General features: G+C 43.9%; 3 protein-coding genes across 4 annotated transcripts; all 3 read right to left on the bottom strand.

Annotated features, from left to right (window-relative positions):
• Positions 1 to 21806: 21806 nt before the first annotated feature.
• On the bottom strand, positions 21807 to 37413 carry LOC125552209 (P-loop containing nucleoside triphosphate hydrolases superfamily protein). Of its 2 annotated transcripts, none has more exons than XM_048715696.2 (18): positions 36890 to 37413; positions 34576 to 34639; positions 34345 to 34443; positions 33632 to 33828; positions 32581 to 32748; positions 32184 to 32441; positions 31944 to 32041; positions 29678 to 29738; positions 29313 to 29510; positions 28476 to 28535; positions 28317 to 28399; positions 26547 to 26860; positions 26347 to 26438; positions 26140 to 26269; positions 24248 to 25422; positions 23870 to 24156; positions 22834 to 23001; positions 21807 to 22283 (listed from the first exon to the last, which is right to left on the bottom strand). In XM_048715696.2, exons 1-18 carry the CDS (start codon positions 37157 to 37159, stop codon positions 22154 to 22156), a joined length of 3852 nt encoding a protein of 1283 aa, XP_048571653.2. In that variant the 5' UTR covers positions 37160 to 37413; the 3' UTR covers positions 21807 to 22153. The 2 variants fall into 2 exon arrangements, with proteins under 2 accessions (XP_048571653.2, XP_048571654.2); XM_048715697.2 differs by having other exon boundaries at positions 29678 to 29735.
• Positions 37414 to 38752: 1339 nt separating this feature from the next.
• NCBP (Putative cap-binding protein) lies at positions 38753 to 42761 on the bottom strand. The gene is made up of 6 exons (XM_048715698.2): positions 42480 to 42761; positions 42273 to 42365; positions 42067 to 42171; positions 41887 to 41964; positions 39165 to 39284; positions 38753 to 39045 (listed from the first exon to the last, which is right to left on the bottom strand). The coding sequence occupies exons 1-6, from the start codon at positions 42648 to 42650 to the stop codon at positions 38914 to 38916; spliced, it is 699 nt and encodes a 232-aa protein (XP_048571655.1). The 5' UTR covers positions 42651 to 42761; the 3' UTR covers positions 38753 to 38913.
• Positions 42762 to 60306: 17545 nt separating this feature from the next.
• On the bottom strand, positions 60307 to 62403 carry LOC125553982 (membralin-like protein At1g60995). Its single transcript, XM_087520794.1, has 6 exons — positions 62386 to 62403; positions 62182 to 62244; positions 61868 to 62030; positions 61608 to 61774; positions 61150 to 61231; positions 60307 to 60398 (listed from the first exon to the last, which is right to left on the bottom strand). The coding sequence occupies exons 1-6, from the start codon at positions 62401 to 62403 to the stop codon at positions 60307 to 60309; spliced, it is 585 nt and encodes a 194-aa protein (XP_087376920.1).
• Positions 62404 to 72089: the final 9686 nt, after the last annotated feature.

Below are 72089 nucleotides of genomic sequence, written 5' to 3'. Positions count from 1 at the left end.
TTGAGTGACCTCCTACCTCCGGCTCGTCCACCTAGTCATTCTCGGCCATGGGACGCAGGCACGCAGCTACCGCCGCCGGCAGAAGGCGAGGTCAAAACCGCCGCTGGTGTGGAGCCCATCTTGCGGCAGCCTGGATGCCAGCTCCGTATGGTGCTCGCGGCCACTAGCTAGCCAAGATAGCTCCGTCCAGCTGCTTGTCTGCAAGGTTTGCTAGCTAGATTGGCATGGCGGCGCGGCGGCTTGCTCGCGCGCGCGCCGCGCTAAGGCCAGCCATCTAGCTCGAGCGAAGGCCAGCGCAGCAGCTTGCTCGCTCGTGAGTCACGCTCGGGCCAGCCTGCCAACCCGTGCGAAGGCCAGCACGGCGTCCGGCCCGTCCGGCGGAGTGGCGGCCAACTCGCTCATCACCGGCGCCACCGATGAACACGCATCAGTACTGTTTGAAGTAATGTTCAGGAAAAATAATGATTTGAGGGGGAATAACAGGATAGAAGGTCAGATGTGGGTCCCTCGTGTCAACAGTCAAACAAAATGTGTTGGTTTAAGCTGCCTCGTCAGCACGGACGTGTGGGCCAACCCTGTCATAAATGGGTTTAAACTAACCTAATCGGTCCCCCCTCTGTCCCATAATATAAGATGTTTTTGCAAGTTAAACTAGCTTGCAAAAACATTTTACATTGTGGGACGAAGGGAGTACTAGGTAGTAGTTTTTGGCATGGATTAAGAAATTTTGGGTATGTTTTTGCTATTTTTTGTACAATAGATTCTTCCTAGGTCTAGTTGAAAGTGGTAGTTTTTTGTTAAATACTCTACATATTGTAAGTAGGAGTGAATGTTAAGCTTTGGAACCCAATAAGCAAGGCTAGTTACATAGTGCATGTGTGTACATGATTAAATGTAATATAAACCATGAGTGACTAATATCTTGATGGAAAACTTGAAACTATGGAATACTAGGAAAAAAATTGCATGGTTGGAAATACTAGCAATGTTCATGTGCGTTGCAACGAATCATAATTATAATAATACTTATTCACAAACTTGATAGAAAACACTCTAATTTTGATATACATATATCACTAGAGATATATTATGTTTCAATTAGAATATATTCCTTGGGCTGTTTTGGTGAGGCCGGGGAGGGATGTGGTTGGTTTTAAGATACTAATTATGGGTTTTTCTGCAAATTGGTAGACAAGTGGGATGTTGGTGAGAAAAGGCAACAACTTACCTCATAGTCGTTAGATGTAGATCTAATGGTCACAAACGGCGGATGGCAGACACACCATCATCACCAACTTAGTCTTCTCTAGGAGTACTAGCAAGATTCGTGCATTGCACGGAACATCAAGATGCATTTTTTTATAAAACACTTGTTGTGATTGACCCATGCGGGAGTAATCCCATGTGTAAAAACTAATGATATCTCGAGAAATAGGAGATATGGTGAAGAGGAGTGGGGCATGGTGGTGATTGGTGGTCGGACTGAGCGGAGGCATGGGGATTGACGACGCCGACAGCGGCCACCAGGCTAGTTTGTTCCAGAGGGTTCCTTTCTTAATTGCTCAACAATGAGGTTGTTGGAGATAAGGATGAACGAGGGAAGGCCTTGTCTGCAAATGTGGAGTGGGGTGCGGGTATCTATTAGTTTAATTTCCATTTGTCGGATATAGATCGGACGGTCTATATTGCAAGATGGCACGCGTACCATCATCACCAACTCGGTTTTTTATAAGAGAAGAAATATAAGTATGGAGATACAAACATATTATTGATACTTGTTTCCGTAAACTAGCATCTACATTCTATTCAACGCCTCAGCATGTGAGGCCTTAGCACAATGACTTCTCGACTGTGTAAAACAAAGGTTTTCCCGTCGCCGATAAGGAGGGGGTGACGGCGGCACGCTTTTTGGCTTGCTCTAGTCCTACTAGTCATACTAGGTGGTCTAAGCACGTGTAGATTTATTCTTTTTCACGTCTCGTGTTCGCCGTACTGCCACGACTGTTGATGAATAGACGGTAAGTTATTCACGGGAAAACCCTTGTTGAGCGTGTTTGCGAGAGAGAGAGAGAGAGAGAGAGAGAGAGAGAGAGAGAGTGCGTGTGTGATATGTCTAGAGACTGAGGCAATGATAACAAATTCTTTGTGTCTATGTGTGTGGAGGATAGAGAGATACATGTACATGGGGCTTTGTGTTGTGTAACATGGAGACACATATACATAATTAGAGAGTGAGTGTGTGAGATACACATACGGACATGGGGAGAGATGAGGATCCAGATTAATGGGTGTTTGTGCGTGTCTGTGTGTGTTTGTGCACGCGTTTGTGTGTGAGAGGAAGTGTGTGTATGTGGAGTAGAGAGACCACTAATGATGTAAACCTAGTATAAGGGAAGGGGGAATGGTGTGACATGTGTAGTAGCGGGATAGCATGGGTGCGGGCGGGGGGAGCGGACTATTTGGAAGAGACATCGAGTGTGTGTGGGAGAGGGGTGTGAGAGCGAGAGAGAGAGAGCTATAGATGGAGAGAGAGAGAGAGGAAGAGAGGGGGAGAGAGATGGGGCGTTTGTGTCCATAAATGGCGTATAGATAGGGAGACAATGTTGATGTTGTTTGAAATTGGCCTATGTACGGAGACGCAAGGGAAGCGAGTCATCGTGTGTGTGATAGGGACTTCATGAGAGATCTAGAATAGATGGTGTAGAGAACAATGTGCAAGATCGAGAACGATGATACATTAGGGAGCTATGGAAAGAGTCACGACATATATGTATACAGGGAGGAGCTGGGGCGGGTCCGCATGTGGGAGAGATAGAAAGAGGAGAGTGGTGCACAAGGAGACAAAGTGTGCTTGTTTGTAGTGGGGGTGGTGTGTGAGGTGAGTGTGCGAGAACCACATAACTAGGGAGATAGACGTTTGGGGCGATGTTTTGTGTGTATGGGAAAGATACACTCTACATAGTGCGTGTGCTTGGGAAAGAGAGATGCCGGGAGACCTAGCTAGAGAGTGGGGGAAGAGATGTGTGCATGCCCAAGAGATAAAGTGATACAGACCTATATTGGGGTCCGGACTTTAGAAGAGAGAGGGGTGTTAATGTGTTCGTGTGTTGGTGTTTGGGGGAGAGAACGACTTCTCTGTGTGTGGGGGGCAACAAGGGGGGCTTCAGATAAAGAGTGAGGTGTCTATATTTGAGGGACTTTAGCGTAATTGAGATATACATGGTCAATAGTGTGTGCACTCATGGTTGATCAATTTGTTTCACAGTTTGGACTATGAGATAACGATACTTTTGAACATGTGTGATATACCTTGATGTACCAGAATTACAAACCTAAGATTGGAATTTTGGAATTCGACTCCATCATTAGCTTTTGTAATTCATTTAAACGGAGGTACATTTTTTAATCCGGGATTTTTTGATTTCAAATTCATATATCAAAACTAGAGATATACACATACGGGCATGTTCAAACTTTATAATCATCCACTTTATTCATATGCATACAAATTTTTGCTTTTGTCATCATATTTAGGATAAACACATTTGGAATTTCATTTGAATTGGACCGTATGATGGTATTTGCTTGTAGTAGCTCAATGATCCATATTTGAATTGACTGGACAATCTAATTTTCGAGTTGGAGACATTGATTTTCAAAACTTGCACTTTTTTACGTGCAAAACAAACAAATTCTCGGCCATGATATCATAGTCGACCGTACAAGAGCAGAATATAATTTCAGGCGCCAAAAGCTTTCAAACTTCCCGCTCACATCGAAATATCTCGCGCCTGAAATTTTAGCCCTGCGATATTCCTGTTTTACCCCTGCCACATGAATGGAAAAGGGCTGCTTTGGTAACTCCATTGTTTTCCCCACTTTGCCCCCAACATTCTTCCCCAAAGCCCCTCCCCTTCCCCTCCCCGACCCTCCCCCCAACCACGGCAAGCCACCGAATCTAGTCCTCCGCCGCAGCGGTGGACCTCACACCCCGACAGATCTACCTTTCGCACCTTGGAACCCCCAACTGCCAACTCACCACTTCACCGGAGCCGCTTCAGCGACTGGCTTGTCCACCACTCCCGATCTCCTTGACTGCCATCATGGTCCACCGCACCGGGTCTGCTTAACCCGCGCCCTCGTCCACCACAGTGTAGGCCCTTCACTGACTCCCTTGTCTGTCCCTTCGCTGGCCCTTCATACAAGCCCTCGTCCGCCGCAACAGATCCGCCTCACCGAAAGCACTGTACAACGCGCCCGCCGAAGCCTTCGTCCACTGCACCGGACCCGCTCCACGGACACCATATTCAACTCCACCGACCCTGTATTACCGACGCCGCAGCCTCATTAGGTTATTTCGATTTGTACTCCTTCGAGTTTTCTCTTTATCGTGCAATTGTTCACTTACCACAAATGAGCTTTCTTGTATGTCGACAGGCGCCGCAACCGTAGCACCGGATCCGCTTCAGCAACGGCGACAGCCGGCCCAAACTCAACCGCAACACGAGAACCATCGACGATCCTTAGCTATCAAGTATGCCAACGATATCCATGCGCCGCCGAGAATCAGGTACTATTATCCAACAGCCGGCGCCTACATTCACTTTCTTAGCATAAGCACCACACCTTTGAATTTCTTCAGGGCATCATTCAGTTTTTCATGAGACGTGTTATTCTGCTTGCACCTGTAGGGCCATACTTCTCGAAGTGAACATGCTACATGTGCTAAATTACATACCCGTGCACATTCCTAAGTATTACTGTACTTCCTAGATATCACTGCCTACTGTTTTACTTCTTGCATGCCATATTTATGATAATGGTGTTGTTCTGATGCCACCTGTTGGTTCCATCAGACTGCTTCATGTTCTCTATGCTTAATTACACATCAGCAAACTAGCATGTGGTTCCGCTGGTTTTTGTTCGTTTTACCCTACATTTTCTGATGCTAGCTATTACATCACTGCTCCGAGCCTCTGTTCATTAATTTTTGTGTGTTCTTGATCTTCCCAAGTTGCATGACTAATTTGATGCTTCTATTAATTATGGAGCTGCCAACCCCATCAAGCAAAATATTTGTTCTTTTGGGGCTGACACCTCGAACAAGCATAAAAATAGAGGGAAGCAGATATATTGTCGTGTATGCACACACCCTTCTTTCATTAGTTTAGATGAACCATTGATGATCAATTCAAACCAGTGCATGAGATTAAAATTAATTTTACCTAAATAGAGGGTGCAGAATAAACTACAACAAGTAGATTTGCAACCACGGGATGTTGACGGTATCTTCAAAGAACATTGCAACAGTAGCGAGGCTTCACAGCAACATATGGTAAGCCAGTGTGTTTTAGTACATGTGAAATGTAATGCGTGTGGGTTGCTTTCTTGGCTTGTGCCCTCAACCTGTAATCCTACAGAATAACAAATAGTTCAGTTGTCTACTTTGATGTATTGCTTGATTCGAATGCTTGTTTGTTACTTGTTACGCTATACCTGAGTTGGCCAATATGTCAGCAGTGACTGCTGTACTATCGTAAAGAAATGCATGCCTAGTTCATTTGAGTCCTTAACTTTTCCTCTGAACTTCATCACAAGATTGTCTTCATAGTTTATATGAGGCCACACTGTTAAGTGCTTTCTCAGATTATTTCAACTGCTTAGATGCCTTGGCAACTTAAATATAGTGGTGGTACACTCCCTTTCTACTAGGGATATCAACTGGGTCCCGTTTAATCCCGATTAAAGTCCACTAGTGGTATGATAGTTCAAAAGAGTTTTTGTTTTTTGAGGAAAATGAACCAGGGAGCTAGCAAAAACTAACTAGATGGGACTGGCGGATGTTGTTTATTTGACACTTACATCCCTAGTTTCATCTTACCATTTTAATTTCTTTTCGGCTGATGCTGCTTCGAACCATTTAAATATAGCTTGCCATGCTCAGCAATAATTCGTATGTCGTTTACCATGTAAGCTTACTGCCTGGATCATGCGATAACTATCTCTTACTTATGTCCAACGGAAACCTTTCAGGATGCCGTTCACACTAGGACAGAATGTACAACCCCAGAATCTATTTGTGGAAGCAGTGTGCCATCCATGTTACCAGATGGTAGCAGTTCAGAGGCAACACCGCCGGAGAGCAGTCTGAGCACAGATATTATAGTTCTTGAGGCTCTAATAGAGGCAGAAAGAGATGGTGTGGCTGCCATGAATGAGGTAATCTTGATCTTGAAGCTGGAAATTATGCAATTAGCTGCACGCATTATGCAAGTAACCCAAGAATTGGAGGAAGTAAGAATGTTGCATTTGAAGACGGAGGAGGTCCTGCTGCTTCTGCTATCTGAAGCCTAGGGTAATCCCAATTCTTCTTTAGATAGCAGTTGAAATTGTCATTAGATTATTGTAATGTGTTGTAATGATCCGAATTTTTTAGGCGAGGTAATCCTCGGTACTTGTATGATTGACATAAGGTGAACTGTTTTTCGTGTGAGCATATTGTATTGGATGAAATAACTGTTTGACTCAAAGTGTATCCAACCTACTGAATTCGAAGATCACAACATTTCTAAATCATAATCATATATAAAGGTGGAATAAATCTTTGTTGTGGTTTTGAAGAAATAAATAACAAAACATAGAATTATCTGTGGATATTCGTAATCGAATAAAAATTGGATTTGGATTTAGTTGCCAGGGCCCCGGGCAAACGTGAATGCTAATTCTCCCAAGTTTTGAATGAAGCGGCTAAACACCCATATCATTTGTGGGTTGCCCAAAGCAAGTGTTTGCGAGATGGAAATTACTATCTACCCCTAACACTTGACATCCTTATCGACCGGATTTACACTGTTGTCGATAGGGGTAGACTAGTAACTTCAATCACACGTGACACGACAGCCTCTGAGCCCATTCAGACACGGTGGGCGCCAAAAGTGGGCGGCAAAACACATTTGATTCAAGCTCGTCCGAAATACATGTGTCTCTCCCTCCATTTCCCCATTCATCCACGGTGGGCGGCAAAACAAACTCTCCTTATCCGAAATCGATGTAGGCTAATATTTTAAATAGGGGCAGATGTGTAACTTCCCTCAGACGTGACACAACCGCCCTACCTGTCAGCCCCGTTCATACAACGTGGGCGCCAACCGTGGGCGGCAAAACACCCTCTCCCCGCCCGAAATCGTTACCGGCAAATATTTGGAAGATGCGAGATTACCGTCCTATCCCCAACCGACGTGATGTCCAAAATTTTAAACGGGGATAAGTTCGTAACTTTCCCATATTTCAGAAAAGCGCGTCCCAAAGTTTGAGATCCCCCCCTCCCCCTCCATTTCCCCATTCATACACCGTCGGTGCCACGACAAGCTCCCCACTGCGGCCAGCCTCCTCCGTCTGCCACCCCATCCTCCACCTTACCGGAGCCGCTACCCCTACCCCGTCGTCTACTGCAAGAGATGGGCGTCTCTCATCCACGGCGCCGGACCAGGATCCTTTCATCGAGTCGTCTCACTTCATCGGCGCCATCATCCACCTTGTCGTTGCCGCTCCTACGACCGCCTCGTCCACGACAACAGGATTTATCCCCCGACCTGGCCGTTTGCCATCTAAAGTCTTCTTCCCCGCCGCCGACAGCCATCGCACTCGCAGCACCCTCAACGTATCAACAGGGGCCTACACGGCATCGCAAGAGAGGTGGTACTCTTCCATATGTGCTTAAGTTATTGATCTCACCCGGAAAATAGATCTTAAATTGTTTACTGTACTTTTCTTGTCCATACCAAATCGTAGTGGCTAGTTCAATGCAAACATTGGTTGCGAAGTAGCTTTGTCCGGTTTGCACCTTCAGATCCGCCATGTCACTATACTCATAAAGCTTATGGTTTCCCCCCTTTATATTCACTACCATCATCCTAGGTGCTTCACTGCTTCGTGTCGTGCTAGCATTGCTCCTCAAGACCTCAACCCATCAAGCGAAACAACATGCCACTCATAATTCCAAAGCTTCCGTGTTGAAATATGAATCTGATATCATGCTCATATTACTAAAATAGAGAACGTTTAATTGGTCACCTAATGTTCCTATATTCATTTCGAAAAGCATGTGCGCTACCCACTGGTCCAGCTAGTTCCACTTTCCTGATTTTACTCTTGATGCTTAGGGTTTTCCCCTTTTATCTACTCTACTATGATGTGCGTAGGTGCTTTCTGTCATACTAGCATTGCTCCACCCTTCAAGCTAAACAACACAACACTCAAAATTCCAAAGCTTAGTTGTTCAAATATGATTGTGATATGATACTGATATTAGTTAACAAACACATTTAATTGGTTAGCTAAAGGTCCCACTTGAGTTTCCAAATGCATGTCGCGACATATAGAGAGACAGCAGAATTGCATTTTTTTGTCACTTGTTGACTGTACTTTCTTGTCCATACCAAATCTTAGTTGTTATTTCAAAGCAAACATCGGTTGCTAACTACCCTTTGCGCGGTTTGCAGCTTCAGATCTGCCATCCCACTGCCACGGTCAACACTATACTCATCATGCTTATGGTTTCCCCATTTTATGATGACCACGATCAGCCTACGTGGTGCGTGTCGTAATAGCACTGCTCCACCCATCAAGCTAAACAAGCTTAGTTGTACAAATTCAAATCTGATATTATGCTGATATTAGTAAAACTGAGAGATGTTTAATTGGTCAGCTAAATGTTCCTACTTTAGTTTCGAAATGCATGTGAGCCACATATGGAGAGACCGGAAGGAATAGTATTTCTCTATGCGCTCTGGTTCATCATGGGTGGCCAACCGACATTGTATAGAAAGACTTGTAATATCTTCAATCTGCTTGCTCTTCTGCTCTTCTTTAAGATGATCATCTTCTCTTGCGGTCGACTGGTCAGGTCGAGTTATTCTCCCTTAGTATATTTTGAATTTGTCAGATCAGGTTGACTTGTTCTTCTTTACTATATGTTGAAGTTGTCATCTGCGAAGTATCATCACTTCTGGAGCTCTCATATTTTGAGTAGTAGGCCACATTATATTAATGCACACACCAAATTACAGCATGCATGGCACCTCTTAGAAGAATTGCAGAGATAGCACCAAGGGGTTTACAGGGAGGAAGTATTGGATTAGAATCACTTCTGCATTACAAAGATAATCTCACTTGTTTTTATGTTTTCATGCATGTCAGGTATTAAACATTATCAAAATGATTATGAGAATGGGTGCACGAGAGGAATATTGCGGAACAATCCACTAGCTAACAAACTTGGCATGGTGGAGGATGGCCTATCTTATTCACCCATCAAGGTGCATACTCTAACTTGGCAAGGTTGTATTGGTCGCACATATTTTGCATCTGACCTCTTGCATTACTTCTACTTTGTTACACCATCTTCTTAGTTTAAGCATCATATATGAGTATATGCCATACCTATCCATTTTCTATACTTATTCCATGTGTCATCATACTATGTTTTTTCAGTCAAATGTTGTTCTTTCGTAATAGATGTCCAAAAGGAAGAGGGTAAGTGCAGATCCTCAAGGAGTACAAACTAGGTATTTGGAAAAGGTAGTGATACCTGTTAAATCAGATAGATCAGCAGCCACGGAAAACACAGGCCCAAGTATACCAGACTTTACCCCTACTCCAGTGGCCAAACCCCTATTAGAACTGCTGAGAGCCCAGCATCAGGTACCGTCTATGATATCAATTCAAAATTTGAACTCCTAAATTTCTGCATGTGCCTTACCTTCTCTCTTGTATGAAAACTAATTCCAGATGAATCTCCTTGCTCAAAGGGTCATAGGATCTCACGACAATACTGGGCTCTGCATTGCTCTTGTCAGTACCTCTTGCCCTTTGTCAGCATACTTACACTCATTGCTGTTTGATTATGTAGCATCACTGTAAATGTTCGCTTCTTTATCCTCCCTTTGTTTGAAATTATAAGATCTATATTTACTCTTGGATAAATGTAGAATTAACACAATGGTTATGAAGTTTTGGATTGCTCATGTAAGTACATGTTATCATGTACTCCCTCTATGTCGAATTAATTGTTGATTAATTGGACGTATTTAGAACTTAATAGTGCTAGATACATCCATTTGAGCGACAAGTAATAATAGACGGTGGTGGTATTACTGTACATGCATCGCGAGATAGTTGATTGTCTAGCATTAGTCTGCATCTTATCTGCCCTGCCCTCCACTTTCTCCAAATTATCATATCTACATTTACTCTTACTAAAATGTTGAATAAAGCCAATGCCACTGCACACGTTGATGTCTGCATTCCTCTTGTCAGTACCTTTTGCCTTGTAATGATGTACTTAATTAATTGCTATTTGATTATGTATCATCAGTCTGCACCTGAGCTTCATTATCCTCTGTTTCTTCAAATATTATTTGATCTATATTTACTCTTTGCAAAATGTAGAATAATGGCAACGCTTATAAAGAATTTTCTTTGGGGAATTTATTGAATTATCATTCCATCAACATGGAGAAGGGATTTGTCCAGCCCATGTTAACATGTAATGTAAGTTCATCCTTCTCAAGCCTTCAAACTTTGTTCTAGTATAGATTTGGATAGGCATCATTTCCTCCACTGTTGTTTACATATGATTGGATGTTTGTAACAACTACCAGTTTTAAATTGTAGTTGTAAAAACATGTTCCTTATGCAGAACAGATCCATTTATTTGCTTATATAATTGTGAAACCTGTTATGTGTCTCCTTGTTTCTCTTTCAGAGTCGTATCTCTTATGCCAGGCAGAACTTTAGGGAAGATAGTGAGCCAAACCATCTTGAGGACAGCGAGATGACCCCAAGGTCCTGTCTTGATGAAGACAGTGAGTTGAAGCTACTCACCAGCAGGTGTGAGACAACCTCTGTGCAGTCCCTGCCTCAATCAGTTCGACTTCTTCAGTCTCAACTTAGAGCGGAAAGGCTTGCTTCAGCTCAGCTCCGACTTGAAGTCAAAGATGTAATGAAGATGTCAGGGGACTTCCTTGCGCACTATGGTGCCATACAGCTAGGGATGAAGCATCTATCGTTGACACAACTGAGGTCTCATCAGCTTGTTCGGCTGCTTGCGGGGCCCGACCTTGCCAGGTCTATTGCCTTCTGAAGTGCTCTCAGCTTTGTATATTCTTTTGTTGGCGTGTTTATATGCACTAGTGGCGACCTTTGATGCCCAGTGTATGTAATCCGCAGTCATGTTGCGCTTTATTATCACCGGTAGCGAACTTTGATTCCTAGTGGATGTAATATGCCGTAATTTCTTTATTGTATAGTCTAGGTTTATTCTTTGGTCGGTATGCTGTAATTTAGGCCGGAAGGTTCAGTGGATCTCAGTGTTGTCGGTCTTCAGGCCGGCCCGTTACTCATATGGGACAAAACGTGGGCCTATAATCATCTTGGGCCATTAGAAGGTCTAAACCTATATTTACTGTAGTGACACTGGGCCTCCTACAGACCGTAGAAACAATGGGCCTTCTACGGTCCGTAGAAACAATGGGCCTTCTACGGGCCATATCATCAATGGGCCTTATACGGGCCGTATGATCGATTGGCCAAACATGGGCCATAAACAGACCGCATTATGGTCGTAAACGGGCTAGAGTTGGAGTCGTCCGTTCATGGGCCGACCATAACGGGCCGTCGTTAATAGGCCGTATTTGATGACGCTATGAAAACGGCCCAACGTATTAACGGGCCACAAACGGGCCGACTGTAACCACGGGCTGAATTTGCCCACAAGCAGAAAATGGCAGAATCGGGCCGTAAGTAACCGAATGCTGGAAATAAGCCCAAGAATAAATGGGCCCTGAGAAGGCCTAAAGATAACATGGGCTGCAAACGGCCCAATGGATTAATGGGCCATTAATGGGTATAAAGTGATACACTATTCATTATGGGCCAGTTTCACCACGGGCCGTTAATGGGCCAAGAGTTACAAAGGGCCTCATATGGGCCGAAAGACGTCATGGGCCATACATGGGCCGGAACTTAAAATGGGCTGGAATCTTATTGGACGGCCCAGATGATGCTACTGGGCCTAATTCGGATAGGTCATAACGGGCCCTGGGTTAGCAGGCTGTAAATGGGCTATATGCGAACAGGCCGTTAATAGGCTTTCCTTGGGCCGGCCCGCCACCTTTTGACCCAAGTCAAATGGGCCGGCCTTTTCACAGGAATGGGCCTCTATTCGGCCGTGCCACGTGTCGACGTATTATAGGCGCCTTCGGTCCAATGAGTGGATGACATATGTCCCAACGGTGAGCCGACACATGTTTCCTCCAGCCAATGATGATTTTACATGTGAAAAATCCCCATTGGTCAGGGCTGTTAGCGGGTTATCGGATCCAAAACCGGACCCGATAGCTTAACGACGTTCCGTTACGGTGGATGCCACGTGTCGGTCACCCTTGACGAAAGCACTTCTGTGACGCGTGATTTATCGTCATGGAAGTGGACACTTCCGTGATGATAATTTTGGTAATGTCATGAAACACTTCTACGACAGCACGGGTATGACTATCTTGATTCTATCATAAAATCATCATGGGTGTACATGCATGACAAAAAACGCGACCTACTGTGACAAACACGTATCATCACAGAAGTGTATTTTTTTGTAGTGGGTGTCATGTGAACGTCGACTACATGACACTTCACCATACTTGGGACTAAGGGAAGGCATTGGGAATTAATAAGTAGATGATGGGTTGCGAGAGCGACAGAAGCTTATACCCTAGTTTATGCGTTAATCCGTAAGGGGCTGATTTGGATCCATATGTTTCATGGTATGGTTAGATTTATCTTAATTCTTATTTTATAGTTGTGGATGCTTGCGAGAGGGGGTAATCATAAGAGGCTTGCTTGTTCAAGTAAGAACAACACCCTAGCACCGGTTCACCCACATATCAAATTCTCAAAGTAGCGAACGTGAATCAACTAAACATGATGAACGTGATGAGGCAAAAATTCCCATGTGTCCTTGAGATCACTTTGCTTTATATAAGAGAACTTTCTGTCTTGTCCTTTTCTATAAAAGGGATTGGGCAACCTTGTTGCACCTTTGTTACTATTGCTACTTGTTACTTGTTATGAATTACCTTACTAGCAAACTACCGCTACTTTCAGTACTTGCAGAGAATACCTTGCTGAAAACCGCTTATCATTTCTTTCTTCTCCTCGTTGGGTTTGACACTCTTATTTATCAAAAGGACTACGATTAATCTCCTATACTTGTGGGTCATCGGTGGCTATTACGACGGCTTTCATGTTCATGAAAAGGTGTGACAAGGGACTTGATAGCTCAAGATTGGGATTTGCTCCTCCGACGATGGACAAATATTCTTTGGGCCCTCTTGGTTTTATGGTATCCATCATCGTCTGACCAGACACAATGTGATTTGATCACGGGGATGCCGAAACGCGGGAACGACAAAAGATAGCAAAACTAGTAACGAGGAAACTGGCATGGTAAACAAGTTGTTCATTCATGGGTGCTACTTGTGATAAGCGTTGGGATTTCCCTGAAGAAGAAGGATGAAATATTATAGTAGCAGAAAGTATTTCCCTCGGTAAAGAACCAAGGTTTATCAAACCAATAGGAGATTCACGCAAACGGCTGTCAACAGTACCTGCACACACAACACAAACAAATACTTGCAACCCACGCGGGCAAGAGGGTTGTCAATCCCCTTGCACTCATTAATTGAAAGGATTAATTCTGATTGTGGTAGATATATAAATTGTAAAAGTAAATAAATTGCAGCAAGGTTTTAAGGTTTTAGTAATATCAGGTGAATGGACCGGGGGGCATAGCTTTCACTAGAGGCGTCTCTCTCAAGAACATAGTAAATAGTCGTTACACAAATTAATGTTAGGCAATTGGTAGCAAAGCGCATAGTTATGATTTTATTAATGGCATGATCGATACATGGGCATTACATCTGTGACAAGTAGACCGTTAAACTTACTGACACCTACTACTATTACTGCACTTCGAGAGCGCTTCCATGCTTGCCTCTCTAGGTTTTAAGTTCATGACAAATAGAGTAATGCTTTAAGCATGATGACATAACATAGACAGAATAAAACCAAGCAATATAATCAAACCCTGTCGTTTTATCCTTAGTAGCAACAATACAAATACGTGCCTCGCTACCCCTCCTATCACAGAGCGAGGACACTACAAGATTGAACCTACCATCAAGCACCTCTTCCACTGAAGATAAATCAATCAGTTGGCCAAAGTAAATAGATAGATCAGAGAGAAATACAAAGCTATAAATAATCACACATAATAAAGTTCATAAATAACTCAATTACTTTCAGTGAACAATGTGATCATAAACCCACAATTCATGAGATCCCAACAAGCGCACCACAAAAGATTACATCATATAGATCTCCGGAGAGAACATTGTATTGAAGATCAAAGAGAGAGAGAGAGAGAGAGCCATCTAGCTACTGCTATGGACCCATAGGTCCGGTGAGGAACAACTCATACATCATCGAAGTGGCAGCAATGTTGATGTATAGGAACTCCGTGATCGATTCCCCCTCCGACAGATTACCGACGGAGGCCTCCAGATGGGATCGCTGAAGAACAGAGGCTTGCGGTGGCGAAATAAATGTTTCGGGCCTCGCTATGGGGGTTTTGGAATAATTGGGGATTTAAAGTGCTGGAATTAGGTCACACGGAGTCATGGGGGCCCCACAAGACATCAGGGCTTGCCCACCCCCTAGGGCGCCCCCTGATGCCTTGTCGTCTCCTCGTCTGGCTTCTGGTCCTCCTCGAAGCTTCTAGGGTCCTTGGTCCAGAAAAAACCGTCAAAAAGTTTCTTCGTGTTTGGACTCCGTTTGGTAGGGATGTTCTGTAAAACCAAAAACATGCAGAAAACATCAACTAGCACTAGGCACTGGGTTCATAGGTTAGTTCCAAAAAATGATATAAAATTGCATATAAATCATACAAGATTGACAATATAATAGCATGAAACAATAAAAATTATAAATACGTTGGATACGTATCAACGATTAGCTCTGGAAGGCGAAGCGCTGTCAGATTGTGAAGACCGTACGCTTACAATCTGTACAGAGGTCGTGCTTTCGATCTTCAGTTCGAGGAATCATATGTGAACAGTTCAAGGGACTTCTTTGACGATCTTCATCAAGTTCAAGGGATCGTCTGAATGGTTCAAGAGACTTCATCAACGATCTTCATCAAGTTCAAGGGATCGTTCGTGAACTGTTCGATTGACTTCATCGACAACCTTCATCAAGTTCGAGGGATCGTTCGTGAACGCTTCGAGAGACTTCAAGAACGATATACACCAACTCTTCTTCCGCTGCAACTCAAAATTCGTAATGATTCGATCTAAACTTCTAATGCATCTTCATAGTGTTCATGGGATTATGATCGTAGAGCAGTTTTTTTTGTTTTCTACTACGTTTCCCAACAATTACAATAATGATCTACGACTTTAAATTTATGTAATGTTTAAGTTTCATGGGAAGAAACATGGATTTTGTCGTTCATAAAATTTAGTTTCATTGTTGTAACCTACGAAAATAGATTTAATACACATACATGTGTTCCCACTGTTTACAGATGCATCATATGATTCCAATTGAAACAAATTCAAATAAAAAATAATCACAATTGTAGCGAAAGTAAAATAATTTTATTTCATGTTTGCCACTCATAGCTTTTGATAATTATCACAATTATCACTTTTGCCACAGAATGGCGATTGTGATAATTGTCAAAAACTAAGAGTGGCAAAAGTGAAATGTCAAAATTTAGAGTCGCATAAGAAAAATTGGCAAAATCTGGAGTGGCAAGAACAAAAATTTCCCACCGTTGCGGTGGTGGGACTTCTTATCTTCAAGGCTTCAATTTCTGAGGACACGAGATGAACTCTTTCCTTTAGAGTACTCAAATGATTGTTGAAAGTAGATATTTTGTTTTGATGAGCAAGAGAGAAGAACAAATAGGAAGCAACAAGAGTAACAGAACTAGGATAGTTGAATCATTTTCCTTATCTATTATATAAGTGTTTGTTATTTCCTGTTTTCACCGGTAAGGCACTCCACGGAACAGGTATACGACCCCACACGAACAGGTATATCTCCATGATATGCGAACGCAATACAGATAAAAGTGAAAATAGAAATCAGTCTATACATCTTCAAATATGTGAATCTTGGCGCAGATCAACGACACAGAATCCATGTGCCCCCGCACTTGAGTACCCTAAATCCTTGTCCCCGCGTTCATCATTGTTTGCTAGGCTGATTGAAGAAAAACTCCTCCCACTATACTGTCAATGGTCATGACTCCAATATGGGCCATTGAACGAAGATCTGATTGAGCATACGTGAACGATAAAAAAGACAACAATGTTGGAGTGTAATGTTTAACCTTATTTAAATTAGGGTTAATGCTGCATTTGAACGTTTGAACTATCATGGATTATATATGTGGCTTTTTGAGCATGTGGGCTTTAACAAAAATTTAGAGACGGATGTATGCGGATAGCATTGGATAGGCGGCTTCGGCATCTGCGCCTACGGACTGGTATGTACGAGGACGGATGCGGAAACAAATTTATGAGTCAACTGTAGATGCCCTAATAATTTTTATATGTAATTCTAGGTCCTTCTGGACCCTCCTTATGTCCAAGAAGAAAAAAAGAATCGTGACGTTTACCGGCAGGACTCGATCTCGAGAGTCTCTGGCACGCAGTCGATGATCCAATCCAATGGACAGGCATCGATCTGCCCGGACGCGACGTGCAGTTTTATACTTTTGCTGACTCGCTGCTGCTGTCAAACGATTTTACCCACACTAGACCAAACAAGTTGGCCGTACTGGCACGGCAAAACTCTCGCGGTTACTGTCGTCGCATCTATTGCCAGCTCGTTACACGCGCCTGCACGTCTGCGCAGAGAATATTTTCCAGCCTCCTGCTGAAGACACGTACGTCCGATTAACAAGTCCCTGACCGTGGCATAGGAAAACTTACAGCCCTGTTGACCGCTGGTCTCGGGGCCTGAATTGGTCGTGCATGCCCATCAGCACGGGAAGGTGATCATTACCTGGTCTCTCGGCTGCTAGGGCAGTTAATTAGGACCTCTTCTTGTTTTGCGGGAAATTTCTAGAAGTTTAATCCTTTGTTTTTTTCTTCATAGGATTACAATCCATGTGTCTTTTTCTTTGAGGAATTCGTTTGCACTAGTTTTTGCAGGGATTTTTTTATCTACTCAATCTTATGTGAATAATCCTATGTATGTCCTGCGTGCAATCATATGTTTTTTCTTTCGAAGGAATCAAATGTTCATATTAATCATCTAGGATTGTTTCCGCAGGTCCGTCTCGTTTCCAGTGGCCTTTTGATGGACCCTAGGTCGACGGAAGCATTCCGTTGTTAGTCATTTCTTTGAGTGGCCTTTTGATGGATCCTAACAAGGGCCGGCGGAAGCATTCCGTTGTTAGTCATTTCTTTAAGTTTTTGTTAGAATCTGTGTCCTGTTCAGGAAGGCGAGATGGTGGCGGCCCTCTGAAGATGGAATAAAGGTCTCCCCGCCTAGCCCCCGTTTCGGTGTTGCGCCTAGTATCGTTGTTGGGCGTGTGAAGGTGTGTCTCCGGCGGATTTGCTTGGATCTGGTTGTTGTTCGTTTACGTTCGTGTGTCTTCGGGTTTGATCCTTTCGATCTACGTTATTCTTCATCGATGGCGATTGTTATTCTGGTGCACTGATCCTATGAGGCCTTAGTACGACGACTTCTCGACTGTCTACTATAACAAATTGTGTCCGACTCCAACTAGGGAGGGGTAATGACGGCGGCGCGCCTTCGGCTCGCTTCAGTTCTTGTAGTTGCCGCTAGATGGTTTACGGATCTAGATGCAATTTCATTATTTCTGGTGTTTGTTGTACTGCCATGATTAAAAATGAATAGACTGAAAGTTTTCTAAAAAATCATTTAAAATTGAAGATGACTTGATTTCTGTAAAAAAAAGTATTATTATGTTTTAGAAATCTCACAAATCAGAGAGCCCCTTAGTTTCTTGATGCAAAATGCGCACGGATGGTTCCGAAGAAGATATTACTGTATAAAATGGTGAAGAGTGAGCATTAGAGCATGATTAATAATACAATCAACAATTGGCTATAAGATGTTGCCATGTCATTTATAACCAATCTTGTAGTTAATATGTATAATCTTAAATTTTATATCTCTACTACTTTATTAATAGTTGGCCCATTTTACAACCTCACAAAGCATCTTGGATCTCATAATAGAGCCGGCTACTAATCAAGAACCTGTTTCTGTTCTCTTTTCTCTTCTCTCTCCTTCAACTAAGCAAAAATATAACATTATAAGAGCAACTCCAAAGGACCGATTCATTTTGTCCGCCTGCATCCGTTTGGATCAGCGCGGACAAAAATGGCGGTCCAACGGGCCGACCCAAACCCAAATCACGTCTGCGTCGCGTCCGCGCCGACGCATTTGCGGCCCAAATTTGCGCCCTAAATGCGTCGGCGCGGACGCCGAACGGACGCTTCACGGGCCTTCTCGCTATCCGCCGTGTCCCTACATGGCGGCCGTCCAACTACCCGCTGCCCACGCGGTCAGCTTAATTTATGACGACGGGCCCACGCGTCAGCGACGGCGCTCGTCCTTTTTTAAGCCGACCGTGCGGCGGGCCGTCCTCATCCAAACTCGTCGTCCACATCTGCCCACCTTTGCTCCCTCGTCGCCGGCAAACCCTAGCCACCACAACCACAACGAGATGGGCCTCTTCTTCGGCGCCAGCGGCAGCAAGGCCAAGGGCAAGTCCCCCGCTACCCCTTTCCTCCCGCCTCCGCCGACGCCGGCACCTCTGTCGTATCCCGACGTAACGCTACCGCACGACTAGCATCTGGATCCAGATAGGATCCCAGTGCCGGCGGCACCGCGGTCGGCTCGTGCTCACGCGGAGGAGGTGCGGCACCGGCGGGTGCTGCTGACGCCGGAGCAGCGCAGCGACCCCACCTACACAACCGACTCGCCCGACTGGGCGAGGTGGTTCGCCTTCGAGCACGAGGAGGCGAGGCAACGGGGCGTGCGTGAGGTCGACCGGAGGTCGCCGCCATCGGCGCTCGTCGTCCGCGAGGAGGACCAGGCGGCGAAGGACGCCTACCAGGCGGCCCTTGCGGCCGTCTGCCGGGAGAGCGAGGAGGACGAGCGACGCAGAGCGGAGGCGGAAGATGAGGCCCGGTACGAGGCGGCAATGGCGCGGGCCCTTGCCCTCTCCGCGGCGGGCGACCGCGTGGTGCCGCCGGTGGCCCCGATGTCCCCCATCAAGCCGGAGCCGCAGCCGGAGCCCGAGCCCGAGCCCATCGCACGCTTCTCCTGGAGGGGAATGGTGCGTGAGTGGGTGCCTGCGCCACCGGTTTGGCTGGGGGCGATGCTGGCGCAGGAGCAGGCGTACCTCGAGATGTGGCGCCAGCGCCGGCTGGCAGAAGAGCGCCGTCGCGGCGAGTACGAGGAGATGCTCGAGCGCGACCTCAAGGAGGAGGAGCGCGAGGCCGGGGAGGAGGCGCGCCAGGCCGCTGCTGCACAGGCGGCCGCACCCCCTCCCCCCCGCCCCGGCACTGCCTGCGCCGGCACAGCCCGACAGGACGGCGCTCTGGAACACGGCGTTCGCCTGGACTAGGCCGGCGCCTATGCTCATCGACCTCACGGACCCTGAGGACGACGATGACAACGCCTAGAGCAGCGCGCCGCCTCGTAGTTTAGGTTGTTTTTATTTTCTGTAATGCAAATGTGGACGTGTAGACTCTCCCCGGCCTTCGTAGCCGGCTTTAATGTTTAATTAATGTTGTTTCTCTTTTTTTAATATGCATGCGTTCATTTTTTTGGCATCGTCAAAATGGGTCTCAGGCTAGCGTTGGACGCACGCGTCGATCCAAATGCGGAAGCGGGCATCCGTGTCCGTCTAGCCGACCCAAACGGATAAAAAAAGGACGAAATCGCCGTCCATTTGGGTCGGCTGTTGAAGTTGCTCTAAGTAGTTCTTATAGCGAGCTTAAGTTACCTTATTATACTTGCTTTTACATGGAGCAAACACAAACGTCGGGAAAGCGCACGCATACAGAGGATAGAAGATAGCCATTCAGAGAAGAATGCTCCTGCCAAGTGCTGAAAGGAAGCCACCTGGAAATCGACGAACAAAAGCACAAGTTAGCGGCAAGGTCGCAAGGAGAAACGCAGGACATGTCAAGCGGAGGCGCAGGAGCACAAGAAGGTGGACGAGAAAACGAGCATACCATGCCACGCACACGCACGGCGAGGCTCAAAATAGCGGCGGCGCCACGAACTAGTACTAGGAAACAGGTAAGGATGAGTCACCGTATGGCATTCTTGACAGAATGAACCAAACAGTGCTGATACTAATAACGAAATAAAATCTCTTGAAAATAGTAACAAATGTTTGCTCCGAATCCGAGCATACAAAAAAATAGTACTACTAGTGTACCACAGCAGCTCATGCAAATGTGCGATGCCACGTGGGAGGACCGGACCGGAGGACGCATCAACAGATGCTTGCTTCGTTCTGCCGATCGAGCCGGACCGGACCGAAAGGCTCGGCGCGTCGGCATCACGATTTGGAAGACAGTACGTGTCCGTTCCACGCTAGGCCGAAGGAAGGAACGCGCTGGAGAAAAGGGACGAGCAGGCCGCCAGTAGTTCGCGGAAAGCGACCCGGGAGATTTCCAGAGTGGAGCTGTCAGCACAAGACGGTGCTCCACTTGCCGCTCCGCTCCGCTTGGGTGGGTGTCCGTACGGGACGGAAGGGAAGGAGTGGCATCCAGCTCGTTTGTGATTTGTTGGATGAATCATCATGGGACCATGCGATGGGAGGAGCATAGCATAGTACCGACTGCCGTGCAGCTGTACGACGCGGCGGCACCGAAGCACGGTAGGCAGGCCCATGCGCCACGGGACCAAAACGTGAGATGAGAGTGAGACATGAGGAGGGGTTGTTCTTGTACTGTGAGGAACGAGTTATGTTTACGTTTACCAACCACGGGACTAATATAACTTTTATTATACTTCTCCGGTTGGAATTACTTGTCGTAAAAATGATAGAAATGGATAGATCTAGAAATAAAATATGTTCAAATACATTCATGCCTACGTCAGGTAATTTCAGACGGTGAGAGTACTTGGGATGCTTTGTAGTCAGTGAACTTGTACATAGTCACGGATCTTCTCAGAAAAGAAGGCAAATCCAAGAGGTTCCAAAGCTAGCAATAACATAAGTATTACAGCATTGGATAGAGGACCCGAATGAAAACAAAAACTTACAAGCAAGCCCTTCAGTTATACATTCAAGACCCAATAAAATAACTAAAATACAATTAAGTCTTTAATCTACACGCAATCTCACCAGAACACCATGGCCACCATCTCCAACCACAGCCTTGCCAACACAAGGCAAGGAGAGAAGGGGCTAACTAGAGGTGTGCTTGTTAACGGTCGTGACAACTGAACACATTTTTTCACCCGCAAAAAAAAACTGAACACATTTTACTAGCGGCGTGCTGCCTGTTTCGGCCGGGTTGGAACCAGCCCGTCCATGAACAGAACAGAGATGTGAACATCACGCATTCCACCAAAGAGGGAGGTAAATAAATTGCAGCAAAACGAGACCAAGCAAGTTTCATATCTGATTGTATTTGTAGAGCTAGATCTCGAAATAGCTGAATAGTTCAAACTCTTTCCAATCTCTGGATGTACTGTGCGTATCACCATTGTGAGAATGAGAAAAACAGGCACCTGAGTGCACTAGTTTTATTTGGATGAACATGTATAAACTTGTTAGAATCATCAGCTACACCACTACTGAGCTACACCACACTATAAATTAAGATGACAACATGCATTTACATTATACAGGACTACACAGTGGATGTCTGGAAACATCAGCATTGCCCAATCATGGACCATAACTTACCACTGAGCTACTACAGATATGAGCTGTGAGTAAAAATGGGTCGCCTCGGCCAACTCTAATCAAGCTATAGCAAAAATACTCTGCCGCCTCTAAAACCATATTATTAACTCTATACTTCTAGGCAATCGTCTGGTCTATAACCTTCTCGCGCCTTTCACCAAAACAGCTGCTTTGTGCTAACAATTCGATGCCTTCAGGTGACATCGAAAGTGCGGCAGAACTTAAGTAATGTCTTGACTGACGACACCTGCAGCACACAAAGAGCAGCAGTCAGTGTTCGTTGGTTGACATTTTGAACCCTGATAATGCAAATGGCACATGATGTTCACGCCAACAGTTGGTTTAAGGGATTACAGAGCACATGGACAATAGGGCATACCATGGATTTGTGCCAAAACATTCCTTTCTAATGTAAATGAGAACAGGTGAAATTCCCTAAACTCTAATCAAGCAGCAGGCCGCTATCCATATCTCAAACACTCAATTGAACTGATATGGGTAACACACTATTTCAGAGTAATGGAGAGAAGCATGCTGGTTCACATAAGGTATCCAATCTTGCAAACGTTTAACCAGGTTGCGGCCAAAATCATTTTTAAAGTAAGAACGTTACATGGTGCAAATACAGAATTCCAGAGTAAAAATATGACCAGCTACGGTGCTACGGCAATTTTAGATAAAAGATGATGCTGGCAATGTTTGGCTTGGTTATATGCCTTGACACAAAAGAACATATGTTAGGCATCATACTTGGTGCATGGAAGAAAAAAATTATAGAACTGAAAGACAGGGACTACCTTCTTTGCTTGTTTGCAACTTTACTCTCAGTGAGTCGCAAGTTTTCTAACTGCGAAATCTGACAAGTCGAAGACAAATAATCAACAAAAGCGGGTCCTCTCAGTGATAGAGATAGCTTGGAAGGAACTACTGGAAGCAGTGCGTCACAAAGATGAACTAGTTGCTCCCTGCACAGTTAATTGCAGGTTCAGTGTCTCAATGGATGCTCCATTGGTACATACATAGACTATAAGCAAATTGATACCAGTCTTGGAAAAGATTCATTTAGCAAGATAATATTCCACTCAGTCAAATTTATTGAGTAACAAGTACAACCTATATGAAATCCATTATTTAAGAAAGTTCTGAACATGGGAAAGGCTCGTAACCACTGTTGAAGTTGCAATAGAACAAGGCTAACAAGAATTTTCAATTATGGTCAAAATCACTATCACGTGAAAGTGTCATGTGCACATAATACTCATTGGTGCAAAATATAGCATGTTGGTTCAACGAAAAGTGACATTATTACCATAAATGCATGCTGACTAGTATTCCAAGATATGCACATATGTCACCCACCAAAAACATCACTAGCATTTCCATCAGTTGTGCATTGTTTATGCACCAGTGGAAAACTCTATATTGTGTTGACATATGCAAATATAGCTGAAATATTTATCATGAGGTATGACCAGTTGACCCCTAAAATAATCTAATCAACATGCCTTCAATTTCTTCCCACCTACAGTTCTGGTAGATGAGCAGTGTTGTTCATGTTCAGCATGCAAGGTCGATTGGCCAACAATACAGAAGCAGCGTTGCATGTGGAGTTGTGGGCTAGAACATTAGCCCAGGTGGGAATTGGTTATTTTTTGTTGTGTTTAGGAAATCAAATGACCCTATGGCACAGCATTATGGTCACTAGGACCCCAATGTTTTCTAAAATATACTCTAAATTAAATGCATAAATGAATAAAAATTAAACTGTAATACCATGAGAACTCCAAGATATGTTAAAATGCAACAAAGGTACATGGGAAATGCGATGCTTACCTCCCCTTAGAAATACAGCTTGTTGGATTTTTCATGTGGGAAATGTTCCCATATCCATCATCACTGTTTATTCCTGAACTAATAAGTTTACCAAGAGATGTGGCAGTTGTACTGGCAAACAACAACTCTTGTGACAAATCAATGGAACCATCCTCCTTATCTTGGAAGTCCCTTGAGAAAACACAAAGAGCATGCTGCGCATAGACAGATCCCATCTCAAGCTGCTTATCGTACCAGGAGAGGTCATCAGGCTCAGCACTCGGGGATGAAGATGGATCCAAAATGTCCTGCACAAATTTATAAAAAAAATACATCAAGGGTTCAAGACTATATTGCACAAACATGAATCACAAAGAAACCAACGATAAGAGTACTTACATTGGTAAGAGGGTAGCAGCGGGTGAGCATAAGATCTGATTCCGATATTAAATCAGACACACTGGAAGCAAGCTTCAAAGCTCCAGAAGCAGTTCTATTGTGGTTGGTCTCACAGGGAAGTACAGGACAGCAACGACGTAGCCTGTTCCAAGTATCCTGCACGCATTCAACCTTGCAACAGTCGTTAGTTTTTTTGCCAGAAAGCAGCCAAATGCTATCAGCTCGACTGCATTCATCCATCAGTTGATACCCCGTAGTTGAACAACTTTCCTGTTCATTCCTGCCAAATGATTCTGCATAAGCTTCACATGTCTCACCAACCACATCTTCCATGCATTTCTGCGATCCAGACATTAGATTCCTCGCATGGTTACTGTCTTCTAGTGCCGTCATAGGCGTAGTGCAAACACCATCATTATTAAAGGTAGACAAGCCATTGAACACCATACTTGATAAAAGGTCATCGCTGCTAACAGATGCAGAAACACCTCCAACTGCGAGGGATGACTCAGGCACACACGACACGCCTTGTGACATAAAAGTATCACATATTTGTGAAATGGACCCAACCAAGTTGCTCTCGAACTGGTTTTGGAAAGAATTAGTTATTTCAAAAGTCTCCCTTGATTCGCTTGGAAAACAAAACTGATTTGAGATTCCTTGCCCATGTATATGGGGCACTTCTGGAGGTTGTGGGAATAAATCACCTTCTGGCACAGTAAATCTGGCATCTTTGGCAATATATACATCCGCTTGATCATCATCGGACTCAGATAATAACACTACACCATGCTTCTTTCTTGCTTTTTGTTGATCAGACAGAAGAGAGGTATCTGGAGCATCATCAAAATCATCAAGATCATTCTTACAAGGTGAAATATCATTACATTCAGTAGTGTGGCCATGCTTTAACTTGGATTTTTTAATCTTTCTTGTTTTAACTGCACTTCTTCCCTTGGTCAGAGGTGCTGTTATTTGTAACTCCAAGGCTTCAAACTCTGATAATTCCATCTGCCTTTTCTTTTCTTCAGCTAAATGGATTGTTTTTTCTATCTCCAAGCACACTGTTTCTGATAATTTACAGGGGAAGTCCCAAGGCAACATTCTTGGCACGGTAGAATGTACTGCATCCAAGTCAAGTGAAAAAGGAACAGACAAGCATTTGTTTGACCTCTCTGAAAATAGAAAATAGATTAGAATAGCTAAAATGATATGCTAAGCAGTTCTACATTGAATACAACATTTAAACGCAAAATCTTCGGCGAAAAACTACCAATTAAACAAAGACACCACGTAAAAAAAGAACCGGAACAACATTTCTCACAGCATGGGTGTGTTATGTGCACGAGTACAGGATTATGTAATATTCAAACAGATATGGAACATTACTTAAATAGGAAAAACATAAAGATTAGAGTTAGATCAGATTGGTAACCTTTAAGTTATTACTTAGGGGTCAATAAGAGAACATGAAATAAGCCATGTGTAGGTTTGACCACTAATAAACTTATTACAAAACAAGGAATCCTATAATTATGCAACTAACATTATTGACTACTCCCTCCGTTCCAAAATAGATGACCCAACTTTGTACTAACTTTAATACAAAGTTGGGTCATCTATTTTGGAACGGAGGGAGTACCAGGTAACGTTCCAACTAAATGATATGAGATGTCTAAAAGTGTCTAACAGTCCATGATCATAACAGCAAGTCTAACAGTGGTCACACAATTACAGAAACAAACATATTATGCCATAATATACGAATCACACAGCTAGCCAGTCACACTTCAGGGAATAAGATAAAAAATACAGCATTTTAAGCTATAGTATATCACTTGGGCTCAAATTTTGCAAGTATGGGACAGTACAAGCACACCAAAGTATTCAACCTGTGTATTCCTGCTTGCCTTGATACCAAAATTGCAAAAGCATTGTTGTCCTCCTAATATCCCCTAAACAAGCATTGATAAAATACTTCAATTGAGGAGCAGTGACGTCCACTCCCTCAGATTTACAGATCTGCGCAGAGTTAGGATATAGTCAACTTTCAAGTCAGACAAGTGACATAAGTTTTCATCCACAAAATAATTCTTTACCATGCCAACATGTGAAAGTAGCTCTCCGGATGATGGGTATTTGAAATCCAAAACTAGCTGATCCAAGAGATGAGGCAAAGCTGGATCCTTCTCTTCACAAAACAAGTGTAATGAATAACAAACACTTTAGTATATAACATCAAATGAGACTGTAAAAGATGAATAGAGAAATGCAAAATCCTGAAGGCAAAAAGGCTCACTGTTGCTGGTCAGTATAATTGGCCATCTTGTAGTCTCTGCAATCTTAAGTATGGTCGAAATAAATCCACGATCCTCATCAAAGACAGTATCCACATCCTCAAATAGGATAAGTGTCTTGTTAATAACTTGTTTAGGGGCTTCATCACTCAGCTTTGAACTTGAGTAGCATTTTACAGGTAGCATATGCTCATCATCGTTAGATGCTTTTCTTGTAGAGCAGGATACCGAATGCTTGTATTCAGTCCTATCAGGTGTCTCTAAAGCTGGATCTAAAGAATCTATTCTTGGTGGAGTGGTGACCTCCTCTTGTGACCTGTATGGGAGACAAAAAGATAATTGATGTACGTACACTCTAAAAAGGCAGGCCTATAAAGGTTTAGACAAGAATGCTTAGGTTGGCATTTAAACTGCATTTGACTACATGCCAACTTGGTGCTTGCCAAAAAATAATGAGCAGAACTTCATATGATTATAAGCAAGTTCTCATTGGTTTTTGCATGTGCCCTAATACCATAATTCCTATAGCAGCAGATTTCGTTGTTGCTCGACAATTCTTTGAGTTAGTAGTAGTAGGCAATTTGGATGTGTTAGATAGCAATATCACCTCTTATAGTATATTGTTAGGGCCTATCTGTATATATGAGGTATGGCAAATTGGATCATCTCTAAGGAACAAGAAAGAACAAAAAGGTCATTCAGGCCTATGGTCTCATTTTTCTCCTTCTCAAGAGATGTATATACTTCACATATATTAGCTCATGCCCCACTGTATAAGGGGTTTCCTGCATATTTACTCCACCTGTACGTGTATATACTGGCCTATGGCCTCATGGAAATACAAGTTGCTATTCTTCATAACACCCCTAAGGTCCCACTTCAAGTCATCACAGTCCAGTATTTCCCCCGTGGACTAAGGTGCATGATAAGTTGCATCATGAAGAGAGTAGAGCTCGTAATAAAGGAATGCCAAGTCAATTAGACAACTATTGTCCATCATAAACAGGAAAAGTGAAGCAGCACAAGGTTGTGGAGAAGCAGCACAAGGTTGTGGAGAAGCAGCACAAGGTTACTGCTACGATGTGTACAGCACAAGTGTTTTAGGAACAACTTCAACATGCTGTGATATTACTCTAGAAGCGGAGATAAGGCAGCGGGAGTTCAATCCAAAACTCTTAGAGCACAAGATCTAGTCCAAGATCTTAGATAAGGACACCAAGTTATATATACGTAGTGGGGTACATACTCTGGTTACAAACTAGAGGCGGGGACCTCTATTTATAGGGCTTTGGGAAGCCTTGACATCTCACTTCCACTTATGCTAGAACACTCTAGAAACATTACTTAAGATTCACCATTCTACTCATAGCTAGAAGACTCTAGAAAACAGTAGCTAGGGTTTAGAAAATAAAAGAAATACTCCCTCTGTCCCAAAATAAGTGACATGGTTGTAGTTCAAACGGAGGTAGTACTAGACTAGAGTAGAAGTATCTAGAAGTAGCCAAACAGATTAGACACATTACTTAAGATTCACCATTCTACTCATAGCTAGAAGACTCTAGAAAACAGTAGCTAGGGTTTAGAAAATAAAAGAAATACTCCCTCTGTCCCAAAATAAGTGACATGGTTTTAGTTCAAACGGAGGTAGTACTAGACTAGAGTAGAAGTATCTAGAAGTAGCCAAACAGATTTGACATATGATTTTATTTTTATTTTCCTCATCTATTGTTCCTCATCAAAAAGTGAGAACACGGAGAAGAAATTGGACATACCACTTTTCAAGGCCATGTGATTTAGTTGCTTCCTCAAACTTTTGCTTTACATACGCCCCATTTCTCATATCAGATGTATTTACCTATAAATTCACACTTTTAAGAAAAAGTACAGGAAGCCGAGTTGTTTCTAAAAAGAAAAGCTGCAGAAAAATATACCTCAATTACATTGAACCCATGTTCTCTCGCACAAGCAAAAACTGCGGCTGATTTTCCACACTGGGAGTAAGAACAAAGAGATCAGACTACATCTAGGCTGTATGTCTATATATAGACATAAGGGCGTAACAATGCAAGTATACAATTTGTGGAAGGGACGATTGAAAAATATAAATTACTCCCTCCGTTCCTAAATATAAGTCTTTTTAGACATTTCAAATGGACTACAATATACGGATGTATGTAGACATGTTTTAGAGTGTAGATTCACTCATTTTGCTCCGTATGTAGTCACTTGTTGGAATCTCTAGAAAGACTTATATTTGGGGACGGAGGGAGTAGAACATAGTAACAGAATCAATAGACTGCAAATTTATGTTTGTACACCTCTGTGCCCAGTTAAATGAATACAGACAATACCAATTGCTAGGACAAAATTAGTAGCTGAACAACCTACAGGGCTCAACCTTATTTTTTAGAGTTCTGATGAATAGCATCATATGTAAGCCTTTCCAGTTCAAACTAAGTTACTAACTGGATATAAGTTGCCATTACATTGTTTTAATATTTTAAAAAGAGGTGTTTCCTGTGGTAACAAATGGGAAGCTCTATACTGTTAGTGTCAGAGGTATGTAATCCTATTTCAATCTTTTGGTGGGAGTGGCTGCGTTTAGGATGATGCTACTTACCGACAGCAATTTCAACACCACAAATGTATTACTTATAGAAAATACTCAACAGCTTCAAAATAAAGTGCAGACTGATTGATTGATTGCTGAAAAGCATGTTAAGCAGTGTACAATGCTAGCGACAGGTACTCTTGAGCATGGTACTCACCCCAACTGGTCCAGTAATCAGAAGTACATTTTCATAATCAGAAGCATCTTCTGAACAATCTGTGTCAGATTCATCTTGACAGAAGCTGGCATTGATGCTCTCATTAGCAACTCCAGTTTGCTTGTTCTTGTGGCCTCTTTCATCCCACCCTTTGAGCCATTCACTGAGAAACTTTACATGCTCAATATTTCCACAGACCTATCAACCAAAATAGTGGAAATCCCAGAACAAATATAAGCGTAATGTAGTATTTGTGTTTCCTAAGAGGCATGTTGACCCAAAAAGCTAATCAAGTACAAGAAACAAACAGAAAAGGTATAATGCAATGCATAATTGTCAATATAAAAATAAAATTTCATGTTCACCTGGGCAGCAGTTTCAGGCCGGTACTTGTCAGTCCACAGGTAATAAGCCGGCTGACAGCTGCTGCAACAGTAGATATCACAAGATATAAGACACTAGTTAAACCAACTCATTTTCTGTCAGTAAATAAGTTCTTAAGAAACCAACTTGGTTAGCATGCGGTATTACACTTTGATATGCTAACTAACCAAACCTCCAAGAGCGGTACTTGCAACGAATAATTAATAGGGCTATCATAGAAGGATGGTGAGGGATTAGGGTCACAAACATAGAAGGATCGGCAAACTTCTGCATATAGATAGTTTTGGGGTCAATATGATATTTCAGAAATATGTAAAGCTATAAACCCTTACTAGCCACACCTAAACCGTGTTCATGCTTTGTCTCAGATTCCATTCACAAAAAAGGTTGCATGATGCGTACGGTATAAGCCTAAATGACCTTGCAGCTTCATATGGACAATGACATGAGACGCCAATTGGAAATGGATATAATAATATCAAAGACAAAATCTAGCTGCTTGGCATTCATGCAAGTGATGGAAAGTCCATGCCTAATGGGATATCAGGAGAGCTCACACCCATAGTGTTAGCAGGCAACATTAGCTTAACAAAACTGATAAACGCCTACTGGTTAAAAGGTAATTGAATGACAATTTTAATGCTAGAATCAGCAATGAAATAAGATTTTTTATGATATATATCACTTATAGAAAAACAATTCAGCCACAAAGTTTGACTGTTAGTCAGAGTTTTAGGTTTAACAATTTTGAGTAATTAGCCAGCACAATTTAAAAATTCAGAACAGAGCAGTGTTCAAACTGGGAAAACAGAACCAGCAACTTAGGCAGCTGGCTCACTTACAAGACTTCACATGCAGTACAACCAGAACTAAAGGCACAAAGTGTATTAAAATCAGAGAACCACACGTTTTTGTCGAGACAGTCAGCTATTCTTAAGACAACAAAGCTGACAAAAAATGGGAGGGGCAACTTAGCTGGCCCACCCCAGTCTTGAACATCTGAACAAGGACCCTCCCTACATCCATCTCATGCTCTCTCTCCCCCACAGACTCCATTTTCATCCTCATCTTGCACACCACTTGCTTCTGTTTGCTGCCGTCGAATTTACATTCCCATGAGCCACTGTCATCCTCCACTAGATCCAATCGTCCGGCATAACAAAATTGGCACAGTATCGGTTGCACGAAACGGGACATGCTGGGTCAGCTTGTGAGAAATGGCTTGCTATCAGAAGCAAGAGACAAGATGTTTAGATGGCATGTAGTTTAGAATTACTTGAGGTTAGCATAAATGTGGTTGAGTTTTTTATTTGCATGTAGATTAGAGCTTGGCAGATTGATTTTATGCTGTAACTGCATTGGGTCTGAGTGGTTCAAGTAGGCAATATCTAACACAATCTTTCTGGAACCGCACTTGATCTCTTATTTCCATCATCCATGGATTCCTTCAGATCCCCCACTTTGACACCATATGTATTTCTCTAGTTGGAACTTCTTGCCATAGTATGTTGCTCTAATCCTTAAAAGAAGAGGCCAAATTAATAAAATTGATACTAACAAAACAACCTGTTCAACTAGTGGACCACTAGCCTTGCCTGCTCGGTGTCTACAACAATGTGTATAAGGCTTTGTACAATGCAAGGCGCTTATGGTAGGTGCTTAGAGAAATAGACCAGTTTTTCTTTAAGCACCGGTGCTTATTTGTAGAGGGTAGACGCTTAATTAGGCACCTCCTGTAGAAATAAGCACTGATGCTTAAGGAAAACTCGATTTATCTTACGAGCACCTCCCTAAGCACCTTGCATTGTACAAGGCCTAAGGGGCGTCAGAAATAAACAACTGATATTTGTTACTCCCTCTGTCCCAAAATATAAGAACGTTTTTGACACTATCGAAGGCACTGGTATACTATTGTTCTTACTCCCTCTGCCACATATACTATCAAATACTCAAATAGTATAATAAGATCCTAGATGCCAAGGAAAAAGAGCACAAAAATAACAGATATAAAAAACAATTAGTATCCTGATGACTGACACCACTTGAGCGGACATTAACAAAATGGTTTGCCTTTTTGCGCTTAGTCATCTCCAATGACGTTTAGCTCAAGAAACTATGATGTTAAGTTCAAATGATTTGCAAAATCTCCAAGTTCAATATGAAGGCAAAACCAAGGTAGCTAGCAGAAAGCCAACAGTCTTACATACATTTAGGCAAACAATATAGGTACTAGGTAGTGTTTGTTACCCTTTCTGGTCGACTTCTGGCCTTCCTTGCAGTATCCTTTCCGGGTGTTTGTTATAGGAAAGAGAATCATGAGGAGAGCTCTCTTCATCAAGATGGATCTGGAATGCAAATGGTCAAGATTAAATCTAGATTAGTGTATGGTTGGAACAAGAAATTTAGTGGCTATACAGGTTGAGTAATAGAAGCACAAAGCAGGTTCATCTGAATGCTTCATAAAAGAGGTGAAAACATAGCGTATACCACATCCAAAGAAGATAGATTGCTTTCACTTTGTTCTTTAGGAAAGCTAGGAAAATCCATTCCCAAAGCTGTGTGATTTGCAATATTCTGCTCAGCCAACTGATCTAGGCACATCCTCTTGGAATTAGACTCTATTGTCAAAGGTTTCACAAAGCCCTCAAAGAATGAGACAGGATTTTCAAGTGTATCGGAGGCACTGGTATCAAGAAAAGATCCCTCCCCAATTAGCCATTTACTCCAATGAATTGGTATGGCAGTCTGCAGAGCAAGAAAGGGAACATTGTCAAAATAATAATAAGAATACAGTTACAATCGCATTGAATAAACCTCATCAAAATAGACCACAAACTATGGGATGTTGTACAGCTAGATGTATGGAAATATGTGCTGGGCACACCTCCAATTGGTACACGACATGAACAGGCCAGAGTGGTGGGTCCCTCTCAATAGCACAAAGGGAATTTGTATCTTCGATATTGAATGCATCTTGTTCAGCACCTTTGTTTACTTTCCGGGAAGCAAAAAATGGATGCAATTTCTTTCCAGATGATAACATCCGGATTTCCTGTCAATGAATCAAAGAATATACATTTTAAGAAAACAGCAGGATAAACATGAAGTCGACTAAAACTAGTGCACCTGCAAAAATCAAATCCTCAAATATTGGATCCATAACCACATCACCGATATGGTGATAGATATACTGAGATAACAAGCCCTTATTCAACAATTAAGTCAATGAGGACGTTTAACCAGAAAGGAGGAGATGGTTTGTTGCATGCACAGCAGCAATCTTTAACAATGATAAAGACCATTTCTTAAGTAATTGCTAGTGTTTTAAGGTCTAAGTCTAACAAGCAAGACCATGGCCATACAGCTCAGATTACAACAAGAAATAAACAGAGCAACTAAGGTCTCTACCTCTCTGCGGCTTTCACTTGGTTGGTTACCCAAATTTTGGTTGCCTATGGAATCTTGCCAACTCTCCTCACATTCCCTTCACAAATCTCACCAAGTTTATGGCCAGCAAAGAGTCAAGGAATCTCTAGCCAATTTTCGCTAGCCAATGGTTGGCAAATTTTGGTAGGGCATATGCTATGGCATGAACCAAACATGCCCTTAGTGTTCAAGCGTTCTTAGTTTCACGAACTAGGGGCTGGAATAATATCTTTGGCCAGTTTGTTTCCATAACAGAGATTATTTCTTAGGGGTGAAGTCATCGTTATAAGAGTTGGAATGTATCGTAAGACAACCACCACCAATCCGTAAAAGTATCAGATGTTTTGCATGAGTACCATCTTACTCTACCCTCTTTCTTGGGATGAGAAAGTGAGATTCAAGCAGTTGCAAATATGAACTCACAACAAATTTGATGGTAGCAAGTGCCCTCGCGAGACAAGAAGCACACAGCATATCCCAGCAATGCAGACAATGATACTGGAGCGTACCTGTGCAGCTATTTTTGCCTCTGACCTTAGGTCAACTATCACCTGTGACTTATCTTCGTTGTCTAATACATCGTTGGCATTAGCCTGTGTTGCCTCAGAAGGCACATTATTCAGATCTATATCAACTTTGACAGGAGATCCTTCAGGTAAGGTAGCTTCAGTTTGACTGCTATGCAGTTGCTGACAGCCTGCGTGCCCTTCATAAATAAATAAAATATTATTACACCTCTGTCAAAGTAGAGTACATGTTAACCAATAAATACGTAAAATCACAAGTAAATAAATATTTAGCTAACTTGTTCAGGAGGATATAGAACCAATGCACATAGTGTTCTTAATCTGTGAGAGAATAATACATTTAAGCTACTTTTAGTATGCACTATGTGACACAGCCTATGAAAAAATTGAATTTATATTGCAAACAACTGAAATATTATCCGACTCAACGAGTAAATGTTTCACTCTTTCAAACTCAATATAGGTGTATCATTTTTCTCATATGTCAACATTTGAGAACTTGGTACCTTTTTTCTTCCATGGTATGCAGTTAAAAATCAACAGGATAGGGTACATTTTCAGAAAAACTAAGCCATAGCATACTAGGATACACAGGCATAGTTTGATACAAAGGGGTGCTCGTATTTGATGCATAGATTTTTAAGTTTTTAACCAACTGTAAGCATAGGGATGAGAGAGAGAGAGAGAGGACTAACCATCAGGAGATTCCAACACCTTGCAGCGCTTTCTATTAGGCGCCTTCCGTGCTGCATCTTGATTTCTACCTTTCCGCTGCTTTTTCTGAGGGCTCTCATCTGACATCCAACAAAACAAATATTCATCAATTCTCATTCACAGTGTAGCAAATAAACAAGGAAAACTTGACTACGAATGGGCCAGTGAAACACTTGAAGAAATGGCAAGAATATTGTATGGGGTTGACATACCAACCAAAGTAACTTCATCCTTGCTACCTGGATCCAACCCAGTTGTCTCTTTATTTGAAGATGGCTACATGAAGGTTGATTAAAGAAATCAGTATTTTGCATATCAGGAAAGATAACAGAACAGCAGATGTGCTTATTAATCAAATATATGGCATATAAGTTGAACCAAACGACCGATCTAGAGTCTGAACTAACACGAAAAGTAAACATAGTCATCACCCATTGTTGCAACTGAGAGCATGTGCATGCCACTGGTTGCAACTGACCATCTACGGGGTTTTTTCTTCTCTATAATGTTTTTGTTTGGTAGCTTATCACATTGGCAAATTCAATTTATCCACTTCAGATAATTTGGATGGCATGGACAGTTTAGTCAAAGCCATCCAACAGAGATAGATGGTAAAATTTACTGGTGGAAAGAAAAGAACTAACCTGTGCTGTATCCTTTCTAAACTATTCTCTTGAAGATTAAATGGGTACACAGTGAAAGGGTGGACACTCCTTAAGTAAACAGTAAGCAGAGAGTCAACATATTCAATTCACTTAGCTTAGTTATGCGCAGTTGTTACTCCACAAAGAAGGTAGAGCATTAGAGGCGCCCCTTTTTCTCTGTTTGATTTGGGAAATGTGGAAAGTTGGCAGCTCCATACAAGTACATATGCATGGTGATGGGAAGAGACATACTTGATAAGAATGTTCTTGATGGAACAGGCAGCGCTACTAAAAGCCTAAGATTACAACCCTTCAGGTATGATACTTGCTAAATTTGTAGCACAAAAATTAGCAAGGCATAGGCACAGCATGCAAAAGAGAGGAGTCTTGATTGCGGGGTAGACTTATCTTCTGTACTTAATATGCAGTGCCTGTCATCAAATAAAAGGAAGGGCAATGTAAAAGCTTCTTTGATACCTAGGGGTGGAAAATGGATGTTCTGTTTTAGTCGATACTAAGAGTCCCTAAAACGCGAATGGAAAGAAAAAAACCAGCATTCAAATGAAACATGACTACTGTGTGGATTTTTTTGCTGTGTAGAGTGCGATGTGCAATGGGAAATGACGCCAATTTCCATATTCACATCAAGACTGGGATCAGCAGCCCAGGTACTCTACAGGTTACGTCAGACTGGACATTTGATGTATGGGCCTGTTTGGATTGCTACCAAAGCTGACCCTGCCAAAAAATTGGCTAGCCCATGCAATTTGGTAGCTGTTTGGATCTGCACCAAAAAATTGGCTCGCCCGACTTGCCCAGCGCCTCTCCATGTAATTCTCGCCAACGCGTGGGCATCACGAGGGCGCGAGAAAGCTGCGCCAATATTTTGGCGCTGTGACCCTGGTTGTTATGGTGGGCCCTGCCGCATGCATGCAGTTAGGATAAGCCTTTTTTTTTGCTGTAACCAACCAGCGGCGCTTCTTAATTCAAAGATATGCGGACCTGTGCGTGATTAGCAACCGCATGCAGCAATTCTTCAGCATCCAAACAGTAGCAAAACGAAGTGCATGCAGCATGCAGTGTCATTCTTTTGGTGACTTCTGTTAACATTGATTAAATATAAGTTTTCTACAGAAAAAACACATCTAAGTATTGAAATGTATTTCTTCTCAATTTTGTAATAGATGCAGTTAAATATTTTTGGACTATTATGCCAGTTGGTCGCAAACCAAACAAAGCAACGGTCTCACTTGCCAAAATTTTGGAGGATATGATGGTCAGAATCCAAACACAAACAACTTGCCAAAATTTTGGTCATGCCCTTGCTTTGGTCATGCCAAAATTTTGGTAAGGCAAGTTGGGGCTCAAACCAATCAGCCCCTATGTCTAACGCTAACCTTATCCCAGACTAACCCAACCCACGTACAGTGATGTACGTAGCTTTAAATCCGTCATGCCAGCCCATTTGTTTCAGATCAAAGTGATGTAGCTTGAATTTCAATTCTGTAATTTAGCTATTATAGACACCGACGACAAACTTCCTGCCATGCTCATGTTGTATTAATGCGAGCAGAAAATTGGTTCAGATTCGTACTACCATTTACAGGTATTCAACAATATTCAAATTGATACTAATGTGGTAGAGTCACTACTCGATCTGTTTGCACCTCTACTTATACTACGTCGCTTCAGCCCAACAAGGTATAAGAAGTTATGTGCATTCCAAACTATTTAAAATTGAAAATCAGAAGGAACTTATTTATCAACACGGAAGCGGGCACAGAGAAGCCACAATTTCAACACGGCGGGCGAATTATAGTCCAGCTACCGAGCAAACACCAGACAACAGCCGAAACGGGGGCGAATTGTAGCAATGTAGTACCTTCCTGGCGGCCGCTGATCTCCGCGGCCTCGCCTTCCTCTTACCCTTCTCCGGCTCCTCCGCGGCCTCCTTTCCAGACGGCTCCTCGGCGGCTGGCGCGGGAGGGGCAACCCCTCCTCCGCCGCCGCCGCCCGGCCTGCCCGACCCAAACGGGAGCCTCGACTGCACGCACCGCCTGAGCCGCTTTGCGTCGGACGACGAGGGCGACGGCTTCGCCGGTGACGGCGTGGGCGTCGGCGCCGGCTCCTCAGGATCAGCAGATCCGCCCATCGGAACGGGATCGAGCGGGGAACCGGGGCTAGGGTTTGGGGCTTGGGAGCTCGGAATGACAGTGCTGGGAGGGGCGGGAGATGGGGGTTGGATGGATTAGCTTCACGTTTTTCCCGCGCGGTGGAGCGGACGCGCGCGCAGGGGGGCGGATTTGGGCGGGCGCCAGGGGAGGGAAGAGGTTGGCGCGGCGCACTGCGGCGCTACGGTAAGGACAGAATCGTGAGCAGTAAAGTGAGTATCAGTGGTGGGTTTTTTTAGCTGGGGTATCAGTGTTTTGATCGGGCACGGGGAAACGAACTCAGATTTTTCTCTCTTTTTTTCTGGGAAGTGGGCTGGGAACAAGGCCGACGGCAAGAGCCATTTGGGTAGAAAAGGAAGGCTACACCGCGGGCTTGGCCCATTTACCCAATCCCCCTGGTGATAGAATTTTTATTTTTTTTATTTTGACTGCTAATCCTGGATTGCCTAATTTGGCAGCAGTATTTTTAAAACCGTGGTAATGTAAAGCCTCAGGGTAAGTTTGGGAGCAAAGTAATTTTGAAGTTTTTAAAAGGGTGTGTCTAGGTCTCAGTCGACTGAGACTTAACCAAGTCTCAATCAAGCGATATACTCCCTCCGTTCCTAAATACTCCGTCTGTTCCTAAATATAAGTCTTTCTAGAGATATCAACAAGTGACTACATACGGAGCAAAATGAGTGAATCTACACTCTAAAATATGTCTATATACATCCGTATGTGGTAGTCCAATTGAAATCTCTAAAAAGACTTATATTTAGGAATGGAGGGAGTATAAGTCTTTTTAGACATTTCAAATGGATTACAACATACGAATGTATGTAGACATATTTTACATATAGATTCACTCATTTTGCTCCGTATGTAGTCACTTGTTAGAATATCTAAAAATACTTATATTTAAGAACAGAGAAAAAAGAAAAACTAAAAATATTTTTTTTTATAAATCTCCATGCAAGATCAAAGGAATATACAAGTGACTGAGACGTAAGACTTAGCAAAACTGTTTTTAAAACCGTGGTAATGTAAACCTCAGTATTCCAATGTTTGGGTGATGAATGCTCTATTTTTTAAAAAACCACGGTTTTATAATTTTGGTTTAGAAAAAGACATCAAGACGCCTTTAAAAAATATTGTGGTTTAAAGCTATGTGCCAAATACACCATACAGTAGTTAACAAAACTATGGTTTCTAAAAAGGGAAAAGCTTCTAAACAACACAATATTCTAGAAATACTGCAAAAATACTTGGCTGTCAAACACAGCCTAAAGTTTGGTCTTACCCTAACAAAATGTAATTCTTGGCCAACCCTCTTATATCACAGATCTTTGTTTATAAGAACTGTTTTTGCTATGCTGCTGATTAAAAATATGTGCTTAAATTTTTGTTTTGCTGGTAAGAGTAACCGGTGCCGTCTGAAAGACCCAACCGTGTGTTCAGACGTTCCCTAGATTCAATTATCATCCTGATGTACTTGTAATGTTTGCCATATTTATCAGCAGAATCCAAAGAGCAAGTCCGAGGTTTCACCTAAATAGTTGCCAAAACGAGTCGACCAATACAGGCATACGGAAGAATATCATGAAAGTCGATACTTCAGCATTTGAAATTTTGGAGAGTACATAGTAGCATGACAAAGAGCAACCATACATCATGGCTGGGTTGAAACGTCAGAACTGGAAATCCACAAGGATTTAGTTCGGAACAAGGGCCATGACTAGTTTTGACGACATAAAGCTTAACCTCTCAGCCATGTGTTCCTGTAGGACGAGTTGTCTCGCAGCGAGGCGTCATGTGGCTTGTACTCCATCAGATAGGTGTGTGGCAGCTTCAAGTGCCTCTTAATCGAGTCTCTTAATGTCATCACAGCCTGCAAGGCACAAGAGTATGAGTGAACAAATAACAGAGAGAGAGAAAAAACTTCTCACTGGTGATAACACCGTCAATTCCAAACAACATAGTCAAGAAGCATCAGGTGATGTCACAAACCTGGTGGTCTGATGCATTCCGATTCCAGACGCTCAGGATGTCTTCATTGAAACGACAACTTAGCACAATGCCACAAACATCATCACTATAATCAAGTTGATCACCCACTAGAACCAGCACCTGGACAAATAAACAGGATGGGCGAAAAGAATTAAAATCTAAGCCATGGACAGCTGCAGGACCTATTTAATCCAAGTAATCCTTGTACAAATTGTTAATCAACAGAACACATTCAGGACAATCAGGTATCATTATTGAGGCATTGTGTAACTGAATGACTGTGATCCCATGGATTGAAAAGGGGAAGACAAGCCTTGGTTTGAAATCGCTCCCATGACTGAATAACTGAATGACTGTGATCACATAGAATGAACAGCCACGTCAAAAAGTATGCAAAGCAAAGCATGCCATGCTGAAAGGAGAAAATGGAAACCTAAATGGGCTGCCTAAAGAAGAACACACATGGCATAAACATGTCCTTGGCCGCACAGCAATGGAAAGGAGAGCAGAGAAAAGCAGAACAAAGGCAGGAAATGAAACATGAATGAGCAAAGAAAATCAGAGAGCTTGCTGTGAATGTGGCATCAACGAAAAGCGGGCATGATAGAGAAAAGAAGATAGTAGCAGAAAATAATGATAAAAAAACCTACTTGTTGCAAGTACAACATAGCATGTAAAATCAGCTAGATGTGAGGGCTCATGGTGGGAGACCAGAATGAGAGTAAAGTCAAACAGTTGCAGTAGGAAAACACAGGGGTGCCATTTCCATTTCATTAGTAAAGCCAATTTATGAGTAAATGTAAATGCAACACATATCTTCCTCTCTCGTACTCATGCAATATCCGCAAGTTTACTCAGACAAATAAATAAGAAGAAACAAAATGATGTTAAACAGGCACTGCATATTAACATGAAGAGTGTGGGATGGGATGTGACAACAACTCATAGAGGGCATCTATGCATGCAAATGTTTCCCATAGCTCTTCGTTTTTAATGCAGCACAAACACAGAATCTCCACTTCCCGAGGCAAACATTCACAAGGTAACAAAGCCAAAGGTTTTGTTTGTGGGAACAATAGCATAGGTACTAATCTTGTTCCATATTTTAAAACCCACTGCGCCCAATTGTACTAGTGATGCATAAATCGACTAATAGGAGGCACGCATGCTATTATTTGCAATCTTTAATTTCATAAATATTGATAGGGAAACTAGACTGCCAAACTAAAATATTTATACACTAAATCAAGTGTTAGAGATAAGGGACTTCAACAAAGAAGATACAAAATTAAAGAAAAGGAAATGGTGATCAAGAAGTATTGCTCAGCAGACATGTGTAAACTTGTAAACTATAGCATATGGCTATGTTTTTAAGGCGACGCTTTGCTTTAAGGCGCTGGGGGGGCGCCTCGACGCCTAGGCGCCTAAAGCGGACGCCTAGGCGCCTAAAGCGGACATATTTGCAAAGCGCTGGAGGGGCGCCTCGACGCCTAGGCGTCGCCTAGGCGTCGCCTTAGAGACGCCTTAAAAACATAGGCATATGGCATGCATGCTTAAGAAAGCAGTCAACTGTCACCGCAGAACAGTGCATCTTGGAAGGCTGCTAATTCATTTATGGATCAGCGTCAACTTCTTCTATGCTGAACCATTTGCTTCAAATCAGAAGTGCACACAGTAAACATGAAATAGCAATAATACTACCTCAGATCTCAGGCTTATGTTGGTACGGGTAACAGGGAGCCAGACCACAACGCGCTACAAGGCTGTTTGGTTTAAGGGATAGCCTTATACAGGGAGATCTAGGCCCATTATGGGTAATCCCATGTTTTCATGTCATGGCCCTAGTCTCCATCGTTTATTGGCATGGCATAACATCGGTGCATTGCTACGGAACCGCAAAAATGATTCAGTTGTATTGGATTAGTAGTATATAACAACCAATGCACGTGCAACACTGCAGAGAAGAAACTCAAACTCAATCAAGCAGCCAACACTGCACTTGCGTAACTGCGGTAGCAATGAGAGCACCATTGCAACAACAACAACAACAACAACAACAACAACAACAAAGCCTTTAGTCCCAAACAAGTTGGGGTAGGCTAGAGATGAAACCCATAAGATCTCACGACCAACTCATGGTCCGGGCACATGGATAGCAAGCTTCCACGCACCCCTGTCCATAGCTAGTTCTTTGGTGAGCACCATTGCAAGCTATGTTTTTTTTTCTCTTCAAATTGGAGGGGTCTTGTGGGTTCTAGATGACTGAGGGAGATTGGGGTGGAGTGGGGGAGTGAACTCACCACCACCACTAACTCCAATTTATAAGATAGTAGAGACTATGGTCATGACTCATGAGGAATGCCGCTCTGAAGGAAAAAACAATTCCACTCTATAAACGGAACAAGGACTATCCTGTTTCAAATCTAGACCTAATGTTCCTGTTTCGCTTGAGTAGTGAAATATTTGATCCATCACTAACTCCTCACGGCATCCACATGGTTATAATGCAATCAAAGACCAGTCATGAACAAAATAAAAACATTACTTGAGAATCCCATGATAAAAACTAGTAGAATTTTCCACAAATCAAGTAGGCTAGTGTGTGGTACTTCATGGTGGCACAGGCAAGGGAAGTCCTAGTTGAGGGTTTATAGAACAACAACCGAAGTTTGTATGATGACCAAATCTTACAGCCCAACGAAAGCACAAATAGATTACTTACCAAATCCTCCCAGAAACGCCCAGAAACAGCCTTCTTGAACCGTATAATCCACTTGCCACCATTCCGATTTGCAGGATCCTGCCCAGTCAAATGCATTAACCACTAGAAGCATGGGTAGACATGACACCAATACTAAACACAACCATGACTGAAAAAACAACAGCTTGTTCCGAGCAATACCTCCCAGAGTGGACGGACACCCTCTTTGAAAAGATGCAGGTCCGTGGGGCTCGGGAGGGAGGACGGGCGTGCGAGGTGGCAGTAGCAAACCCAGAACGACTCGACCTAAAGCCATCCAATTCCAAACAGCAACATCAATCAGTAAGCTCCACTGACAGAAGTAAGAAAAAACCCTGGAAACAATCTGCTGTGCCGGAGACACGTACAGTGCTGAAATCGACGATCTTTTTGATGTTGTCCTCGTACGACTGCGACCTCGTCCCGGGCGTCCGGCGGGTGTACCAGAGCACGAGCTTGCGCTGCGGACAACAAGGGCTATTACATCCGGCTTTCTCTGAGATTCAAAGGTTTGGCATTTCTGGAACGGGAAACGGGGAAAAGGTTTAGATCTAGCGGCGGGGGGCGGGTCTTACCCTAAGGGGATGGAGGCCGGCCTTGAGCTCGCGGCTGCGGCGCTCGCTCTCCTCCGCCTCCGCCTCGTCCTCCTCCTCGACGGCGGCGGGCGGCGCGTCCTCGGCCCGGGCGTGCGACGGCTGCAGCTGCTCCTCCTGCTCGGGCACCTTCCTCTCCACCGCCGGCTCCATGGCGCGCCCTCGTGCGGCGATTTGGTCGGCTGGGTGGGGGTGTTCAGAGAGAGAGAGAGACGAGGAAGGGTCCGGGAGACGCGTGACGGGGGGGTGGGAGTGGGTTTGGGCCTTTTTGGTGCGGAGCTCTTCGATCGGGATGAACCGTGCCAGGGAGCGCTTCTATTTTCCTCTTCTTTTTTCATTTTTTTTTACCATATACCATGGTAAACGATTTACTACGACCGATCGACTTGTAGAGCTTTTTTTCACCAGGCGCCTCGTCACGCGATGGAAATGAGCCAATCCAAAGACGACACGTGCTCTCGTGGTACAATCTTATCTCTTTCATTTCTCTCTCCCATCGTCTGTCTTTGTCTTTCACCTCTCGCGTGATGCATCTTTTTCCATCTTACACGAGATAGCTCCTCCGGTGTCGAGGCTTGCGTCCAACCTTCTCCCTATCGTGGTTAGCGGAGCCATTGCCCACATGTCCTTCCCGCTCCGCCGTGTCCACGGCTACGACCTAATGCAAAAAAAAAAATCTATGATCTTGCAACCGGGAGCAATGGTACCCAGCTATTCGCCGGGGACTTCATCCAGGTGGCGCATCAGGCAATTGATTAGCTGGGAGTTGATTGCCGAGAAAGTTGCCTTGGCCGAGAGCGGTCGGGGCCAAGATGAGGCATGGAAAGCCTTCCATGACCATGCCGAGCGCGCCCGGAAGGAAGACGAGGTCGCACATGAGAAAGCCGCCAAGGCTCTGGCGCAAGCCAGAAGATCCGGGGTGGCGCAGTTATGGACGCTCAGGGTATCCTAAGCGCGCCCGCTGTCGGAGCTAAGTCCGACAGATCTCGGGTAAGGGGTTCCGAGCTGGTGGTCTTGGCTAGATAGTAACATGAAGAATAGGGACGCGGTGTTTACCCAGGTTTAGGCCCTCTCGAAAAGATAATACCCTACTCCTGCTCTTGTTTATATTTTGTGGATGGAGTACAAAGTACACGTGATCTACCTCGAGATCGGATGAATGAGTCTAAAAGTCTTGCCTCTACGGGCTAAACCCCTTGGCTTATATAGGGGTCAGGGGGTACCTAGGATTACACATGGTCGGTTGCATCAAGAGATAATCCTGTTGAATATTTGAATATGCCTTGAAGTGTATGCCAAGTCTTCGAAAGATTCCATCTTGAGTACGCTGAGGGTTATGTCAAAGTGCAACTAATCTCCGGGTGGTTTTGGTAATTCATAACAACATATAGCTCATTGAACTAATATCTATTCAAGTTAAATATTTCAGAAAGTTCAATGATTGGCATGGCATGGACTAGAGATGTAGACCCCTCAAAATGCTAAGGACAAATATTGGCAAAAGCTCAAGACTCTTCATTTCTATTTTTAGTGATCCAAGATCACATTGAGTACATAGGAAAAGACAATACTATTAAAAGGGGATGAGGTGTTGCTTAATGATCTACTTGATCAAAATGCTTAGTGATATGCTCCAAAGCCCTCAACCACTTTATCAATTCCACATATGTCCAAAACCTAAAGTCAAACCCGTCCCCACTTATTTGATCTATCTGGCACCACCGAGTTCCTTTGACATAGCCACTGCCAGAAACCCTAATCAGTTCGGTCTCACCGATAGGGATTTCGGTCTCACTGAGATGGGATTGCAAACTCTGTGTTTCCCTTCGTAATGTTTCGGTCCCACCAAAATGAGCCATCGATCCCACCGAGTCGCAATGCAAACTCTCTGTTTCCCTTCGTAACGTTTCGGTCTTACCGAAGTGAGCGATCGGTCCCACCGAGTTTGCCTGACCAACTTTCGATTTGCTCATTGCAGAAATCGGTCCCACCGAGTTCATGTAATCAGTCACACCGAGATAAGGTTTTGCCCTAACCCTAGGGCATCGGTCTCACCGAGTTGATCATCTCGGTCCCATCGAGAATCCTAACGTTCAAATTTTGAATTGAATCAGTCTCACCGAGTTCACCTATTCGGTCTAACCGAGTCGGGTCAAATGTGTGTAACAGTTAGATTTTGTGTGGAGGCTATATATACCCCTCCACCCCTTCTCTATTCAAGAGAGAGCCATAAGAACGTGCCTACACTTCCACTACTCATTTTTTGAGAGAGAACCATGTAAGTGCATCTAGTGCCACCCCTAGTTGGTTTTGGAGTATTGACGACAAATATAGTTGAGGGACTAATGTGTTTGTGAGAATTGCAGGATAACACAGGTAGAAGTCCCTCATTGATTCGGTTTTCCTACCAGATATGACCCCTAAAAATGTATGAAGACATTAAAGTCAAAGGTGGTATATGAAGATATTCACATTGAAGACTATGACAAGAGAAGACATCGCATGAAGCCTATGGAGCTCGAAGACTTAGATCTTTCGTAGTTCTTTTTCTTCTTCTTTGTTGAGTCATAGGAACCACCGTACTGTTAAGTGGGGTCCAAGAGAACCAGTCAGAATGACTGAAGTGATGCTTAACCAAAACCTATGTCTTCGAGTGAAGACTATGAGAGAGAATCTTGTCCAGAGTCGGACAAGTCAGCTTTGCTTGTAGCCCAAGTAAAGTTGTCGTGTGAGTTTGAAATCTGACCGTTGGAACACGTGCCAGTTCCTTAGTGACCCAGGGTCATTTCGGACAAATCAGGTCGGGTTGCCTAGTGGCTATAAATAGCCCACCCCCTACAACCAAAAACGGTTGGCTGCTCAGAGTGAGTATACGGCTTTTGTCGTTTGAGAGCAACCCACCTCGAAGCTTTTGAGAGAGAATTCCTTGCGAGGATAAAGCCCTAACCACCCAGAGCCAAAGAGAATTAGGCATCACTTAAGTCTTCTTGTCTGTGTGATCTGAAGACTTATTACACTTGAGGACTGTGAATCCTCCAGCCGGTTAGGCGTCGCGTTCTGAGCATCCAAGAGACATTGTGAATTGCCGGTGAACGAAGTCTGTGAAGGTTTGGGAGTCTACCTTGAAGACTTACCAGAGTGATTGGGCGAGGTCTGTGTGACCTTAGCTCAAGGGGAATACGGTGAGGACTGGGTGTCCTGAGCTGCGTGTTCAGGACTGGGTGTCCGGGACTGTGTGTCCTCAGGTTTAAATACCTAGCCGCCCTAACCAGACGTACAGTTGTCACAGCAACTGGAACTGGTCCAACACATCATTGTCTTCAACGAGTCACTGGTTTCATCCTTCCCTTCTCTTTACGTATTGTTACTCCTTGTGAAGTCATTGTATAATTGCACTATCTTTTATCTTCACTGAGTGACTGCGTGTTCTGTTTGGCTTCATAATATCTTCCTATCTGATCCTTACTACATTGCTGCTATTAGTCATTGTGCTTTCACTCTATTGAATACTTGACTATGGCTTGCCTAGTGTAGTCTACCTTCCGCTGCATGGGTAATAGGTTTATTTCTATCGTTAGTCTTCATAACTTCCATGTTTTGAAGATTTTCATAAAATCGCCTATTCACCCTCCCTCTAGTCGATATAACGCACTTTCAATTGGTATCAGAGCAAGGTACTCCCTTGTTCTGTGTGATTCGGTTTAACCATCTGGAGTTTTAGCTATGTCGACTGCAGGGATAATCAAAGTCTCCGCTGCGTGCCCCGTCTTCGATGGAACTGAATATCCCTACTAGAAGAATAAGATGCGCATGCATCTTGAAGCCATTGACGTCGACCTATGGTATGTCGTCAAGAACGGCGTTCCCAAGGCTGGAGAAGGTGTCACTGCTACTGATGTCAAGAAGTTCGTTCAACTGGACTCTACTGCCAAGAATATCATCTGTGGTCATCTGACCAAAGGACAGTATGGCCGCGTGAGTGCTTTGGAAACATCTAAGCTAGTCTGGGACTGGCTCTCCAAGGTCAACGAAGGCGTCTCAACCCAGAGAGATTAGAGAATCGGTGTCCTTCGCAACCTCTTCAACCGCTTCAAGAGAAGTGACAATGAGAATGTCCAGCTCACATTTGATCGACTCACTGACATCACGAATGAGCTTCAAGCCCTTGGCGCTACTGAGATCACCAAGCATGAAGTCGTCAAGACACTACTGAGATCACTTGACAGTTCGTTTGACACCCTAGCCCTGATGATCCAAGAACGTCCTGATTTCAAGACACTCGATCTGTCTGACATACTTGAGAGGCTCAACACACATGAGTTTCAGCTTTCTGAGAAAAGAGATATCTACGGTCCAAACTATGGGCGAACTCGTGCCTTGAAGGCAAAAACTGTCTCCTCATCTGAAGAAGAATCTGACAGCAGTTCTGATGATCCTGAAGACATTGGAAGGGAACTTGCTATGCTTGTGAAGAAGTTCCAAAAATTCACCAAGAAGAAAGGCTTCAGAAAGTCTTCCCGATCAAGCTCAAGGAATGATGAAGCTTCTGCTCATGACTACAAGAAGAAAACATGTCACAAGTGCAAGAAACCTGGCCACTTCATTTCTGAGTGTCCGCAGTGGGACAATGAGAACAAAAAGAAGAAGAAGAGCAAGGGATATGACTCTGACGACAAGAAGAAGAAGAAGAAATACTCAAAGTCTTCTTCCAAGTCTTCTTCAAAGTCTTCATCACACAAGAAGAGCTCATCTGGCAAGGCACGTGCGTTTGTTGGCAAGGAAATGGATTCAGAGGAGGAGTCCGCTTCTGAGGAGGCGGAGGTGGAGTCTGAGGAGGAGTCCGATTCTGGCGTCGCAAGTCTGGCTACAGCATATGTTGCCAAGTCCATCTTCAACACTGAAGACAATGACTTCATCACCGACACCGATGCAAATGACAAGGACTACTCCGCTCCTACCTACTGCTTCATGGCACGCGGTGCCAAGGTAAACACACGCACTACTCACTATCAAACATCTAGTGACGATGACTCTGATTGCGGTTCAAAACCCAGCTACAAAACACTTGCTAAAATTGCAACTGAACAACAGAAAGCCATGGAACATATTCAAAAACTGTTAGACAAAAGCGATGATCTGTTAGGCGCTGAAATGACTCGATCTGAGTCCTTAATTGAAGACATAAAAAATCTTCATGTTAAGTATGAGGAACTTGAAAGTCGTCATGAAACGCTCTCAACAACTCATGAAAATCTTTCCTATGATTATCTTCAAAGGAAGCAAGATCTTGAGAAATTGAGAGCGGCTCATGAAGATCTTCAAAAGGAAAATGAGTCACTTCACGCCAAACAGATCGGTTCCGCTCAGGAAGGATTTGAACCACCATGTCTTAAGTGCATTGAGCGTGATAATGCTACTACTCTTGCTGAATGTTCTACTGCTGCTACTGTAGCAATATCTTCAACTGTTGATGTGGGAACTAACCCCTCTGCTGAGGATTCCACTGCTATTGCTGATGAGAATGCTAGGTTGAAGACATTGCTTGAAACAGGGATGTACAAAAGTCTTAAAGGGCATCAGACACTATGTGATGTCCTCAAAAAGCAGATCTTGAACCGAAACCCGAGGAAAGAGGGTGTTGGGTTCATAAGGAAAATGAATGCTGATGGCTCTTACTGGAAACCTGAGCAGTACCCCAAAACCACATGGGTTGCTGCAAAGGAATCTTCAGCAGATCTATCCAATCTATCTGGCTTCACTTGTGCAAACCCCATTGTCATTGATGAATCCTTTGATGCAAACTATAAACTGTTTAAGAATCAGAATGGTGAAGTGTTTGCCAGATACATTGGTACTAACTGCAGGAATGGACCGCCTATGAAGAAGATCTGGGTTCCGAAAAAGTGTCTGGAGAATCTTCCTGTGAATGTCATCATGACACCACACGTGAAGAAGACAAACCTCAGACCACAGGCTTCATACGGTCCAAAGGCTTCATACAGACAGAGGACTCACCTGAGTCGCACTAACGCAAATATTTTGCAGGGAAACCATACTCAGGCCTATGAATATGAGCGCGGTTCATCAAACCGCCATGTTCATAAGACCAAGAACTATTCTGCTTATTCTTATGAGTACTATTGTCCGCCCGCAAGACTTTTTGCTAGGGCTCCAAAGCCAAAGTTCTCAGATGCTGCACTTAGACTTATTGCTTCTAAGCCACCCTTGAAGATGTGGGTGGCTAAGAAAGCTTAACTCTTTTTTGCAGGGAAAGGTCTCCAGCAGAAAACCAAAATCGTCTGACGCTATTGCTGGGGACCTTAAACATCTTGTAGGGTGCAAGATCAAATGCCCGAATGGTCTTACTATGTACTTCGTTCCTGAATCGTTTGCTACTCTCCCTATCAGTCCTAATCTGGACCTAAGCTTTCATAACCCACTGGTTCGTCAAATGTTTTTGCTTCACAATTCTCTTCGTGAAGCCTATCCCCCTAACTGCACTATAGGGTACGACACCAGCGTCTTCAGAATGGATTATTGATAGTGGGTGTACCAACCACATGACTGGCAAAAGAAGCCTTCTTATGGACTCAACCTTACGTACATCCGACAAGAGTCACATCACATTTGCTGACACTGGTAAAAGTAAGGTATTGGGTCTAGGTAGAGTTGCGATCTCAAAGGATCAACACATGGATAAAGTCATGCTTGTTGAATCCCTTGGCTTCAACTTAATGTCTGTCTCAATGCTTTGCCATTTGAACATGATCGTAATATTTGGAAAATATCGCTACCTTGTACTAATGGAATCTGACAAGTCTCTAGTGTTTGAAGGGTATCGGGAAGATGATTTGTACGTGGTAGATTTTTCGGCAGGACCACAGCTTGCCGTATGTCTTCTAGCAAAGGCTTCAGAATGTTGGCTCTGGCATCGGAGGCTAGGGCATGCTGGCATGAGGAACCTCCACACCCTTGCAAAGAAGAAGCATGTCATAGGCATCGAGGGCGTCAAGTTCAAGAAAGATCACTTATGCGGTGCCTGTGAAGCAGGGAAGATGACGAGGGCCAAACATCCCTCAAAGACAATCATGACAACCACTCGACCCTTCGAACTGCTCCACATGGATCTTTTCGGTCCCACTCATTACTCAACTCTTACTACTACTGCTTGCCTCTATGGCTTTGTTATTGTTGATGATTATTCTAGATATACTTGGGTGCACATAATCCTCTACAAGACTGAAGTGCAGGATGTCTTCAAACGCTTCGCCAATCGAGCAATGAACAACTATGGCGCCAAGATAAAGCACATCAGAAGTGACAATGGCACTGAATTCAAGAATACTAGCCTTGATACATATCTTGATACCTTGGGCATCACACATGAATTCTCAGCCCCATACACGCCACAGCAGAATGGCGTCGTCGAACGCAAGAACAGAACACTCATTGAGATGGCCCGAACAATGCTTGATGAATACAATACTCCAAGAAAATTCTGGCCTGAAGCCATTGATACTGCATGCCATACAATCAATCATGTTTATCTTCACAAGCTTCTGAACAAGATATCTTATGAGCTCCTTACTGGCAAGAAGCCAAATGTCAGTTACTTCAGAGTATTTGGTGCCAGGTACTGGATCAAGGATCCACATCACACTTCAAAATTTGCACCAAAAGCACATGAGGGTTTTATGCTTGGATATGGAAAGGATTCGCACTCCTACAGAGTCTTCAATCTCTTTCATTATAAAGTGGTTGAAACAGTGGATGTGCGGTTTGATGAGACTAACGGTTCACAAAGAGAGCACCTCCCAAATATGCTAGATGAAGTTCCATCCAGCGAATCAATCAAGCTTATGGGAACCGGAGAAATTATACTCTCTGAAGCTCAACTTGAAGAGGAGCTTATCATCTCCGCACCTGATCAACCTAAAGACAATGCTCAGCCTGAAGACAATCCCACTAACAATGACAATGATCAGCAAGAGCAAAACCTTCGCCCTGTACATCCTCGTGTTGCCAATGAAGTGCAAATTGAGAGAATAATTGACAGCATCAATGCACCCGGTCCGCTCACTCGATCAAGGGCAACTCAGCTGGCAAATTTCTGTGGGCACTTCGCATTAGTCTCAATAACAGAACCCAAGAAAGTTGAAGAAGCCTTCATGGAACCTGAATGGATTCAAGCTATGCAAGAAGAGCTTCAACAGTTTGAGCTGAATAATGTATGGGAACTGATTAAGCGTCCTGATCCTCGGAAGCACAACATAATAGGCACCAAATGGATATACCGCAACAAGCAAGATGAGCATGGTCAAGTTGTCAAAAACAAAGCTCGTCTCGTTGCTCAAGGATATACTCAAGTGGAAGGCATTGACTTCGATGAAACATTTGCTCCTGTGGCTAGACTTGAAGCCATACGCATACTAATGGCCTATGCCAATCATCACAACATACTTCTATATCAAATGGATGTGAAGAGCGCCTTTCTCAATGGCAAGATTGAAGAGGAAGTGTATGTTGCACAACCGCCTGGCTTTGAAGATCCAAAACATCCTGACATGGTATACAAGCTCAACAAGGCACTGTATGGCCTCAAACAAGCCCCTCGGGCCTGGTATGACACACTCAAATACTTCCTGAAGAGCAAAGGCTTCATACCTGGTTCCCTAGACCCCACTGTCTTCACGAACACATATGATGGTGAACTGTTTGTGTGCCAAATATATGTGGATGACATTATCTTCGGCTGCACCAATCAGAAGTACAGTGAAGAGTTTGGATATATGGTGCAAGAGCAATATCAGATGTCCATGATGGGAGAGCTGAAGTTCTTCCTCGGTCTCCAAATACGACAGCAACGCAACGGCATCTTCATATCTCAAGAGAAGTATCTCAAAGATTGTCTGAAGAAGTTCGGTATGCAAGACTGCAAAGGCTTCACGACGCCAATGCCAGCCAAGCATCATCTGGGTCCTGACGACAATGGTAAAGAGTTCGATCAAAAGGTATACCGCTCCATGATTGGTTCTTTGCTTTATCTATGTGCATCTAGGCCAGATATTATGCTTAGTGTTTTCATGTGTGCTCGATTTCAAGCGGCACCAAAGGAGTCGCATCACTTAGCTGTGAAGCGAATTCTTCGATATTTGGCTCACACCTCAACCTTAGGATTATGGTATCCAAAGGGCTCAGAGTTTGATCTGGTTGGATTCTCGGATGCTGATTATGCTGGTGACAAAGTGGATCGCAAGTCTACATCAGGCACATGTCACTTTCTGGGACGATCACTTGTATGTTGGTCTTCAAAGAAGCAGAACTGTGTATCTCTCTCCACTGCTGAATCTGAATACATTGCTGCTGGATCTTGCTGCGCTCAGCTTCTGTGGATGAAGCAAACACTCAAGGACTATGGCATTCATATGAAGCAAGTGCCACTCTACTGCGACAACGAAAGCGCCATCAAGATTGCCAACAACCCAGTTCAGCACTCGAAGACAAAGCACATTGAAATTCGTCATCACTTTCTCAGAGATCATGTTATGAAGGAAGATATTGATATTATACACGTCAACACTGAAGAGCAATTGGCAGATATCTTCACCAAGCCCTTGGATGAGAAGAGATTTTGCAAGTTATGGTGTGAACTAAATATCCTGGAATCCTCAAATGTCCTGTGATCAGGCACACATCCTAACACTTATGCATATTGATGACTTAGATGTGCAACACATGAAGTAAAATATATCTTCAATCAATGAAGACATACATTCTAAGTGTGAATACATTAATGTGGAATTTGACTTCGGAGCTCCACGATAATTGTGCGCCGTGTCTGGGTCTAATACTTCCTATACGGTGGGTAACGCCACCACCAAATGTTCTGTTTGAAGTGTTTCACTCATGGCGTTACATTTGCTATGTCTTCACATTTGATTTGGCTTCAATCTCAACATATCTTCATGATTATCTTCACTATGTTGAGTATATATATATATATACTAGTGTTCTGTCCTCTACAGCATTCACTTATAGCTATGTCTTCTTGTTGAATCTTTTGAACTAAGTGAATGTGATCGGACCCTAACCTATCTATGCTTTCTATCTCAAACTCTATCTCTCCAAATCATATGCATTCTATTGAACTGTAGAATGTCTTCTCTGCGTCCTTGTCAGCAGAAGATACAGAGACAACCATTAAGTCCGTTTTCAATGCGCATTCCTCCACCTGAAACCCTGAGAAGTGGGAACGACCACCCGACAATCCAGGCATGCGTGGGACGTGGAACAAACCCCAATATGCTGCATGATGGCCATGTGTTCCTCAGATGCGAATCGCCAGGGGCACCTGTGTAATAACGCAGTGCCGCCCCTGTACCTATAAATACACACCTCACAGCAGTCATTATCTCTTCTTCCACTCTCGCACGAACCCTAGCACCACCGCTAGCCCTCGACGATGCCGGCGACGAAGCGCTTCGCTGCCGCAACCTCTCCGACGCCGTCTTCACGCCAACCGCGGACATCGCCTTCTCCGCCGTCGCCGTAGGTGTCCTCCGTCGCCAAGTTAGGGCACAGACGATCGAACTACTCGGCCTCCTCTTCCACTCCGTCTAGCAGTTCTTCGTGTGGTAAATAAAACCTCCTTTTTACGGCCTCTTTGATCCTATAGCTTTATCACTTTCTACCACAAGCAGTTTCTATTCACACAAGTTGGATCTCTTTCATACTGCATCTCATAAGATGCCTAGTATATTCACTTATGCTTCACAAAGTAGTTAGATTCCTCACTTGTACTGATCCGTGGATTCGTACAAATCTGGAATGAACTCCTTATCTATGAGTGAATGTCTTCGCATGATGAGGTCAATGTCTTCTAAACTGATTTAACTTCAAAATCTTCTGAGAATGCATATGACCTCTTCCCCTTCCCTCGCACCTTAATACTGTCACAGGTACATGTCCGTGGGAGAATCCCTTGGTTCTCATAGTCTGCATTCATTTGCAGAATTCTTACAGCATCACATAAATTCTCCCGAAGTCAGTTCCTGTTTGTCCAGCAAGCGAAAACCTTTGAAGCCTCTGAACGTATTGAAGCCTTTCAGATTAAGGTTCATGGCTTCAGAAAAATCAGCAAGGAAGGGTGGCAGAAAGCGTCGAGGAGAAACATCAAGAGATCTGCCCGATGACCTCTCAGAGCTGTACAAGACAGATCCTGAAGAGGATTGCAATCAGCACAAGACGCGAATCCAGTGGATTCGACGCTATTGGGCAGAACAGTGGTTCAAGTACAGATTTGTGACCAAGGAATATGCTGAAAAGAATGCCATCAAGCGACCATGGGGAGACATCCTCTACAAAAATCTTCAACCCAGGACCAGAGATGAAGCCATTGAACAAGGCTTCTATCCCTGCATGGTCCGTGGACCACAGCCTGCGGATGCTGACCCATCGTCTCTACTATGGTGTCGTGACGACAATCTGTTTACACGCAACTTCCAGTTTGCCCAGAACTCAGCAAAGCAGAACAAGAAGACATTGGGACTAGACTTCAACCCTGGTCCTTCTGCTCCAAGGGCTGACGGCACCCGTGATGCAGAACCCAATGTCGTCGGTCCTTTCTACAACCTTGAAGGTCTCATTACCCATATCTTGGTTCAAGGGACAACCGTGAATGAGCCTGCAGATGACGCTGAATCAGATGAAGCGCCTGCAACGCCGAAGCCAAAGAAGCTGAAGCAGCCAAAAGCTTCAAAGCCGGCCTCTGCACCAAAAATCTCACGGGCGAAGCCACTGGCAACTGCACCTCCTGAAGACAGTGTGCAGTTTGAAGATTTGTTACGCATCTCCAAGCCCCAGAAGGTCAAGATGCCTCTGCCACACACCGGCCAAGAGCTAACAACTGCTGCCATTCTACGCAATGATGCCATTGATCTGTCAAGTGATGAAGATCTTGCAGATGACGCTCTTGAGCAACTCATCAAGAGCAAAGAAGAAGCAGAAATCTTCAATGATATGCCACTCTTTGACGTGACAATCATCCACAACTTCATTTATGAGTGGTTTGACACGCCAAACATCAGCTTCGAAGATCTGCAGCTACCCATTGGCCTCAGTGTCGCCTTCCATGGCGCCATTGCTTCAGAGCTAGCTCTCGCTCAGCGCATTGTCGAACTGAAGCAAAAGATTGACTATGAAAAGGCTTAGTTCAAGAAGCATATGGCCAAGCTCAGCGTGCAAGAGGTGAAAAACTTCAAGATTATGCTGCACGAGCTGAAAGAAGCCTTTCTCAAGAAACACGCAGAAGCTCAGGGTTCTCGGGAGCGCATGAAGAGCCTGGCTGACAAATGTGTGCAAGGCTACAACGAAGCTGAGAAGCACAAGGCCCTTGGGCGTCCGGGCATTGATCACAGGATGGCTGCTAAGCAAAAGAAGAAGCCCATTGTGGCCGAACCTCTCGCACCCAGGCAGGAAGCAGATCCCATTGTCTTCCCAAGTAGAATGACTGGCTCGAAGCCAAAAGCCTGGTCAACCGCTTCAGAGCTGAAGAAGACAAGGACTGCTGAGGCTGAAGCCAGGAAAAGGAAACATCCTGAAGCCTCTCCTACTGCCCCCTCCAAGAAGAAGAGGAAGACCAAGAAAGAACGGGCTGCTCCCACAGAGCCTTTGATTGTCGAACCCATTTCCATGGTTCGTCCTGACGCTGAACGCCAACTGACAATCCATGAGCCTGGTTTCACAGAGGCTCATGAAGCTGAAGACTTTCCAGCAGCTGATCCCATCGCTGCTGAAGACATTGGTCACCATGACCATGTAGAAGATGGTGCATTCCTTCCTCAGCTCGAGCACAGCAAACTCATCAGCATTGGTCGTCCTCTAACGCCAATTGCTCAGGATGCTTCATGGGCTGATCGCCCACAAGAGGAAGAAGACTTTGAGGCCCAGCCAACTCCAACTACACAGGCGTCGCCTGCGTTGCGCAGGCTTCGCGAAGGACCAAGGCCTCCAGTCTTTGTGTCTGAAGCTGAAACTGCTGAAGACATTCCGGCCGCATCAGCCGATGAAGAAGAAGTCCCACAAGCTGCTACTCCCCTGTCCCACCAAGAAGCGGTTCTCGAGGAGAACGTGGTTGTGACCGACCCTCCAGCTCGTCAAGTGGAGGTTGAAAATCTTGAGGCTGCCACCACCAACACCAATGAAGCCACTAACGCTGTCATGGCTGAAGCTAATGTGGAGCCCTCCCCAACAAAAGCACCAGAAGTCAGCGAAGCCACTGATCCCACTGCTTCTGTTCCCGCACCTGCTGCCGGTCCTCAGTTCGACTATCATGTTGAGCACAGGCCTTAGGTACAGAAGCCAATCCCAAGATTGCCCAGGTTCCCAGGTCCTGCATCAGCACCTGGATTCTTCAATATCAATGGCTTCAGAGCAGACAACACATTCTTCAATAGCTCCAGGAACCCCTACTCAAGGGAAAGAATATCATCTGATCGGTTCTGGAGCTATCCGCAGCGAAGCTATTACTCCTACATTCTTTACAATCAAGGTCGCATCTTCCCACACAAGCGTCTTGACATTGAAGCAATAGCTGGTCTGCCCTATCTGGAAGAAGCTCTGGATTGCTTCAAAGAGGTTGGGTTGCTGCCGTTCGTCACTGACCAAGAGCATTGGAATGAAGAGTTGCTGCTCCAATTCTATGCCACACTTCACATCCGCGGGTATAACAGAGATCCGAAGACTTGGGTCCTGGAGTGGATGACAGGAAACATTCATCACGAAGCCAAAGCCTTTGACATCATTGAGCTCACTGGTCTACCCACTCCCGGCGATCTCTACGAATCTGGCTGTCAACTTCACAGTGAAGCTGTGGAGAGCATCTGTCAGAAGCCTGAACCTAACATGAGTCAGATGCTCAGTATGATGAAGCCATTACCCCAAGATGCTGCATATCCCAAAGAGTTCCTTGTTGAATACCTAGAGTAACTGCCAAGGACTATTTATCACATCATAAGGCGAACTCTCTGGCCCATCAAAGGGCACTCTCCACATGCCAAGCTGGAAGGTGCAATGAAGACTTTGGTCTTCTATATTCTTCATGGAAAATGCTTCAATGCACAGGACTTCTTCATTCGCCAACTTGCTGCATCAGGCTCTGATCTGTTTGGCTTGAAGTTCTACGCCCCATGGGTAATGCGGCTAATCAAACTTCACTCCGCTATCTCATATCAGCCATCTGCTCGCAATCATCGGATTTTTCTGCCTGATGTGGATATGTCTATTGAAGCCATTTATCATGAGCCTGCCAAGGAACCTCTAAGTCTTCAGAATGCAGAGCATCAAAGTTTTTCTCAGAACATTGAAGGAGTTGAAGCAGTTGTTGGGGAACGCAGTAATTTCAAAATTTTCCTACGCACACGCAAGATCATGGTGATGCATAGCAACGAGAGGGGATAGTGTTGTCTACGTACCCACGCAGACCGACTGTGGAAGCGTTGACGCAATGTAGAGGAAGTAGTCGTACGTCTTCCCGATCCGACCGATCCAAGCACCGTTACTCCGGCACCTCCGAGTTCTTAGCACACGTACAGATCGATGATGATCCCCGGACTCCGATCCAGCAAAGTGTCGGGGAAGAGTTCCGTCAGCACGACAGCGTGGTGACGATCTTGATGCACTACAGCAGCAGGGCTTCGCTTAAACTCTGCTACAGTAATATCGAGGGCTATGGTGGCTGGGGGCGCCGCACACGGCTAAGGAATAGATCACGTGGATCAACTTGTGTGTTCTTTGGGGTGCCCTGCCTCTGTATATAAAGGACTAGAGGGGGAGGCTGGCCGGTCAAGGGAGGGCGCGCCAGGAGAGTCCTACTCCCTCTGGGAGTAGGATTCCCCCCCCAATCCTAGTTGGAATAGGATTCCTTGAGGGGGGAAAGAGAGAGAGGGGGCCGGCCACCTCTCCTAGTCCTCATAGGACTAGGGGAAGGGGGGAGGCGCACAGCCACCTTGGGCTGCCCCTTTCTCCTTTCCACTAAAGCCCACTAAGGCCCATATAGCTCCCGGGGGGTTCCGGTAACCTCCCAGTACTCCGGTAAAATCCCGATTTCACCCGGAACACTTCCGATATCCAAACATAGGCTTCCAATATATCAATCTTTATGTCTCGACCATTTCGAGACTCCTCGTCATGTCCGTGATCACATCCGGGACTCCGAACAACCTTCGGTACATCAAAATGCATAAACTCATAATAACTGTCATCGTAACATTAAGCGTGCGGACCCTACGGTTCGAGAATAATGTAGACATGACCGAGACACGTCTCCGGTCAATAACCAATAGCGGGACCTGGATGCCCATATTGGCTCCTACATATTCTACGAAGATCTTTATCGGTCAGACCGCATAACAACATACGTTGTTCCCTTTGTCATCGGTATGTTACTTGCCCGAGATTCGATCGTCGGTATCCAATACCTAGTTCAATCTCGTTACCGGCAAGTCTCTTTACTCGTTCCGTAATACATCATCTCACAACTAACATATTAGTTGTAATGCTTGCAAGGCTTATGTGATGTGCATTACCGAGAGGGCCCAGAGATACCTCTCCGACAATCAGAGTGACAAATCCTAATCTCGAAATACGCCAAACCAACATGTACCTTTGGAGACACCTGTAATGCTCCTTTATAATCACCCAGTTACGTTGTGACATTTGGTAGCACACAAAGTGTTCCTCCGGTATTCGGGAGTTGCATGATCTCATACTCATATGAACATGTATAAGTTATGGAGAAAGCAATAGCAACAAACTAAACGATCATCGTGCTAAGCTAAGGGATGGGTCAAGGCAATCACATCATTCTCTAATGATGTGATCCTGTTAATCAAATGACAACTCATGTGTATGGTTAGGAAACATAACCATCATTGATTCAACGAGCTAGTCAAGTAGAGGCAAACTAGTGACACTCTGTTTGTCTATGTATTCACACATGTACTAAGTTTCCGGTTAATACAATTCTAGCATGAATAATAAACATTTATCATGATATGAGGAAATATAAATAACAACTTTATTAATGCCTCTAGGGCATATTTCCTTCAGTCTCCCACTTGCACTAGAGTCAATAATCTAGATTACATTGTAATGATTCTAACACCCACAGAGTCTTGGTGCTGATCATGTTTTGCTCGTGAGAGAGGCTTAGTCAACGGGTCTGCAACATTCAGATCCGTATGTATCTTGCAAATCTCTATGTCTCCCTCCTTGACTTGATTGCGGATGGAATTGAAGCGCCTCTTGATGTGCTTGGTTCTCTTGTGAAATCTGGATTCCTTTGCCAAGGCAATTGCACCAGTATTGTCACAAAAGATTTTCATTGGACCCGATGCACTAGGTATGACACCTAGATCGGATATGAACTCCTTCATCCAGACTCCTTCATTTGCTGCTTCCGAAGCAGCTATGTATTCCGCTTCACACGTAGATCCCGCCACGACGCTCTGCTTGGAACTGCACCAACTGACAACTCCACCATTTAATAAAAACACGTATCCGGTTTGTGACTTAGAGTCATCCGGATCAGTGTCAAAGCTTGCATCGACATAACCGTTTACGATGAGCTCTTTGTCACCTCCATATACGAGAAACATATCCTTAGTCCTTTTCAGGTATTTCAGGATATTCTTGACCGCTGTCCAGTGATACACTCCTAGATTACTTTGGTACCTCCCTGCTAAACTGATAGCAAGGCACACATCAGGTCTGGTACACAGCATTGCATACATGATAGAGCCTATGGCTGAAGCATAGGGAACACCTTTCATTTTCTCTCTGAGTCTGACTCAACTTCACACATTGTAATACAGGCAAGAACCCTTTCTTTGCCTGATCCATTTTGAACTTCTTCAAAACTGTATCAAGGTATGTGCTTTGTGAATTCCAATTAAGCGTCTTGATCTATCTCTATAGATCTTGATGCCCAATATATAAGCAGCTTCACCGAGGTCTTTCATTGGAAAATTCTTATTCAAGTATCCTTTTATGCTATTCAGAAATTCAGTATCATTTCCGATCAACAATATGTCATCTACATATAATATCAGAAATGCTACGGAGCTCCCACTCACTTTCTTGTAAATGCAGGCTTCTCCAAAAGTCTGTATAAAACCATATGCTTTGATCACACTATCAAAGCGTATATTCCAACTCCGAGAGGCTTGCACCAATCCATAAATGGATCGCTGGAGCTTGCACACTTTGTTAGAACCTTTTGGATCGACAAAACCTTCTGGTTGCATCATATACAACTCTTCTTTAAGATATCCATTAGGCCTCATTTGGTAGAAATGGATTTGAGAGGTTTTGGGAGGGGGGATTTCAGGGGATTTGGTGAATCCCCCTCTTCCACCCAATCCCCTCAAAACCCCTTGAATCCTCAAAACCCTTCCTTTCACAATCCTCTTTGTTTATAATTTCTATTTTGGTAGAAAGGGTTTGTCATGTTGACATAACATGGTGTAGAACATTTAAAAATCCAATCTTTACAATGTAACTAACTCTCCTTATATCCTTGCTGCAAAATTGATAAAAATGACTTGAAATCAATATCTCATCATGTCAACTACATATTTATCATAACAACATGTTTTTGAAACTCAAATCTCAACATTCATAATTTGTCATAACAACATAATCTTTCACAGCAAACACCCATCAAATTTTGCCCAAAGTGTGGTTGAGCAAGTTGTAAACATGAGTCTCACAGTAGTCCCCAAATGAGATGTCAGGAATTAGCTGGTACACTTCACTTCATCAGCTCTACTTCTACACGCAAAATCTCCTTTTTGATCATGTCAGGCGATGTCTCCCTTTTCATAGCGGTCTTCTTGCTCCAATCTTCAACCATGCAAACAAGAATGAAAAGTCAATTATAATGTATACATTTCTCTGAATAGTATATATGGCTTGGAATGGCAGAACAGGTTACAGTAATTAGATGAATGAAATGCATAAGTGTCGAATCAAAACAATAACAAAAAATACCATGTTCCCAACGCTGTTTTGATACACGATATGGGTGAAGTGACATGACACTTCCAGAAACAAGGATACAGCAATCACTGGTCCGAAATGATAATACAAGGCGGTGTAGATCTCTAAGGAGCAACATTAAAAGGGAAGGACACGCGGCAAGATGCCATCAAGCTCCCAGCAGCAATGGTCGGGGAGCATGTCCACATTGTGCATCAGAGGAAGGATTGTATACATTATAAAGTATGTTTTAAATATTTATATTTATACATCGACATGATTGAGATACTAAGCAAAACATAATGGAGTAGGTACTCAGGCAAAACATATTTATACATCGCTGGGATCACTGGATCACTCAGGGATGGTACTCAGGGAAATACGTGGACTGATCACTGGATCTCGGCAAGTGCTACATCCTCTGTCAGCATAATAATCTACAGTACAGGAATAGAGGAAAACAAGAAATCTCCACCAACCAAATAAGAAGCCAACAATGCTTCTTGCTGTCGAAGTTTAGCAACCACTAGACAGAGTTATTAAAATTTCTACAGGCACCATTATAGGAGGAAGAACCAGAGAATGTGGCCATTTCGCAGCAAAGTGAAAACATTACCAATGTTCGAAAGAAGATGATCCATGCTTGGTAATTGAAGATCCTTAATGAGGTGGAGAAAGTCATCCCAGTTCGATCTGACCTGTCATTCATATATGGGAAGAAAAGATCAAACCCTAGTTAGAATATATGCATGACTAATAAACGAGAAACAAATATCAGTACAACACCAGTCATGAATGAGCAACTCCAAAACATAAAATCAAGATCTCGCTTCGTGGGATTCAGCATGGAGAATTATCTTAATAAGTATCCCTTTTATCAATCAAATGATATTGCTAGATTGCATGTCCAGATGTGCTCCTCATACAACGAACTAAATCACCTAACAGTTTTTTTAATAGTACCTAACACTTCTGTTACTTGCAAACATGATCCTTCAAAGACCAGCAGTAGAAGAAAATTTTGGAAAGGAGCTACAAATGCAAAGAGTTTATGACACTGATCAAACTTCTTACCATTAGTTGGAGGGCATTATCTGAAACCTGCTTTATGTTCCTCCAAAATAAGGCAGCACGAGAGTACCACTTTCTGGATAAGTATGGAACCGCTGCTTTAATTGATTCTTTAGCAGATAAAGGATGATGCACATAACCCTCTCCGGTTGTCTTCAATTCCGGTACCCCTGGAATGATTGCAGTAACAATTGCGTCAGCTGCATTCTCTGACCGTGGTTCAAATTCTTTGTCTCCATTCCAAGTTTGAAATATAATCTTACTCCTTCTAGCTCCAGGACCAACCCAAGTTGACAAAAACTTAGATGCCAAAACATTGAACTTATCACCATTAACCTCTAGAATTTTCTTAGCTGAACGCCCCAGGTTCTGGAGATCCATAATATAAGACACACCTTTGCTGGCCCATAGTCCACCACTGATTATCTACAACTCAAAAGCAGAGTAGCACTTTACAGATGATACAATAATACAAATAGGAAACATGGACATGTATTGCAAATAGGAACAACAATCACGGGGAACATTATTATACTGGAAATCCAAGTATGCAAGGAGGAAAACCATAAATACATACCTTGATTTGGACAAGTTGTGCTTCGCCAAATTCAATCCCAGTGAACTCACTTGAGTAGCTCGGCTTCGCATGGAAAAGACAACTCAAAGATTAGAGGCTACACATACACACTGGACAACTATGGACCCAAAAAAAATTCAGAAGGAACAATATCAGCTACTGAGCACCAAATAGAATGGCTTGGTATTCTTGTCGTTTTCTTACTAATCTAGGGTAGCCCATCTCGCCCCTCACATGCGTCAAGCCGCAGGCACTGCAGCAATTAACGCTCGCGCTCCAGTGCATACAGCAGCATGGCCAATCGGGCCGTGATGAGCATGCAGCCAACGAACCAACAAAGCATTGGCACCGATTCGGCAGTTCACATCAAGCATTACCACTACTACTTGCACATAACCACATAAAGCATTGCCACTACTTGCAGTTCACATCAAGATTCAGAGTCGACAGTGAATCACTAAACCAACAGTAACCTGCTACTAGATACAGGGGACACAATCTAAGAGGAGGTGAACTTGGTGATGGCTTTGGTGCCCTCGGAGATGTCGTGCTTGGCGAGCTCGCCGGGGAAGATGAGGTGACAACCATGGCAGGGCGGATTGAAGAACCCTAGACAACGAGGGGAAAGGAGGGGAGGCGAGGCGAGGGCTTACCACCAAGGAGAAGGCCAGTATGGCAGAGGAGGTACGCCGGCGTAGAGATGTCATTCGACGACATGTTGAGGAGGAATCGAGCGGCGGCGGCGGCGTGTTGTCGTTCCTCCCAAATCCGTGAGCCCCCCTTGAGGGTTATGTACCGCGTGGAAAGGAGGGTGTAAGAGGGGGTCGGAGGGGGTTGGGCCGTCGAATACCCGTGTACCAAATGGGCCCTCACGGTTTTGCGAGGTTTCTGGGCCACGCGAGGAAATTGCCTTCAAAACCCCCTCGATCCTCTCCTACCAAACGAGGCCTTAAGGAATGCAGTTTTGACATCCATTTGCCAAATTTCATAATCATAAAATGCGGCAATTGCTAACATGATTCGGACGGACTTAAGCATCGCTACGGGTGAGAAGGTCTCATCGTAGTGAACTCCTTGAACTTGTCGAAAACCTTTTGCAACAAGTCGAGCTTTGTAGACAGTAATATTACCGTCGGCGTCAGTCTTCTTCTTGAAGATCCATTTATTCTCTATGGCCTGCCGATCATCGGGCAAGTCAACCAAAGTCCACACTTTGTTCTCATACATGGATCCCATCTCAGATTTCATGGCCTCAAGCCATTTTGAGGAATCTGGGCTCATCATCGCTTCCTCATAGTTCATAGGTTCGTCATGGTCAAGTAACATGACTTCCATAACAGGATTACCGTACCACTCTGGTGCGGATCTTACTCTGGTTGACCTATGAGGTTCGGTAGTAACTTGATCAGAAGTTTCATGATCATCATCATTAGCTTCCCCACTTATTGGTGTAGGAATCACTGGAACTGATTTCAGTGATGAACTACTTTCCAATAAGGGAGAAGGTACAACTACCTCGTCAAGTTCTACTTTCCTCCCACTCACTTCTTTTGAGAGAAACTCCTTCTCTAGAAAGGATCCATTCTTAGCAACGAATGTCTTGCCTTCGGATCTGTGATAGAAGGTGCACCCAACAGTCTCCTTTGGGTGTTCTATGAAGACACATTTCTCTGATTTGGGTTCGAGCTTATCAGGTTGAAGCTTTTTCACATAAGCATCGCAGCCCCAAACTTTAAGAAATGACAACTTGGGTTTCTTACCAAACCACAGTTCATAAGGTGTCATCTCAACAGATTTAGATGGTGCCCTATTTAATGTGAATGCAGCCGTCTCTAAAGCATAACCCGAAAACGATAGCGGTAAATCAGTAAGAGACATCATAGATCGCACCATATCTAGTAAAGTACGATTACGACGTTCGGACACACCATTACGCTATGGTGTTCCGGGTGGCGTGAGTTGTGAAACTATTCCGCATTGTTTCAGATGAAGACCAAACTCGTAGATAGTAATCTATCTACTCATCTTTCAAACACACAGAGATACATGCACTCACTAGTTGTGCCTCTGTGCATACCGCGCACACTCTCGATACGTCTTTCTCTCCCTCCCCATCCCCACCCGACCCCAACCCCAACAATGACAGCAGAAGGGTGAAAACTCGATCTGATCTTTATCTGTCAATTGGTTTCTCTCTCAAACATTGTGTCTCTGTGCCTCACTCAGACACACTCGATACGTCTTTTCTCCGTAGGCCCCTCGATATGTAGACTTCTCGCGCGTGTACAGTTGTAGTGACGATGACGCTGAAACCAATTTGCTTTGTTTTTATTGGCCTCATGTGATAGTTTTCACCCTGTTTTCTGTTAATTAACAAGACAACCTTTTCTTTGTTACTACTAGTGAATCTAAAATCATTCAGGGCAGACATAAAATATATCACTTCAACCCAATTATCGCAGTAACTATTTTAAAAGAAACTAGCTAGATGCCTGTGCGTTGCACGGAACATCAAGATGCATTTGTATGAGTAGTTTATCTTGTGAGAGACTAGCAAGATGCCCATGCATTGCACGGAACATCAAGATGCATTTATATGAGTAGTTTATCTTGTGAGAGAAAAGGATGAATGAGGGAAGGCCTTATTTGCGAATGTGGAGAGGGGTGTGGGTATCATTTTGCAAAATTTCCATAGTTTCCTTCCTATCCGTCAGATATAAATCGGACGGCCTATATTGCAGGATGGCACGCACACCATCATCACCAACTCTGTTTTTTATCTCTACTCCTATAAAAGACTCAGTTGGTGATGATGGTGTGTCTGCCATCCATCATTTCTGACCATCAGATCTGCATCTAATGACTATGATGTAAGTCGTGCCTTTTTGCAACAAGACCCCACTTCTCTGCTCCAATTTGCAGAAACCCCTTAGTATATTGAAACCAACCACATCCCTCCCCCACCTCATCAAAACAGCCACAAGGAATATATTTTGAGTGAAACCTAATATGAGTATATTTTTAGTGATATATACACCAAACTAGAGTGTTTTTCTCTCAAGTTTGTGAACATGTATTATTATATTTTGGATCCGTTGCAACGCACGGGCACATTGCTAGTAAGAGTAGAGAAAAGGATGAACGAGGGAAGGCCTTATTTGCAAACGTGGAGAGGGGTGTGTGTATCTTTTTGCAAAATTGCCACAGTTTCCTTCCTATCCGTTAGATATAAATCCGACGACCTATATTGCAGGATGGCACGCACACCATTATCACCAACTCTGTTTTCTACTCCCTCCGTTCCTAAATATTTATCTTTTTAGAGATTTCAACAAGTGACTACATACAGAGAAAAATGAGTGAATCTACACTCATAAAATATGTCTATATACACATCCGTATGTGGTAGTCCATTTGAAATCTGAAAAAGACAAATAGTTAGGAACGGATGGAGTATAAAGAGTAGACATGGAGATATATCTCCAGCATGGTCTGCAAGAAAAATGTGCTGGACTGGTTAGCGCCGGATGCTCGCAACGCGATGACCAGAGTTCGAATTATGTCTTTAACTTTAGATTTTTATATTATATATTACTTATTTAATATATACTTCTTTAACTACTGTACTGACAGTGGAACCCATAGAGTACTTAGACTACAAGATTAAGGATGTACTTGTTTCTTTTTAACTTTTTGTACGAAGCTGTAGCCACCCTGCAAGTCACATGTACAATGTATATGCAATTAACTTTTTATAGAGGGAGAATCATACACGCAATTAACTCAAATGGATTGGATGTGACTCTATTATTTCCAGCATAAGAGCATCTCCAATGGTAGCCGGCAAATTTCCTCCCGCTTCCTTCAGCGGAGGACGACATCAAACACGAGCGGCATACATTTTCACAACTCTAACTAACCAGATGAAATTCGTGCAAACACGGACTATTTTCATATAAGCATGCAGGATTTCGTATAAAAAGCTGGATCTTCATATCAACATGATGGATTTCATTACATTTACATGAACTAAGCGGTGCTAATCCGACTCTCTTGGTATAATTAATACTCCTCCGTCCGGAAATACTTGTCCTAGAAATGGATGTATCTAGACTTATTTTAGTTATAGATACATCCAATTTATCCATTCTTAGAACAAATATTTCCCGCCAGCCGGAGAGGGAGTACCTAATCTAAATGGCCGCCCGGGATACCTTTGTCTTCCTCATGTCCGGCAGACACTTGCGGGGTCGACGAAGGTCCTCGGAAGAGATGAAGTAGCAAAGAAACCACCTGAATGCGCAATCGTCACCTCATCGGTGGCCTTCATGGGACCCAAGTGGCAGCGGCCTCCCGTGTTTTACTTCTCCTCGATGATGGTGGCGGATATGGTGAAGCTGGCCACCGACTCGTCGCTCCCCACACGCCCGGCTTCTGTCTCTGCCTGCATGGCGTTGCCGCAGGCATGGGAGGCGCGCCCACAGACACGGGAGGCACGGCCACCGCAGACACTGGTGGCGCAGTACGACACAACAACGACGATGCCCGTACCGGCATGCTCACCGCCGTACCGGTGTGGAGCAACTCGCCACTCCTCATCGAGCTGAACTGGAGCGGCGAGTTGCTGAACCACGTGCCGGATTGGGGCGGCAACTGGCTCCGTCGGGCGAAGTGAGGTTGATGAAGCACCGAGCGGCCTCACCCATATCCGGAGGGCTCGGCGGGTCACCCAGCCGGGAAGTATGCCGGAGAACGGCTCCTCGGAAGCCATCGGAAGAGTGGAGAAAATGGTGAAGGAGGAGATGGGGGAGCGAAGGAGGGGTGCGATTCTTGCCCGCTGTCTGTCTAGCCTCGTTTAAAAAGAGGGCGGACGGTAGGAGCTTGGCTGGCGTCTGGCCTCGTTTAAACTGAGGGCGGACGGGAGGTGCTCGGCCGGTGTTGCGTTTAATTCCGGACCACTCATGAATGGACATGTGGCCAGAGTAGGTTTCTCGGTTTGCATGCGGTTTTAACAGAGGGGTTTGATGGAGGCGAGGAGGCGTGTTCAGCCGGGCGTGCAGCGGGCGACGCAGTACTATCCGATTTGACAGCGGGCGGCGCAGTTCCCGATACAGCTTTAATGTAGACGAGGGAGGGGTAGCGGTTCCCGGGATGTTGAATGGCCAATGATGCATCCACCTTCAATTAGCATCGTGCATGCATGAGGGAAGTGATGGGAGGAGGACCGGGAAAAGAGGCTGCATGATGTGAATGCAATATAGTTTGCACTCATATAAAGGCGCCCCTCCATTCCAATGCATCTACCACATCGTACGCACCTAAGCATTTGCCTAAGCACCTGCACTAAGCACAAAAGTGCTCACTCCAAACCCATGGCGGTGATGCGCGCGAGCGGCAAGCGGTTGTGCCAGATGGTCCACGATGCCGGCCTACGGCATGGCGCCGAGGATCGCCTCCAGACAGTGTTCGCGACTGGCTGGTGGATGGCCGCCCTCGACGCCAACTACGACTCTCAGTTGGACCAGATGATCGTTGCCACCACCAACAAGTTCACCGTCCTCAAGAAGCTCGGGTACGGCATCGCCGTACTCCTCCACACTACAAAAAAATAGACTTCCGTGATGATACGTGTTTGTCACAGTAGGTCGCCTTTTCTGTCATGCATGTACATCCATGACAAATTTATGACAGAATCAAGATAGTCATACCTGTGCTGTCGTACAAGTGTTCCATGACATTGCCAAAATTATCATCACGGAAGTGTCCACTTCCATGACGATAAATCGCGCGTCACAGAAGTGCTTTCGTCAAGGGTGACCGACACGTGGCATCCACCGTAACGGAACGCCGTTAAGCTATCGGGTCGGATTTTGGATCCGATAACCCGTTAACAGCCACGACCAATGCCGATTTTCCACGTGTAAAATTCTCATTGGCTGACGGATCCACGTGTCAGCTCCGCGTTGGCACATGTGTCACTCATCCAACGGTCGAGATGGGCCTATGATATGTTGACACGTGGACCGGCCCAAAAGTGGCCCACAAAGTTTAAATGGGACGGCCCAACCGAAGGCCCATAAGATTTAGCGGACCATAATGGGCCAGCCCAGCTAAAGGCCCACAAAATTTAGCAGACCATAATGGGCCGGCCCAGCTAAAGGCCCACATGATTTTGCAGACCATAATGGGTCAGCCCAGCTAAAGGCCCACAAGATTTTGTGGACCACAATGGGCCGGCCCAGCTAAAGGCCCAACATTCTCTGTCAAATCGGCCCGTCAACGGCCTGTCCTAAACTTGTCATCAACGCAGCCCATGGTCACTTCTGGCCCGTTAACAGTCCGCTAAGTAATTGGGCCGAATTACGGCCCGGTGTATTTCCGGCCTGTTAAAGGTCCGGCTTCATTTGGGCCCATTTACAGGCCATCAAAACTTTCGGCTCATAAACGACCGTGATGGATTTGGGTCATATTCGGCCATGTCTGACATTCGGCCTGTTAGAGGCCCACTATAGCTTTGGGCCACTTTCGGCCTGTTGTCATTTTCAGCCTGTTAACGCCGGACGTAAACCATGGGCCATATGTGGCCCAACGTCATATCGGGCCCATTAATGGCCCATATAAAAATGACGATAATCTAGCCCGACCGAAGTTCTGGCATGTTAAAGGCCCATGTATTAGGTCAGCGCATTTACGACCCGTCCGAATTTTGGCCTGTCAAAGATTCGCATCGTAAATGGGCCACCATTTCGGCCTGCTAAGTCCAGTGGGTTATTTGGCACAATCAGGGCCCAATCTCACTTTCGGTCTATTAAAGGCCCATGTTTTTTATGGGCTCAAGATATTTACACCTGTAAACGGCCTATTTTTACTAAGGGCCCAAATTATGTTTATGCCTGTTAAAGGCCCACTATGGGCACAAGCCTACCAGAAAAATATGAAAGCTTATGCTGATTTAGGACCAAATACTTTTAGTGGGCTACATGCCAATTTTGGTCCGTAATCGTTTTTAGCCCAATTGGAATGGGCCCGACGAATGTTGGCATGTTGGGCACCTACAAAGCTTTCGACCGAATACATTACTAAGATAAACCTACACTATACAAAAATAGCGTCATAATTACTGCAGCCTGAGGCAGCATCATAAATGTTGTATCACAACAAAATAAATTCCAACCATACAACAAAAGGCCTGTTGGCATAAAGTTTACAGTCCTTCCAGATAAAAGCACCATCAGATGTATAGAAGCACATATCATTTGACGTGAGTGCTAATGTTTCAGGCTGTAGAATCTGATGGAGCAGCACGATCTCCACCTTTTTTCGCCATTGCTCTTGAACAGCGAAGCGAATGTCTGATAGTCTGGTTTCAAAACCATTCATATCTTGACGACATTTCTCAACCACTATTCTTGTTTCCGAAACAACGTCCATTAGGGATTGGACTTGTGTCTGGAGCACAGATATATCACTCTGTCTAGCAGGAAGATTTTGTTCAGTAGGCAATTTGGACGAGGTTACCTTGACAACCAACCCAGAATTACGCAGGAAGGTGCTTTTTGCACTGTTAGTGGAGAGATATTGACGCACTGCACTAAGAGGTGACATTGTGCCTGTAGTAGCCTCGTCACCTTCAGGTGGTTGTGGCTGTTCAATCATTTGTTCCATAGCTTCCTGAAAGTTTGAACTTGTAGATTAGTGTACCAGATAAGTTACTAATGAGACAAAAACAAACAAAGTAGGTTAAACGTTTATACATAACTTATTTTGGTGAACTACTGTAATACATTAGCATGTATTGTAGTGCCAACTACATAATAAAATCACTTTTGGAACATATGTCCATGTAGCATGCCTACTATATTGTCTATTTCCTTACATTCATTGACATCTAAGGATAAAAAGACATGGTTTAAAGTAGGATGAACATAGTATGACATCATTCATATCATGGGCAAACAGATATAAAACAAACATGCTATTTTATCATTGTGTGCACGTGAACATAACAACTAGATTACAGATCAAGACCAAAAGAATATCCTTCATCTTTTTTAAACCATGTAAGGTGAAATGATACGTTAAGACAACTGTGAATAAAAGTGAACAGAGTAATTGACATTGGCTGCAAACCAAGTAGTTAAATGAACACATCAAAGTACCAATCAGTTCAAGGCAGGAGGAGTAAGGACTTACAACAGCGGCTTGAACTGGTGTGCTCATGCCCTTCATCTTGCTGGTGTGGCAATCCTTGAAGATTTGCACTGCATTCGGTTCAGGTTCTTTTTGGTCCGCACGGGCTTTCCTATGTATTTGGAACAAGTCAATATAGATACGATAATATGGCACAAAAAAAGAAGGAAGTAGCAGCTATTTACAAGAGCCTCGCAGTGTGCAATATAGCTACGAGATCCTGTTGTATGTTAGAATTTCACTTTAGAACGGTTGGTTTTGTTCTTCAAACAGTTAGCCTAGAAGAAGATACACTTGTAAGGCACATACATAAATACAAGTTCAATATGTGGTCTGATCAAATACATATAGCCTACCTGATACTTTGGATCAGACCAGTGTTTAACGAGGGCTGTCCAGTCTTCATCTGTAATATATTCCACTAGAGATGTTTGGGCGATTTCATTGTTAGCCTTGCCTTCAAAGTGAGATTTTCTAAGGTGGTACCGATATTGTCGCAGAGTAGACTGAAAAACATGAGTGCATGCTTGTTTAGTTGCATCATCTTTCGGATCCAACTTGAACCTCATCTGTTGAAAAAAGAATGTGAATCTTATTAGGAGGAAGCTAGAAAGTATGGGACAGAGCAAGACAATATTACTAATTGCGATGAATAACATTACTTACGGATAAATGGTCAAGGAAGGTGTTAAACTGGGTATTGTCTTTCTCATTCCTGTACTGGATCCACGTTGGGAGGATACGTGCATGACACCTAACGGCAACGGCTGCCTCTGATACTAACTTGGCTGACTCTGTAGCATCACGTGGCCTTTTTAAACCTGCCTCAAAATGGATCTCCATTCTTCCTCCTTTAGATTTTGTTAATCTGTCAAGCATTATCCCTGATGTCTGTTTCCGCTTGCGCCGTGGTGCTAGTTCAACAACGAATATGGAAAGTGTTAGTGTACATCAAACTGTGAGAGTACATATAAAGGAGCATGCAACTGCAACTTGACTCGGTCAGGTACCGTCTTGGTGTTGATGCTCATGAGGTTCATCTGATCTTGCCAAGTCCTGTTGTGTCAGTAGTGCTTTGGAAGTAGTGTTAGGTGTGAAGGCAGCTTGGGAACTGGCCAGTTCCGGAGCAAATGAACGAGTAACTGGTTGAGATGCTGGTACAGTTGAAGCGGATGCTGCAGCTGGTGGAGTAGGTGATACTGTGTTTGTAGATTTAGCCGGTGGACTTGGACCTTCTACTGCACTATAAGTACCAGCATAATCTCGACGGCAGAACCTTTTCCGTTTCACCCGACGAGTAACAGCACTCCCTACTATATTATTTTCCTTGCTCTTTTTTGACTTTGCCATGTCAAGCTGTACCCACAACACAAAAGAATAAAATCACTCTTCAGAACTCATTGATGCATGATACAGACAAGCAATACTTTGATGTAAGACAACTATATGAGGATGGAATATGTAAGAAAATCAGGACGGCATGACATGTTCACAGCTACGATGTGCAAACTAAGCAGAAGGATTTTCAAGAAAATAGAAGTAATGCAAGCTAGACACCATATGAAAGATGCAACCAATATTACTCTGCCAAGTTAAAAGTGTCTTGTCATAAGTGGCAATTCGAAAAATTAGAAGCAGTACAACGTAGAAATCAATGCAAGATGCAACCACTATCAAACGGCCATGTTAAAAGCGTCCAATCATGAGTGACTGATGCG

Source organism: Triticum urartu, chromosome 4A, assembly GCF_056163025.1.
Source record: "Triticum urartu cultivar PI428250 chromosome 4A, HENAU_Tu73, whole genome shotgun sequence".
Lineage (NCBI taxonomy): Eukaryota > Viridiplantae > Streptophyta > Magnoliopsida > Poales > Poaceae > Triticum > Triticum urartu.
The sequence above is the reverse complement of the archived record's forward strand: the minus strand, read 5'-3'. Positions and strand labels throughout refer to the sequence as shown.

Coding starts and splice junctions, on each gene's coding strand:
- LOC125552209 (XM_048715696.2), bottom strand. CDS start 37,159: ATGGGCGGATCTGCTGATCCTGAGGAGCCGGCGCCGACGCCCACGCCG. Junction 32,749..33,631: donor AGGCAAAAATAGCTGCACAG/GTACGCTCCAGT, acceptor ATTCATTGACAG/GAAATCCGGATGTTATCATC. Junction 24,157..24,247: donor GCTGCTACCCTCTTACCAAT/GTAAGTACTCTT, acceptor AAATTTGTGCAG/GACATTTTGGATCCATCTTC.
- NCBP (XM_048715698.2), bottom strand. CDS start 42,650: ATGGAGCCGGCGGTGGAGAGGAAGGTGCCCGAGCAGGAGGAGCAGCTG. Junction 39,285..41,886: donor GGCGTTTCTGGGAGGATTTG/GTAAGTAATCTA, acceptor TTATTTGTCCAG/GTGCTGGTTCTAGTGGGTGA. Junction 39,046..39,164: donor GGAATGCATCAGACCACCAG/GTTTGTGACATC, acceptor TGTGCCTTGCAG/GCTGTGATGACATTAAGAGA.
- LOC125553982 (XM_087520794.1), bottom strand. Junction 61,775..61,867: donor TGGTCCTGGAGCTAGAAGGA/GTAAGATTATAT, acceptor CAATCATTCCAG/GGGTACCGGAATTGAAGACA. Junction 61,232..61,607: donor ATAATGCCCTCCAACTAATG/GTAAGAAGTTTG, acceptor TATGAATGACAG/GTCAGATCGAACTGGGATGA.